At 34.6% G+C, this 72089-nt stretch overlaps 1 long non-coding RNA gene and 1 pseudogene across 5 annotated transcripts; one reads left to right on the top strand and one right to left on the bottom strand.

Moving 5' to 3' along the window:
* Positions 1-22032: 22032 nt before the first annotated feature.
* On the bottom strand, positions 22033-48247 carry LOC149547062 (uncharacterized). Of its 4 annotated transcripts, none has more exons than XR_016353815.1 (3): positions 47878-48247; positions 47600-47767; positions 22033-22420 (listed from the first exon to the last, which is right to left on the bottom strand). It is a non-coding gene; the product is annotated as an uncharacterized LOC149547062 (long non-coding RNA). The 4 variants fall into 4 exon arrangements; XR_016353814.1 differs by having other exon boundaries at positions 47927-48247; XR_016353817.1 differs by lacking the exon at positions 22033-22420 and adding an exon at positions 24441-25028 and having other exon boundaries at positions 47878-48245.
* On the top strand, positions 23129-45590 carry LOC149547063 (uncharacterized; annotated as a pseudogene). The gene is made up of 8 exons (XR_016353818.1): positions 23129-23547; positions 23640-23759; positions 24003-24316; positions 42086-42249; positions 42351-43399; positions 43496-43768; positions 43938-45250; positions 45388-45590. The product of XR_016353818.1 is annotated as an uncharacterized LOC149547063 (transcript).
* Positions 48248-72089: the final 23842 nt, after the last annotated feature.

Raw genomic sequence — 72089 nt, 5'->3', positions numbered from 1 at the left:
AGGAGGCTTCTATGGGAAATTTTTTCACTATGGAGAAGAAGGGCATAGAGCATTTGAATATTCCTAGTACCAAGGAATAATAGATCAAAAAACTAAAGGCCAGGTCAAAGTTGCACATGTTGATGAAGATGTTAGATCATCACATTCTAAAAATTTTGAAAGAGAACTCCTAGTTAATAGAAGAGTCTTGCTAAATGGTTGGAATGAATTTGATCAAAGAAGGAGCTTGTTTCACATAAGGTGCAGATGTGAAGATAAGTGTTGTGATGTAATCATTGATGGTGGAAGTACTAAAAATCTAGTGTCAGCAAAAATGGTCACCAAGTTGAATCTAAAGAGATGAAAACACCCACATCCATACCATATTTCTTGGGTGCAAGATGACCATAAGGTCATTGTCAATGAGAAATGTTTAGTGAAGTTCAAGATTGGAAGCTACTAAGATGAGGTACTTTATCATATCATATATATGGACATATGTCATATGTTGTTGGGTACATGGTGGCAGTTTGATAGACATGCTATACATGATGGGTGAGAAAATACCTACACTTTGACCAAGGATGGAGTGAAGCATAAGTTGAAGCCATTGAAAGAGAAAGAAGAAAAGGTATGTAGTGCTGCCAAAATATGTTTTGTTGATGGAAAAGAGTTTCTCAAAGGTATCAATCATGAGCATATGTGTTTTGCTATAATTCCAAAGATAATAAAGAAGAAGTAGAGGAGGTAATTGTAGAAGTTGCAGATATGTTAGGAGAGTTTTCTAATATTGTATCAAATAATGTACGTGATGGATTGCCCCCAATGAGGAAAATTAGTCACCAGATGGATTTGGTTCCAGAAGCCAATTTTCCAAACAAGGTAGTGCACAGAATGACACCAATAGAAAGTGAAGAGTTAAACATACAAGTTCATGAGTTTTTATAGAAGGGGTTGATTCGAGAGAGTCTGAGTCCATGTGTTGTACCAGTTGTATTAGCACCAAAGAAGAATGGAGAATGGAGGATGTGCATAGATTCTTGCACTTTCAATAAGATCACAATCAAGTATAGATTTCCATTGCCAAGGATGGATGATATTATGGATTGTTTGAGTGGAGATGAGTATTTCACGAAGATAGATATGAAGAGTGGGTACCATCAAATTCGTATCAGAGAAGATGATGAGTGGAAGATTGCTTTCAAGACAAAAGAAGGACTGTATGAGTGGTTAGTCATGCCTTTTGGGCTAACCAATGCACCGAGTGCTTTCGTGTGGCTCATGAATGAGGTACTATAGGAGTTTTTGGGTAAGTTTACCATTGTTTACATAGATGATATTTTGATCTTTAGTAAGAAATTGGAAGAGAATTTGATTCATATTGACAAGGTGTTTGATAAGTTGAGGGAAGAAAAGTTGTTGATAAACCTAAAGAAGTGCATCTTTGTAAAGGAGTTGGTGTACCTGAGATTCGTAGTCTTAGCAGAAGGTCTAAAAATGGACCCAAAGAAAGTGAAGGCTTTCCTTGAATGGCCTACTCCAAGGAGTGTGACAAAGGTAAGATCTTTTCATGGATTAGCTAGTTTTTACAAAAAGTTCATAAGAGGTTTTAGCAATATTTGTGGACCCTTGACTAAAACAATGAGATGGGATAGGAAAGAATTTAAGTGGGTTGTAGGAGAAGCTAAGAGTTTTAATTTGTTGAAATGGAAAGTTACTGAGCAACCTATTTTAGCACTTCCTGACTTTAACAAGGTATTTAAAGTAGACTTTGATGCTAGTGTTACTGTAATAGGAGCTATTTTGAGCTAAGAAGCTAGACCTATTGTTATTTTAGTGAGAATTTGAATGATGCAAAAAGAAAATATTCAGTTTAGGATCAAGAATTTTATGCTATAGTTGAAGCATTGAAGAAGTGGAGACACTATCTTCTTCCTAAGGAGTTTGTTTTGTATACTGGTCATCAAGCTCTGCAATATTTGAATAGTCAAGAAAATTGAACCAAAGGCATTTGAAGTGGGTTGAGTTTTTGTAGAATTATACATTTGTTTTAAAACATAGGAGCAGGAAGTCTAATAGAGTTATAGATGCTCTTAGTAGAAGACAACTTTTGTTGACATAAATGAAGATAGAGGTGGTTGCATTCAAGGAACTCAATACTTTGTATCCAGATGATCTTGATTTTGTTGAAGAGTGGAAGGCTTGTGCAGAACTTGTTACACTTGACAGGACAAAGTGGTTGGATTTCATTATCCATGATAGTATGTTTTTCAAGGGAAGCCAATTATGCATTCCCAAAAGTTCAATGAGAGAGAAACTCATCAAGGAGAAGCATAGTGGAGGATTGGCTAAACATTTTGGCAAGGATAAAACCATAGCTTTGGTTGTTGAGAATTATTATTGGCCATAGGTACAACAAGATGTGAAGAAGTTTATACAAAGTTGTACAGTATGATAGATGACAAAAGGAGTGAAGCATAATACAAGGTTGCATCAACCATTACCTATACCAGAGAATTCATGGGAGGATCCCAACATGGATTTTTTTCTTGGATCACCAAGGATGTAGGGTGGGCATGATTCTATATTTGTGGTGTTTGACAAGTTTTCAAAGATGACACATTTTATTCCTTGCAAGAAGACTAGTGATGATGTTCATGTGGAAAAGTTATTTTTTAGAGAAGTGGTGAGACTACATGGTCTACCAAAGAGTATAGTTTAGATTGAAATACCAAATTTTTTGGGTTTTTTCTAGCATACATTATGGAAGAAGTTGAAGATAAGTTTGAAGTTTAGTTCATTGCATCATCCATAGACTGATGGACAAACAAAAGTGGTGAATAGGAGTTTGGGAAATTTACTGAGATGTTTGTTTGGAGACAAACCAAAAGGATGGGATATGGTTTTACCATAGGGAGAATTTTGATATAATAATTTTGTCAACAAGAATACTAATAAATCACCATTCCAAATTGTATATGGGAGTAGTCCTAATAATGATTCTGAATTGTGGTAGTTGGATAAAGGAGGGATAAGTAGTTGAAGCAGAAAAATTTGCTAAACATTTGAAGAACATTAATGAGGAGGTAAGGAAGCACATGATAAAGATGAATACACAATATAAAGCTAAAGAAGATGCAAAAATGAGGTATAAGGAATTTTAGATTGGAGACGAAGTCATGGATCATTTGAGAAAGGAGCATTTTCTAGTGGGTGCATATAGTAAGATGAAGATGAAGAAGTTTGGACCGTGCAAGATAGTGAAAAGGCATGATTCTAGAAATGCTTATGAAGTAGAGTTGTCTGTTGAATTGAATATTTCACTAGTATTTAATATTTTAGATTTGACAAAGTATATGAAGGAGGTAATGGAGATGAAGTTGCAAAAGCATAGTGGAGTATTCCAACAACTAGTTTGGCTACAATGGAGATTGACGAGATACTGGATAGTCATGTTGGAAAAAATACAAGGAATAAACTTATGAGGAATACCTGGTCAAATGGAAAGGGAGGCCAGTAGATGATTCATCATGGCTAGCAAGGGAGGAGGTTATCATATTGGTTTTCCTTTGAACACCTGAGACATGATGAAGTCACTTCTAAAATTACACTAGGTGTCTTATGCAAGAACATCTTGGGTGTAAGAGCAATCTTGCATCACCAAAAAATATTTTAATTTCAATCTTTCTATTTTAATAAGGACTAGTAGACAAGGTGGTTACTATTTATGGGAGCTTAATATTTTTAGTAAGTTTGTCATATGAGCTCAAAATATTCTCATTTTCTATAGAAAGGTTCAATTCAGAGTTATAAGCCTACCATAAAAATCCCATTGCTCTAGCTTAAGTATTAGAGAAGTTATTGCGGATTTTTAATAAAAAATTTAGGAGAAAATTTTTAGGCTCACCATTGGAGGCCTTAGAGTGCCCAAATGAGGTCTAAAAAGTCGATGAAAGGGCACTTATGCAACTTTGAGCCTATAGATCAAGAGCTAACATTTTTGAAAAGTGGTTATAATAGGCAATTAGAGTAACGGTTTGAGAGTTGTGGCCTTTTAAAGTTGGACCACCCAAAATTTCTAAAATAATTGTCAAAGATGTATTTGGCCAAATCTATATATATTTTTAGGGTCTATTGACCCTAGGTATTAAGTTTCATTATCTAGAACCTTCCTGGGTGACATAAAATTGCCTATCTAAGAAAGGACTTAACATTGTCTAGAACAAATTTGGGTGGTAGTTCACAGCTTAGTCTTGTAGATTACTCTAATGAAGGTGCCCATGTGGGTTAACATATTGTACTTATGAATTCTATAATTTCACTTTTGCAACGATAATAAGAAGTTCATATTTTATTCTCACATTTTTTGTTATTTCTTTGTTTTTGTTATGAGTTTATGGTATTAAGGGGAGCACTCTTTATCAAAAGTATAAGGAGAATGTTGATAAGTCTAGAAAATGTCATGTTTTTCAAGTTGGTTACGAGGTGATAGTTCCTTTGAAGAAAGGTAGATTTCTAACTGGAACATATAGTAAGACAAAAATGAAGATGTTTGGACCCTGTAAGATCTTGAGGAAGTTTGGCAGTGGAGATGCTTATGAAGTTGAGTTATCTAATGGCATGGATATATATCCTATATTCAATGTTGCATATTTGAATAAGTATCGTGAATCAAATGATGAAATTTTTGTGTTAGATGATTACTCTAAGAAGAAAATTGAAGGAGTTGAATATGTATTGGATCGAAGAATTACTAAGAGGATAGGAGGAAATGATTACTATGTGTATTTGGTGAAGTGGAAGAATAGACTAGTTGAAGATGGTACATGGATTTCTCAATCTAAGTTATATTCAACTTAGGTTGTGACACTTGAATGATTTGAGATAATCATTTTTTCAACCCTGGTTATCTGATGCAGGAGCATCCTGGGTTTCCTTGCAATCCAACACTTTTGTTCATTTTGGCAGTCTAACCAAGCTCCAACTATGTAGACTGAGCTCTCCAGTGTTAGCTGAGCTATTTCTGTGTTAACTAAGCTTGCTATGTCAACCAAGTTTCTTCTTTTCTAACAAAGATGTGCAGTATCAATTGAGTTTCTCAGTGTTAGTTGAGCCTTCCAATGGTGACCAAGTCTTGTAGTTTGAACCAAGTTGTTCAGTGATGATCGAGTGAACTTTCATGCACTGAGTGAACTTGTTGTTGTTGATGCTCGGGTTCTTCTTTGACCGAGTTGTTTATGTTTGGTTCTTAGTTGGAGCTAACTCTTGTATTTAATTTAGATCATGAATTAATGAGAGGATCTTGTCTAGGGATGAGTGTTGATTGTTTTGAGGTCAACCTTTCTTCTATGTAATGTTCTAAAATCTTCTATAAGCCATTTTGGCAAGTATAAGTTGAGGTATTTGGTTTAGTTTAGAGAGAGGACTTAGATATTTCGTAGTAGATGTTCTGGGATTATGAATTTGAAGGTGGATTATATATCTTGAAGTTGTATTTTGTATCTGGTCATTAGCTAGGGGGGATTTACAACTAGGTATATATGCTGATAATTTGATGAATCAATGAAAGTTCTTGTTTTATCTCTCCTTGGTGTTGTTCTTTTTGTGTTTTCTTCCTTTGTGTTAACTCTACAAGGTGGTTTGGATAGTTGGGTGTGCCCTAGGCCCCAACTCTTCACAATCTACTTGCAACACAAAGTAAAAACATTAATGAAGACATATATAAGATGAAACTCTTGTCAAATATTTTATTTGTAAGTTTCCTATATGTAAGTTACGTATGCACATTAACTTGAGAATGAAGGATATGGAAGCTAAAATAGGATGCACAAAGAGATATGGTTTAATATTTGAAAAGCATGATTTGATGATGAATTGAATCACAAGTGGAGGAGAGAAGTCTCACATGTGTCATAAAGAGAAAAATGCAAATAGCTTTAATAATAATGTTTACCATTTGAAAGAAATATTTGTGATATTTTATATAGTTCAAAGAACAAATTATTCTAAATTTTAGAAGGACAACTTTATTGAGATGAGAAGACATCATTTGAAAGGAGTGGAATAATAGGCATTTGATGCGGTTGAGAAAGATCACAATATTTTTTGTTACAAGAAGATAATTTGCCGCTTTTGAAAGACTAATATATTCTTCTCAATATGATGTCATACACTTTAAAATTCTATCTTTGTATGTAGAAACTTTGGTCATTCTAGTCAAAAGTTAAATATTTGACCAATTTTGTGCAAAATCTTGAGGTTAAATTAACCTCTCCGAAAACAAATAAAAATAAGTTAGTTGTTAACCCAAAAATAGAGGTTGTTATTTTATAAGGCCTGTAAATATGAGACACTTTGTAAGGTAAGGCAAAAGAACTTTATGCCGGGGAAACACTGGAAAAAATTGTAAAGAGACTTTTAGATTTGCATTATGCATAGGATGTTCTTGAATTTGCATATTTTTCAAGAAAATAATAAAGAACTCTTGTAATCACATGTCTTGAATGTGTTATTTTCTTATTGATTCACCCACTTCTTGTATGTTGAGTTAGTGATATTTTTCATCTTGATGCAATACGTTAGTCTTCTTATTTGAAAAAAATGTATCCATTTCATGGTATCTAGTTATGAATATATCAAAATAACATATTTTTCTATATATCAAGGTCTATCATTGATGTTTTGTCATTATTATAGTTATCTTCTTGAAATCTCCTTATAATCAGTTATCCACTACAGAATCCCATTTGGTGTTCGTATGTATTTCTTTTGGGTTTCTGTTAGTAATGTTATTTAGTTTCATGTTCCATCCTTTCATAATTTTAGGTAAAAAGTATAGGAAAATACAAATGCACCCATGAAATGAGGGAGCTACCCCACTCAAATGTAGAGGAGTATTGTGATTTGATAGTAACAGGTTGCAACCTCTCTAATTGTTGGTGCAAGTGTCACTACTCCTTGGGTGAACAAGGTCATTTTAGAAAAAGCATCCGTAGTGACAAATCTATTTACCAATAGTTTTTTGGCAACTCAATTGGGGACATAAAAAATGCTAGTTTACAATACTCCTCAAAAAAATTAAGGTACCTTCCGTGGAATGAAGGTTAGGGACTCTATTTGAATGATTGAATATAAGAAACTCTATTTGAAGGTTTGCATTCAAAATCATGATTTGATACAAAGGAAAAGTTTAAAGTGATACTAATACTGATAGTGATGATGAGTACCTTGCATGCTAGAAGCAACAATATCTTGATGAACCCATACAAGTGGGATTTTTGAAGAGTTTTTATGGTGGCTTGCAACTTGATCTAGGAAAGATTCATACATCTTTACTTCAAATTCTACAAAGGATAGATGGAGAATATGGCAAAGATAATTAATTTTTCTTTCAAAAACTAGGATCATTGCGATAAAGAAGTTCCACATGCGAATATAAAGAAGACTTCGTTCAAAAAAATATTTCATGTGAATCAAGGTTGGATAATGGTGGTCAAGAAAGTAGCCCAACACCTACATCTATTTCCCAACAAAATAATACTTCCATTGATTTCAATCAGGTTAAGTTCTTGAAAAGCTTCTATAGCAATGCACATCTTCATCTTGACAAAATACATCCTTCTTTATTTCAAACATGACAAGAACTTTAGACATAAGACCAATGTGAGAATTATTCTACTAATAAAAAAAATTCTCTTGATCAAAATGTTAGAAATGACTCATCAAAATCTATGTGTATGAAAGAAGATGGGGACTATATATCAAATCAAGAAGGCGATCAAGAAATAGAATATATAGAAGTATAAAGGCTTGCTAATGTATGAAGACATCACCGTAAAATTTCCAAAACTCACGAGAAAGAATTCAATTGCCTTGATCCCAATGAGATTGGAAAAGAAATATCAATTTTTTCTCAAGACGAAAGCAACATATGATTGAAGATGCAGATCAAGATGAATTTCATAACCCTTTAATTCCTAATTGGTATTCTGATGCTTCATATGATGATTTACTATATGGAGAAGGTGTTCCTTTTTATTCATCATTGGTAGTTAAAGAAGAAAAAAAGGTTGTTGAAGTTTGAGATATATCTATTCCTCTTTATGATGCATTATTAAGTGATGAGATTCATAATGATCTTGTGAAAGATGAAGGAAACATAAGTAGAGTTGATCATCTTGAGATAGTAGAAATCTTTCCATCGAAAAGGTTACAAGCTACTCATAACATTGGAAGGAACCTTTTGCACGAAGGCAGTGATAATGTGGATGACCTAAGAATTGGTTGTAGAGAGGAGACTTTGGGAGAAACCACTTTATCACATTTTGATAAAGAAAGTATTAGTATGGAAATTTTGGAAGGCATTTAAAGGATTGGTTGGTTCCATGAAAAGTATTACTCCTTATAATTTTTTTGATAGTTTAGACAATGGATCTTCTAATAATCAATTATCCCTACGAACCTTCCATTATCAAATGAGGGATGTACATCTAATGAGTTATTCTCTCCTGAGGTGGTTTAAGTGATAGAAGGATATAATGTGACGGGATCAAGTAAGGAAATTCATAATTTAACAACTCATTTTAAAGAATTAGAAGAAAATATTGTGATGGCATTTCACACTATAAAAGAAATAGGCCTTGGAGAAATGTGTTATGACCAGGTGATTCAAAAATGTGAAGATGAGGGTTTTGATGATGATGCTCTTTTAAAGGCATTTCATTTGCATGAATTTTAACCTATGATTAGTTCTCCTAAGGAAATGGACTTATTAGAGGATGTGTGCACTAAATGGGAAAATGTGTTTGTTCTTCTTATGAAGACAATCAAATGGGGGAACAAGAAGAAATGCATCATGAAAAAATTCAATTTGATAGGGATGTGTATCATGATTGAAATAATTTTATAGAAAAATTGAAACACAATCATAGCCATGGGAGAAAAAGAGTACCTAGTATCAAAAAAAATTCTAGGGCTTTGTGATGACCAATCATGAGAGATCCAACTAGAGTGATTACAAATAGAAGAGAAGATCATCTTTAAGAGAAAGATGTTGATTTTTCAAGAAAATATTTTCATGGTTACATGCATCTAGATTTTGAAGCCATCCTTTTTTGTGAAGAATGTTGTGAAGAAGAAACAATGAATAAGGAGAAGGAAACTATTCAAGGATATTATATGATTACTTCAGTTGACATGAATGTTAAAAATCAACTTCAAACAACAAGAGGCTAAATATACGCTCTTTACTCATTATTGTCCATGGAACCTGGTTATGAAGCCTTTGAATTTTTGGATGAGGATTACAATGAAGAAACATTGAGAAAGGAGAAAAAATATTGTTTAGACTTTGAATATTTTCATTTTCAAGACATATTTTTTGGGGGCCCTTAAGTGTGGATTTCAATTCTGATGCCTTGTCATGTTAGTTTATCATATGAGACATGTTGCAATGGAGAGAAAAACAAAGCAAGTGGAGATTCAACACATGAGCTATATGAAGTGGACCTTCATGATATAGATGAAGACATTTTACAAGTGATGTTATTATGATTAGAATAACAAAGAGGGTGGGGAGGGGGGTGGGGTGAACTAGTTATCCTTAGTTCCAAATGTACCAATTCAACATTTAACAACTTGAAACACCTTATTCAAACTCCTGAATCCACTCGCTCGATATAGAAAATTATCAGTAACTAAGTTTATTCATTTATCACTTAGCTCTCGATTTAGTATATGAAAAATAACAAAAATATATAACATATATTAGCATGAAACCCAGGATTTAACATGCACACCCAATTTTGAAAAAAACACCAAGTAACATGCTACCACATTTTCACTCTTCTGAAGTGAGCTTGGTTATGAGCCAACCTTGTTAAAGGTTACATAGTACATTGTTAGGTATGATCATGTTAAAGGATTTATATCATCTTATTAGGATTGGTCTAGTTAGAGGTATTTAGACATTCCATTAGAATGCCATCTTGATTAAAATTTACAAATGAATGTTAGGTCAACCTTGATTAAAGGATTTTAATACCACAATGGTTAGAAAGTAACAACTAGATTTGATATGATAAAATATAACTCACTTGTCATGTTCAAATCTCTATTTGGCTCAATCCTAGCTCACTAATTAGACTTCATCACATTCTCCATCATTGATCTTCTTGGCAACCCTTTAAGAAAACTCACTTCACCAATCTCTTCACTTTTCCTCTACAATTCTATTCTTCACTTTCCTTCACAAACATTCCAATCAACTAATCAAACAACCAACAACCAACCTAGAACATCTCACATGCCTCTTTAAATAGTTATCTTTGATATTTTTATGCGTAAACATCACCATAGATTTTAGGGTTTGATGATATTTAATAAATTTGTCCATCATTTTGTCCTTCTTCCTTCCTTGAAACTTCTCAAAACTTCTCATTAAATCCTTGACTTAGATTGCATAACAAACTCGATTAGTTCATTAAATGAGCCATCTCATCAATCCTTATTATTCACGCATTTTGACTAATCAAAAAATTCATCATTGTCAGCCTCAAATCTAGATTATTCCTCAAACTATTATTTGCTAACACTCAGTCATCACTATATTCTTCATCTTGTTCATCACTATATAGATCGGTCTCCACTAATTTTGTCTTGCTCTACTTACACTAGCTCACTTGGTCTTCACTATGCTTGATCGCTTCTCCATTTCACCTTCATCTTGCTCAGTCATAACTATTGATCGAGTCATATTATTTTCTTAGTTATATCTTAAGTTCCTTAATCTTCTGCTTCAACTTCTCTAATGACCATGTAAATGATACTCAGTCAAGCTTACTATTTTACCCATCTCTTCCATTATTCATTCACTAATCAAACAATACACTATATTGTCAAATAATAACTAGTCAAGTGCCCATTTTAATTCCATTATACTTACTCCTCTTTACTCAAAAACTTCATTGATTCATCTAGTTAACTTTCTTTCCAAATTTTCTTCATCAATCAATAGATATGACACTCTACACTGTTAGTAAATGTATTACCAATAAGGTTTGACATCAATGACAAATAACAATTATTCCAGTTATAGTTTCCAACAATCTCCCTCTTTGACATTGATGACAACACCTTTTGATACCATACAATGGAAAAATTGTTCTCATGACTTTCATTGAGTTAGCTCCCTTTGTGATTTGATACATATCTTCATCAATATCCTTAGTTTCATTATGATTCTCATTTTCTTAGTTTCATTCTGATTCTCATCCACGTAATCATATGGATGAGTAATATGCTTCCTCTTTGCTTCTGACACCAATAGGAATAGTAACTATATTGGCTCCCCCTTTGACATACATCTCCTACTTTATTCTCTTGACATTCATCTTCTCCCTCTATCACTGGATGGTAACTTAGCACAATATCTCTCTCTCTCTCACACACACACACATCTTTAGATATTGGATGGTAACATTGAAACCATATTCTCCCTCTTTGATGAAAATTCCAAAGACATCATCCTCATTTTCACTTTTTGTACTAATTGATCTTTAAAATTATATCTCCCCCTGTCATCTTTGACCATGACTTCTTGTAACCTCATCAACTCATACTTCTGTGTTTCTTTTCACAACATTAGGCAACTCTTAAAGTGTGACCTCTGACATCAATTTGTAAGATATTTTGATCAAAACAATTGATATAGTGTTGCATCTCATCTTAGTTTGATTTAGATAGGGGAATGAGCCCTATCTTACCTCTTAGATACACATAAGAATTCTTAGGTAATACCTTAGTGAATATATCAGCTATCCATTCCTTTGTGTTTACATACTCAAGTCTAACTTCTTTGTCTTGTACTAGCTCTCTCAAGTAATGATACTTGATTGCAATGTGTTTTGTATTTGTGTACATCACAAGATTTATAGATATGTTCATATCACTTGTGTTATCACAATATATCATGACAAGTTAAGTATACTCTTTCTTCATACATTTCAACAATTGTTTGATCCACACAAAGTTTGAATAATTAAGTGTTGCAACAACATATTTAGCCTCTATTGTGGATTGAGAAATATAATTTTTCTTCTTACTTTTCCATGAAATCAATCTCCTTCCTAGAAGAAAGCACCTCCACTCGTACTCTTTCTAACATCGACATTTCTAGCCCAATCAACATCTGTGTAAATTTTCATCTCAAAATTGCCACTCTTCTTATATGATAAACTAGAGTTTTATGTTCCTTTTAGATATCTTAGTATCCTTTTTAGCCATTAGGTTATTTTCCCTAGGATTAGCATCAAATATTGAACCAATACAAACAATTAATGTAACTTTAAGTCTACTATGAACAACATATTACAATTTTCCAACCATTGATCTATAAAATGTCTTATTTACTTCTATAGAATCATTGTTCTATGAAAATTTATGTCTAGTAATCATAGGTGTTCCAACTGGTCTTGAATCTTCCATTACAAAGGTCTTAAATATCCCCTTGATATACTTTGATTATGTAATATAGATGCCTCTATTCATTTGATAAACTTGGAAACCAAAAAAGAATTTTATCTCTCCAAACATTGACATCTCAAATTCTTTCTTCATCTCATTAGCAAATGATTTGCACACCAAGTCTTGACCTCAAAATATGATATCATCAACAAAAATTTCAGCTAGCAATATCTTATTCTGAGGTTCACTTTTTAAGTACAAATTGTTGTTATCATTAGTTCTTGTAACATAGAGAAGGGCATGTAGGATCCTACTACATGGAATAAACCCAACCTCCAACCTTTTACCCCTGCTCAAAGTTACAGATGAAAGCTACACAATTTATAAATGAACCACATAGTACACAAAGCTAGATGCAACATATTTTAGGTATAATTATTTCAATTCACATATAGAATAACCACAACATGCTCAACTATAAGGTCTTCCAGGCTGTGGCCTTAAACAAAATAAGAAATTTACAAAATTAGAGTCTTAGCTCACATTTTCTAACTTTCATGACATTCTTATCGTTTCTTCCTATCTATCTTGTTGTTATCTCTATACATCTAACCAAAATCTTGTAGAAAACCTGTTTGGAAAGAAAATTAAAATTCTAATAACTAATAATAGTAAAGAATATATCTTTGAGGTCTTTCTAAATTATTATAGAAATGTTGGTATTAAAAGGGAGTGTTCAGTCCCTTACAATCCCCAATACAATGGAGTAGTAGAAATAACAAATAAAACTATTGTTAAAGCTACCAAGGCTATGCTTCATGATCAAAACCTTGAAACTTTTCTTTGGGGTGAAGCCTCAAATACTGCATTTTTCATCCAAAATAGATGTCCACACTCATATCTTGATCTTGAAACCCTTGAAGAATATTTTTTTGGAAAGAAACCTTATCTTAAACACTTAAGAATATTTGGATGATGTGTCTACATACACATTCCTAGGGAGAAAAGGAAAAAACTAGAACCTTTGGGGAAAAGAGGAATTTTTGTAGGATATAGTGAAATCTCTAAAGTTTATCATATATAAATCCCTAGATAGAGAAACATTGAATTAAGTTGAGATGTAATATTTGATGAAGATACTGCCTACAAAAGATCCAAAGATGAAAATGAGTCAAATAGTGAAGAAACTCTAGAAGTTTTAGGCGCTAATTTTGTAAGGGAGAACTCAATGGATGAAGATAATTATACCAAACCCATGGATATATGCCATACTTTTAAAGAAAACAAAATACCAATATGGGCCAGAAAACTAATCATATAAAATAGTTTAGCTCCTATTGAATTAATTAGAGAAAGGAAATGACCTAACATATTTTCCAGCTAAATTTCATTGATGAGTGAAATATCTAAGTCAAGACCTTCTAATGTAATAGAAACCACGAAACAACAAAACTAGAAAGATGCCATGACAGAAGAACATAACCTCATCCTAAAAAATGATGTTTGGGATATTGCTCCTAGACCCAAAAAAATCTATTATATCATCCAAATGGCTATTCAAGATTGAACATGTAGCAAACAAAAGTATTGACAAATACAAAGCTAGGTTTGTTGCAAGGGGGTTTTCTCAAAAGGAAGGGATCGACTATGAAGAAACATTTTCCCCAGTAGCTAGATATACCTTAGTCAAAACTGTCATAGTCATTGCTGCATCCAAGGGATGGAAAATTCATCAAATGGATGTCAGAATTTCCTTTAAAAAATAAACAATCACATATATGTAAATTAAATAAATCTCTACAAGGACTAAAACAAGCTCCCCGAGCTTGGTATGAATGAATAGAACACCACTTAACTAAACTTGGTTTTTCCAAAAATAATGCAAATCCTAATCTATACTTCATAGTACACTACAAGGGAATATGTTGATTTTTGGTTTTATATGTTGATGACCTTTTGATTAAAGGAGAAGATAACCTAATTGACAAATCTAAACAAGATCTTGCATCTGAATTTGACATGAAAGATTTGGGACTATTACATTATTTCTTAGGTCTATAAGTATGGCAACATGAAAAAGAGATCATCTTAAATCAAGGGAAGTATACCTTAGATATACTTAAAATATTTGGAGTTATGGACAAAAGGCCAATGAAGACACCCATGGAAATAAATCTACACAAAACAAAAGAAGCAATTGAAGAGTCTGAGAATGTTGATCTTACTTTCTATCAAAAAATTATTGAATCACTGATGTATTTAGTAAATACAAGACCTAATATATGCTATGCATTAAATGCACTAAGTTAGTTCATATATGAACCCATACAAGTTCATTTAGTAGCAACAAAACACATTCCCAAATATCTTTGGGGTGCAGTTGAATATGGTCTAAAATACACTAATGCACTGAACTAAATCTAAGTGGATATACCAACTTTGACTTGGTAGGAAACTATATTGATCGGAAAAGTACATTAGGATGTTGATTTACCTTGGGATCAACAACGATATCATGGTTAAGTAGAAAACAATCATCAGTATCTCAGAGTTCCACGAAAGCTAAATTTATAGCTGCATTTATGGGAGCCCAGGAAGTAGTATAGTTAAGGAAACTTCTAGTTGGATTATTTGGGAAGTCTCTACCACCAACCACTATCTATTATGATAACTAGAGTTGTATCAAACTATCTCTAAATCTAATGTTCCATAATAGATCAAAACATACTGGGATACCATATCGTTATATCTGAGACATGGTTGAGAAGAATGTGATTGAGTTGGAGTATATTAGTACAGAGAATCAAATTGTAGACACTTTTACCAAACCACTTGGGAAGACAAAAGTGGAACATTTTTGTAAGGAACTTGGTATGGTTGTAGATTATGAGAAAATATCTCAAAATAATTGATTATTTCACATTTATTATACTATTAATGTTATGAACATATTAAACCTGTCTTATCATTTGAAAGTGATGACTTTCAAATGTTTTTCACTTTTACTTGGAGAAGTTATTGAAAGATGACGATCTTACAATAACTTGTATCATGAAGATATACATTTTGTGTAAATGTTTCATGAAAAGGCTTTATCTTATAGATCAATAACTAGGAATTAGATGTCATTAAATTGACTATCTACAAGTTGTTTGTATAGATATATTTTTGGTACTTACAAAATATCTTGCCTTGATATTCTGATAGGCTAATACCACATTGAGTACTTGGTGAACATCATTCAGTTGGTGTTTTGATAGGCCATTTCTCAAGAGTACTTGGTGAATATCATTTGATTGATATTCTGATAGGCCAATACTCATGTCACATAATGTCAAGTAGGAATTGGTGAATGTCCTATGCCAATGTTCTAATTGGCTAATACTTATATGATATTATATAGGAAGTCTTCTGATCAAAGACTTCTTTTGTGTTATACATAAATAATTTCATTGATATTTTTAAAAAAATATTTATGTTTATCCTCCTAATCTAAGAGGGAGTGTTAAAGTATAGCTTAGTTAGATAACAATATTTAAAACTATGTTGTGTACACACACACACACACATATGTTTATTAAGATATACTTTAATTTAACAATTCATGCTTTTTGACCAATCCAAAAATTCAACTATGTTGGCCTCAAATCCCAATTCTTCCACAAAGTGTCATTTTGTTGACACTCAGTCACCATAGTGTTCTTTTGCTTGGTCATCTCCAGATTACTCAATCTCTAATGTTTTGTCCATCACTCAGCTTACACTACATCACTCGATCTTCACCATGCTCGATTACTACTTCATCTTGCTCGACCATAAATACCACTCTGCTAATACTATTTTCTCAACTATTTCTTGAGTTCCTTAATTTTCTACTCATTAACCTAGTAAAAGTCTCACTCAACAATGCTATGCCTCTTGACTTGCTTCAACTCTACTCTTCTATACTTCAACTCAATTGTCTTCTTCACTTCATATGATGATTAAACAACACATTATCTTGTCAAAGATTAAATCAAATGCCCATTGTTATTCCATCATCTTCACTCCTCTTCCTACAACAACTTCACTAATTCATCTAGTTATCTCTTCGTATCAAATCCTCTTCATCAATCAACCGATATGACACTCTACACTGTTAGTAAATGTCTGCTAGTAAGGTTTGACATCAATGACAATATAACAATTGTTTGAATTGCATTTTCCAACACTTCTTTCTACTCTACTTTTCTTCATTACAAAGAATCATCTCTAGGGATTAAGGAAAAAGAACAAGAGCATAATAAATCAAATAACTCTTATATCACATGCATGGATATAGTTAAGTTATTGATTACAATATGTAAATAAATGTAATAATCAAGAAACAATGAGCTTATATCATTAATTAGAAGTAATTAGAACAAGCTTTCAACTCTAGGAAAGAATCACAAGATTATCATAATCAAAGTCCCTAAAGCCCCCATAGAACTTAGGAACTTGAGTGCTACATACTCAGTTGCTATAATATTCAACTTCCTTCAGTAATTTATCTAGATACATGTAGGCTTTTAGAACCAAATTGATAATTTGTAAAAGTGCCCAACTTAAAAAATACCACTCTCCTTCAAGTATATAGAAATAGGGGATCGGGTTGAAGCTTTTCAAATTTCCAAAAATGTTTTTCGTAGTCAATGAAGAGTTGTTAGGAAAGTGCAATTTTAGGAAAAATTGAATACCTTAAAACATAGTTGTTGATAATGTCTATATTTTCCATAATTTTCCACTCGATCAAAATGATCTAAAGATTTCTCCCAATGGGAGGGGATATTTGATCTTCTAAAGATTTCTCCCAGTGGGAGGGGATATTTGATCTTTCTCGCCATACACAACACCCTTTCTTTGAAATACCTCTAATGTTGTGTTTCTTTCTCTAATACCACTGGGTGATCCCACAATAATGGGTTCCACTTTTTGACCAATTTTGACACTGAAATCATTTTTTTTGCAACAAACGTCACGTTCAAGTGACTATATCTCCAAAACTATAAATAATTTCAAGATGACATAAACTAGTGATTTTGAGTACTTTGTTCCTACTTTGTAACCATATTTTTTAATCTAAAAAAAAAATTTATTTATGTCAATTTTTTTTATCTCCTCCAAAAAGTGGTACATAATAAAATTCAATATTTTAAAAAGTGACAGTCCGTTTGACACACAACTTTTTTTTCTAGAAATGATAATGAAGTAATTCTTTCGACGTTGGATTTGTAACATCAATATCCAGTGTCTGCATTTGGTTTGATTTATTTTTGTTGAATATTGTATAGTTTATGAAGTTTTGAAGTGACATGAACCGTAATTCAGACATACATTTCATTTGACACAGATAATTTGAAGTCAATTTATCATAAACTATTTTTTTTTTTTTTTGAATAGAAAGGTATCTCAATAAGCCAGTGCCTCCATATTTTTCAAAAAAAATTTGACCTAATTTACTATTTTTTTCCGAGGTGTCAAAGTCGGTTGATGTTCAATCAGTAATGAACCTATAATGAGTTAAACTCATATTTGAAAGTCTTAATGATTAAATTATGTAATAAAATTATAGTCATTGGAAAGCTTGCTCCGAGCAGCACATTTTGACATTTTTTATTTTACAGTAGAAGATCAGTCTCCTGCAACTATGGCAGTCAAAAGAGCAAAAAAAAAAAAAGGTTAAAATTTTTGTGATTTTGCATGTTCGTGCGAACATGGCGTTCGCGCGAACATGGTAAACATGTTTGCGTGAACGTATGTTTGCGCGAACATGCAAATCATGTTTGCGCGAACATATATATCACATATGTTCGCGCGAACATAAGAAATATGTTTGCACAAACATGATTAAAAAAAAAGTTCGCGCGAACACATGGTAAACTCAATTTCTCATTTTGTATTTTTTTTCATTTTTGTTCATCCCACTAAAGTGGAACCCATTATTGTGGGTTCACCCCACTTCAACTTCCAATATTTCATTTTCCATACTCTTTTAAGCTTTTATACTTTGATATGTCCATGTCTTGTTCCAAGGCTCCCCTATCAAGATTAGCAACGATAATATGGAAATGAAGGTCAAGTTGACTCTACCCCAACCAATTACATTTCCTAAAATTTTCTTAGTCTTTGAACAAATTTATTGTAGACATCTTGCAATAGTGGCATTCTGTGATGCCACGCTTTTGAGAATCATGTTACCATTATTGATCCTGTCAAGCTCTGACAATGAGTTTTTTTTTTTTAATACCAATGATGATGATTATTATGAAAACCATTTCAAATTAAATTATAATTATAACTGGATTGCTGGGCATTGGCGACTTCAATAGATTATACAAATGGACATTAAAGTATTTCATCTGAACCCAACCTCCAAATTACAGTATTGTTAATGTTGAGTTTACCGATTAATGAACATGCACTTTGATCCTATCATTTATATATATGTATATACATTTTATCGAACTGAAATTACACTAACATTAACAACTTCAAATAGATTCAAACATTTGAATAGGAGAATTGTGTATTCTTATAAGTGTTAAAATGAATAATAAAAAATGAAAATAAGGGGATTGAAGAATTGTAGGTACTCCCATAAATAAAGCATGATGACAAAAAGATTGGAACTTCAAAGGAGAAACTACTATATCATAACTATTATCAAAGAGGAATGTAAGCTATCATTGACATATGATGATGTGTCATGGGACCTCCAATTTCATAGATAATTTATCTTTTTCAAAATAAGGTAGTGTCCTAAGGCTATTTGCAAAAGGGGTTGGAAAGCTAAACTAGAGGTGTTTGTATTCTTGAAAATGAGATTTGAAATGCCTATTCATAAAAAAAGGGAAATAACATTTCTTACAAAATTAAATTATTGAATTCAAAGAATGTCAAAGATATTTTTTCCTTCAAGAATAAAAAATCAATTCCTTTTATTTATCTTGATACTTGCCTAAAGCTTATATTGCTTGAAAAGGTGTAAAACTATAGAAATTGGAGAAGAAAAGGAAACAACAATATACAAGTGTATACAATCTTTACATAGTACAAGGAATTTAGAGAAATGAACATAAAAGTAATATAACAAAAGTTAATACAAAAATATTTATTTAGAGTTAGTATTAGGTGAAATTAGTAGTTTGATATTATATTATTTAGTTATAGATTTTGACTTTAAACTAAGACAATAAAGTAAGTTGAAATAAAATACTCAAAATAAAATTAAACAATATTAAAAATATTAATGCTAAATTTTAATTTATAAAATTATCAATAAAATCAAGTTTCAAAAGTTAAGATAAAATAAAATATATCTAAGATATGTAAATATTTTTTATTCAATTAACATTTTAAATTGATAAAATATTAAAAAATTATTATTATTTTTATTTTAAAAAATTGTTATATAATTGAGTTTAATAATAATTTTATATTTATCAATCTTTTAATTTCAAATGAATAGATAAAATAATTATTAAAATGTTTATATTTGTATGTTATAAGTAAATATATAAATATTAAAAATTAAATCTTGTTTCAAGTAAAAAAACATAATAATTGAAATAAATTTAAAAAAGGTCAAAAAAATACAAAGATAAGTGATATTTGTTTTTAAAATTATGATTTAAAAATTAAATATTTATTTTCATTAAATTTCTAATTTTAATTTTGATAATAATATAAAACATAATTTAACTATTAATTAATTAATTTTATATAATAAAACTTAAAATAGTAATATTATGTACTTTCATTTGGACATGTTACAAGTAGTGTACAAATGAAATGACTTTAGTATTAAAATAAAACAAGATAAAAAACATTGTCATTAGGGTATTTTTATGCTTACCAAAATTAAGATTGACCAACCAAAATTAAGATTTGTTGAAAGTTTGTTGTTTTTTTAGATTATAAATAAGGTTGTGGTTTAATTGTGAAAACCAATTCCATTATGGTGTCATGTCCCTTAAGAGGAAGAATAGTACTATTAGAATGAGTTTGTCTCCAAAATTTCAAAAAGGTTGACAATTGAATTTGCTAAATTTTTCACAAATGTTGAAGCAAAGGAACTATTTCCTTGGATCAATAATATTGAAGAATTATTTGAGTTTGAGGTAGAACATTCTATGACGGTCAAAGATGTACAAATTTAGAGAGGAGTACAATTACACTGTAATGGAAGGGTAAAAGAAAAAACAATAAGATGAGATCAGATCGTGAGAAAAATAAAGATATAGTTCGTTTGTATTCTCTTTCACTTTTGTTCTTTCAACAAGCAATGTTTGAAGAAGCGATCGAGAATATGAAAGAGTACATAGAAGTGTTCTTCAAGGTTACTATTAAAAGATGTAAGTGAAAGAGCATGAAGGAGAAAACAGCCCATTGTATGAATGGATTGTAGCCAAGTATTTAATAGATAAATTAGATGAGACTGACTCAAATAGAACATATTTGTCAATCGATATTGTAGGTAAAAGAAAAACTAAACACCAAATTTCAAGTTACAATGAAAGGAAGAGGTACTGGTGGGAGGAATTGTGAAAGAGCTTATGATTTAAGAAATAAAAATGAGGAGATGAGTAAGGAGTATTCCACCAATATGAACTAGAAACCATTAGGAATGAGAAGGTGATCATGACTTGTGCTTATTAATGGAGGGAAGAATTATAATCGACATTAAGTTACACAGTAAAGCAAACGTATAGCAAATCCACAAACATATATTGAAAGCAAGAGAAGCAATTTGCAGACCCCGTACATGTTAATTTCTCAGCTCCTCCTCTCAAGAGTAAACATAAATAAGGGATTCTATTTGCATAATCACAAACTTCAGAATCGACATACACTACTTCTGCTAGTTGCTTCTGCATGAAAACAAAAGGTATCCAAATTGAGAAGTGGGTCAACTGCTTCATATACAGCTTAAATAATTACGATTAATTTTGAGATTGAGGGTCTTCTTGACATCGAGGAAACAAACTAAGTTAAGAAATATATATAAATTTAGCCTTAATTTGGTGGCTTTTAGTTAATTTTGTTCACTTCATTTCTGACACAATATTTCTTATAGTCAATTTTTGTTGTGTTGTGTTGACGAAATGCGTAAACATGAAAATAGAAAGCGTATCTTACCCAAAGGAACACTTGAAACAATTTTTGTACTTCAAACTTTTAGAATTTTATTGAAATTTTATTTTATATTAACGAATAGTTCGTTGCATAGCTGTGTAACTTCGCTAAGAATTGATTAAGTGTTTTTTCAGCATTTACACTTCTATACTATTTTGAATTAAGTAAATTCAATGTAGATGATCTCTACTTATCTTTTTCCTGTATTTCTTTGTTGATTGGGAGTAATTTAGCAAACAAAAATTTAATGTAAAGTGGGCTTCTAAGGTCTCTATATGAACATGACATAAAACTAAGCAAATAAACAAAAACAAAATGTAGTTACAAGAGCGCGCCTCTAATTAGGAAACTATTAATATCTTCTATCCAAAATCAGGTGACAAAGATTTATGATTGTCTTTGATAGTGTAAGCAGAAGCCACAAAACAAAGCATGGAAAGCAAAAGGGTTAAATTCCTCCCTCCAACAGCTCAATACATAAGGGGAAAAATACACAATGAGTTAGTGAACTCAGTGTTCTACAAAATATGAGATAGCCAGGAAGCGGATAAAAATGTGAAGCGAAAATAATACAATACCTGAAGATTGAAAAACCTCACAGGTAATGTGCTCAATTGAAATATGAGTCCACTAAAAAGTCACAACAAAGATTGGGTTTTTACCATTGCTGCCCCAAGGAAGAATGAATAAATAGAATGTGCCGATCGTAGAAATTCAACACGCAAATTGAATGCTAATGTCGGCTTGACAGCAATAAACATCGTCCAAGATAGTAAGTAAAGGACACGCAAATGAATGGAAACCACATTTTCTCCAAAGCTTGCTGTCACAAACAAACAATAAAAATTGTAAATGTGATCCACATTACGAAAGATCTTACAAAGATTTTCTTGTGGAAATTTGATTCAGCTTCTGTATATGACAAGACTATTGAGAAAAAATCTAACAAAGCATTCAAGTTCTAGCAAACAGTAAGGTCAATTATTGTACACCAAAGAACCATACAAACTATTCAGAGGACACCACAATCAAATTCTTACCATAATACAGTCTGCTTAATAAATACAAGAACTAAACCCACAGCTGTGGACTCACAGAGTGTGCTGGATAAATTATAAAGTGGACTCAAACATGGAGCCCTACTGCATGAAGTACAAACCAATTAAAACCCATTGGTTCAAGCAAAATGAGAAAAAGCATCCTGCCATTCGGCAGGAACTCACGGCATGATAACCCACAAATAATTTCTTGACTACATGCAATAGAATCTTAATGTGTTTGTCAAAAGGAGGCAGTTGAGAACGCGTTGTTTACCTCCACAATTACTTCCATATATAGGAAGATACTGGCCTCACACCTATTGAACGGTTTGCAACTCTGAATGAGTGCAAAAGTTGACATTTGCATCACTTTTGGAGTCAAGAAATCAACATGATTACAGGTCACAGCTAAATTATGTTTTCGGTAGGAGATATGGGGGTCACTTCTCAGGTTTTATCTGTATTTTGATTACAAGTCCATATCTATATGTGGTATCTGCTAAGTTACAAATCATCTACTTAAAGGCTACAAAGTCTCTTGAAAAAGAGCTTGGTTTTATCATTTGGTTGAAGAGGCATATTCTATACCCTCAAGTAGAAGGTGCAGTCTTTTGGTGAAGCCTTCTCTGAGATCATACTTGTTTTATAAAGCAGTCATAGCTCAGAAACAATACGATATGATTTCTTTCCAGCCACTTGTTACAACAATTCACTGTTAGTCTCCTGGCGACCCCCACTTGGGTTTCATCTTTCAATACTAATTTCTTCCGTTGCTTCAACTGCTTCAACCTCTGCTACCGCCTCTGAAATTATTGATAGACTTCTTAATACTCGTGAGGATACACCAGATCTCAATCTAGAAGAACTAGTCCACATGATTGAGAGCGTTATTTCTCAATACAACACTAAGGTAGAAAACATATGTACCTTACAAGAATATCTATGTTTGTTTCCTTAATTCAAGGATGGTTTTGTATCAATAAGGTTGATCGTTGGTTGTAGGGTAAACGAAATCCATCTTATGTGGGACTAAATAATGGTGCAGCTGGCCCTCCTTCCGCAGGAAATACATTCAAATTATCCGAAGTGGTGTCAAAGCATGTCAAAATCATTTCTTTTCAGGTGATATTCCCCTCTGTAGGAACATGTACTTCCGGTCATATTCCTCCTAGCACAAAATGATTTAAGTTAGCAGAAAACTGAATTGTGTTTTCTAATTGGAAAGATTTTCTATTTTGATCAAAACATAGGTTAGAACTAGATTTCATTTACAATTAAATTCTACTAGTTAATTTTAATAGCCAAAAGAAAGGGAAATTGTGATCTTTAGTACCTCTGTGAAGTTAATATGGCTTTGTGGATCAGATGTCAAAGTCTCTTGGAGATAAACATGGGACAACTATAGCAGTGTTGAATGCCATTGGAAATATGCATTGGGTTGGAGTGGGGTTCTTGTTGGTTGCTGCTGTCTTAGAAAGACTGGAAACAATAGAATCTAACAGAATGGAGCGCTTGAAGCTTCTCAAGTCCATGAATAATTTATGCAAGGTAATAATGCAACTCCAGTGTCTTCCTTGTCTAAAATATGAGATGCAGACAAGGATTAAAGAATCTTTACAGTTGATAGTTGAAGGAGCAATATTGTGGTGTTTTCAAAAGAAAAGAAAAACACTTGGAAGGTAAATCCAGACAAGTCCTTTCCCTTGCCAATTAGTAAAGGCTTCCAAAATTTGGCTGAAAGAAAAACTCATTTTCTATTTTCTTTTTCTTGCACGTTCTGCCCTTGTTAGTACAGATAAAAAATATCAAATCTACCTTTTCTTGCATATTAAGATAGTTTGAGAACTGCATACATTTACCAGGACCAAAGTTTATCAGAAGGTAGCAACCACAAAAAATATGATGATACTGATTCAGTTTTATGTCTCACCTGAGACTGTACCTATGGCTACAGATATATACAATAGCTTTCAACATATCACCTATAACATCCACTAGGATCCATCAAAAATATAAGAGAGCATTAAAAAAAAGTAAGTAAACTATCCAGCTTGATTAATCCCATGCATCAATTATGCTATTGCTGCACTCTGCCTCGGCACATTCAAAAGCTCCAATGGGAGGACCTACTGCAGGTGTACTTCCGGGTGTATCTTCCCAGGATAGTGCTCTTTTTTCCCATTGTTCTCTGATCTTTTTGTTCTCTTGATTGATATCAATGTGTTTGTTCTTGGTGAATTGCTTAAGACTCTCCAGCTCTTCCGGATTCAGCATATCTGAGTAGGCATTGAAGTAGTTTGCTGATTGAATGTCCTCTTTGTATATAATCATGGCTCCTCCTCTTACCAAGATCATGAATCTGTCTTTAGGTACTTCAAGCACAGCAGAGACCTGTGACATTATGTAAAAATGGGTGAGTTTAAGATTAAACCCAGTATGATCCCGTCTCCTGTTTCCAAAAATCTCTTTGTTTCTCTGCTTCCAGATGAACCACAGTATTTCAGCAGTAAGAATAAACCAAAAATTGTTCATTTTGAAATTAAAAATATCCACAAAACTAGTAAGGAGTTCATGCTACAAGAGATCTGGTCTAGAATTATGAATTCCATCTAACAGGTTGACCAAGAAAAAGAGACCAAATATTACTAGTAAATTTGCATTCAAATAAAAGATGTTCAAAGGTTTCAGGACAATTGCAAATGGAACAAGTTACAGCTTCTATACCAACAGAAGAAAGAACAGAACCCACAGCAAACTTATTGAGCAAAAGGATCCAATGAAAACAAACTTTCTTGGGCTCAAGAGGGAAGTGCCAAAACAATTCAAAAACAATGTGTCACCTAGAGACTGACCAGTTACAGCCTCAGTTTTGATTAATTCTGCTAAATGTGCCATTATCTTCTTTCAGCAAAGTGTACATTTGTTTAGTGGAAATATCTAATAGCATCTTACCATCAGACCATTTCACCTGATCAGTGTTCATAATCTTACCAGGAAAGAACCTGCCTGTAGCTTTTGAAATGAGAGTATATACTATAAATCTTCTTTTGAGAAGGGCAGGTATTGAATTTCTCCCTGATTTCTTCCCATGAATCCAATTGGTTGTCAAAAATAATATCCCTAATGTGAGGGATCTCTATAGAGTTCCAATACTAAGCAAAACAACATTGGGTTAAAGCAAGAGGTTTCTTGTTAAGATAAATGCCCCACCAAATAGATCCAACATCATATGTAGGATTGCTCCCAACATCATACTTAGAGCAGAGAAGATGTCCTACCCAACACCATGCTTTCCACAAAGAAGAAAACACATTAGATCCAAACACCTTGATGTCAAAATCACCAAAACAATATCAACTAGGGGGGTGTCCTTCCACTGCTTACCCTTTCTAATGGCTGACAGTTGTAGACTATTTCGCACAAGAGCTTTCCAAATTTCATTACCATGGAGAGTCTTGAATATCCATTTGGAGGCTAGTGCGATCCCATGAGCTTTCAAGTCCTTAAGCCCAAGGCCACCCCTTTCTCCTGGTTTGCAACACCAGTCCCAGTTTACATTGTGCCTTTTCTGTGCCCCATGCCATCTGACCAAAGGAAATCCCTCAGAATTTTATCAAGCTTCCCGTTTTGATATTTGACAAACAACCAAGAGGATGCATAATAAATTGTATGGGAAGCCAACACTTTTCGAACTACTTGAATTCTACTAGCCAATGACAACATGAGTTTGACATTCCAGATACTCCCACATATCTTTGATGGAAGGGTCAATTGCAAAAGGGATGCCCAAATACTTAATAATGGTTGTGGGTCCTACCCATAACCATTCTCTTCTTTGCAGCCAATCTGGTGGTTCTTCATTTCAACCTAGCCCTGTGGATTTATGAAGGGCGATTTTTGCACCTGATGCCAGGTAAAAAAATTGAAGTCTGTTCAGAACATTATCAAATTTATCTTCAGAAAGCTTGACAAACAGACGAGTATCATCTGCAAACTGTTCATTGATTAATTCATCTTGGTTAGGTAAGGAAATACCTTTCATAGGGGGGCCAAAATCTGAAGCTCTGAGAACATAACATAACGCATCAGAAACAAGCACAACAAGTGTTGGAGCAATAGGACACAATTATCTGATAGACCTACCAAGAGGGGTAGGGTCAGAGATTTCTCCATTGACCTCAATAACAGTGGAGGAGTCTTTAAACAAAACGGCTGTTCAACTGCAAAAATATTGGTGGGGGGGGGGGGGGGGGGGGGGGAACCAAATGCATGAAGCATATTAAAAACAAAGGGCCACTCCACTATGTCATATGCTTTTTCAAAATCAAGTAACACCATTACCACATTCTGGTTATCGGCCTTAGCCTAGTGTATTGCTTCCTAGCTAGAAACAATATTTTCTAAGATGTATCTGCCTTTAGTGAACCCTGTCTGAGTAACTGAAACAATCTTGTTGAGAATGCTAGCTATCCTTCTGGCCAAAAGCTTTGCAATAATCATGTAGAAAAGGTTCAATAAAGTAATAGGTCTCCAATTTCTGACTTGGGACTCCTCTCCACTTTTAGGAAGTAGTTTGATTATACCTCTATTGATATCCTCACCAAGAGATCCCTTCTCAAGTGCATCTTGATACATCTCCAAGAGTTCAAGGCTAATCCTGTCCTTGTTTTGCTTGTAAAACTCCACGGGAAGACCGTCCAGACCTGGGAAATTCCCATTTGCCATTGAGCCTAGAGCGTCTTCAAAAGTTTAATGTTTTTACTAAGCATCTTCTCATCCTCCTTAGATATCTTTTTGGGAATCAATTTTATACATTGTTCCAAAGCCCTATGATTATCAGCCCCATCCTCTGATGCACTCATTATTTCTTTATTATCACTGGTGAATCCATTATGAGATTGAATGCCTCTAGTCATCTCTTTATTCTGTTTTGCCCTGATGATGTTAAAGAAATACTTGGTTCCTTTCTCACCATCTTTGACCCAGGTCATTTTTGCCCTAATTCTTTGCTCTGAGCAATCATAGTTCTAAATCTTTCTAAGCTGAATCTTAGTATGTATCAAGTTTCTTCAAGGCTTCTATCATTACCTTAGTCTGTGAGTCTCTTTCAGCCTCATTCAACTTCATTTGATAATACCATTCCTCATATTTCCTATCTTGGGCTTCCTTCTTACCAATAATTTGGAAAAAAAATCTCCAAGCATCAAACAAATGTTCCTAGGTCTCTCTTGGAGTACATGCAGTGTTGCAATACTTAGTAAGACAGGTTACCGTTTTAGTTACTTCAAGATTTTCTTGACCTTTAAGGAAAGGTACATTGAGCTTGAAGAGATTGTTTTTCTTCTGTGTTGAGATTACAAGGTTTAGAGGCCATGAAGGGCAATGCGAGCAGAGATAGGGGAGCCGTCAGAAATGCTGGCAGGTAGGACTCTTATAGGAGATTGGCTAGGACGATGAGAGAAGACAAAAAACAAAGGCATTTGCATACATCCTATCAAGCCTGCAATATATCCTTTTCTTACTGGTTTGATTATTGCACCATGTAAACCAAATGCTATCAAATTCTTTCTTTTTTTTTGTTCTTCATAGGATCACAAAGGTTAAGTCTTCTTTTGAACTTAGTCCAGAAGAAAAATCCATTACCTTTCCAAATACTTTTGACTCCTCCATATTTATCACCACTACTCTCAATCATGTTATAGTCCCCCACCACAATCCATTTAGCAATAGGAAGGTTTATCACCAACCAATCCCAAAGAGAGGCTCTCTTCCTGTAGTCATTCAGAGCATAAATGTTACAAATCCCCACCTTCTTATCATCTGTATTGAATACAACCCATTGGGCTCTTTGGCAAGGGGAGACACCTTTAGTCTCAATTTTATGAGACTGCTCAAGGCCAACCAAAGTGGCTACCCTACCTTTTCCTCTATCATGATAAAAGTACAAAGAGGTAGCTTTTTCCCATAATTTTTTTAGAGTGTTAAAGGTAAGATAACCAGTTATGTAAATCTCTTGTAAACATATAATTACCTTATTGGTAAGCATATTACACCATTTCCTAACAATATACTTTATGTCAGGCATTTCAAGACCCCTTACATTCCAGCTATGTATGTTTATCATTATGAATTGTTTATGGATGGTTTTTCATTCTTATAAAGTCTATTCAAACACTCGGGCATATCAAGGCTTTTATGTTTACTTGCTTGCTCAATGGATTTAGCACTATTCTGAATTTCTGCCTTTCAAAGACTTTTCTTTTCTTTTTTGAACTCTTACTAACAACTTTAGTGAATTGGGCTTCTCCATTTTTCAACAAACCATTACCATCAACTTCAATGGGGACAATATGAGATGAGTTTACCTTTTCTACTGGAGAGTTCATGATCTCAAATGGGACATTTCTCTGCTCCAAAGAATTGTGTTCATTTCTCCTTATCTCTTTCCTTTTACATTAATATTTTTAAGTGTAATTTGTTGTGCATTCTTTTTGGTGAGTATATCATCTTTTTGAATCTCCCAAGGAATTGGGAGATATTGAGGATGACAACCGAAAGGGTTAGGGTAGACACTTACATTAGACCCATTTGTGGGTATCACATCCAAATCCTCTTCGAAGAGAGGGTTAGACAAGGTAACAAACTTTCCTTCTGGTTTATCTAGAGTACCATTGCTAGGCATATTCTTTTCATTAGAGGAGGCAACTTCATTTCTCCCTTCGTTAGACAAAGGGTTCTTAATATTTTCACCAGAAATTTCCTTCCTCAAAGGGTTAATAGAGTCATTTCCCACAGATGTGACATTGAAGACTTCTAGATATTCTTTAGGGATGAACAATCCCACCTTGTATGACTATTAAGCTTGCAATGCAAACAAGCTCCTAGGTTGCCAAGCAAGACAATTTCCCAATTGAAATTTTTCCTTCAATGTATACATAAATCCTTTTAGAAAAAAACATCTCAGAGTCTAGAGCAACGAGGATTCTAGCATTCAAATGCAAGATTGTGACCCTTGAATCCTCAGTTGAAGAGCATAGCCCAATGGTTCGAGCATATTAAGGATGAGGGTCAGAATTCAGGCTGGACCCCTCTCAATTTGACCCAATTTGGATAAGGACGAGCAATCACTTGCTCAACATTGTCATTGGGTGACCATGGAAAGGCCGTAAATAGGGTTTGGCCAACACTGAAGAAGTCATTTTTTAACACTTGCTTGTCATGAGATTTCATAAACATGAAAAATAAACCCTTCTAAATCATTCTACTAAAGCTTACAACAATTCTAAGCTTTTTTCTCCACACATTGCTGAACCAATCATCCAAAAATATTCTAGTAGGTAAAAATTTCATTATCCATGCAAACAAAAAATATGGCAATGTTCCATAAATGAGATTACTCAAATTTAATAGCTTTTACCATGTCATCATTTACAGAGAGTGAAAGGGTTTTCACACTGGGCAAGAGGATCTTACTATCTTCTCCTTTGGAATCTGTAGCTTCCACGAGGCCTCTGTCTCCCATTCGATGTCTATTGGCATGGGATCCACTCCTCTAACTGCTCCCACAACCATTTTTCTAACAAATTCTCCATTGAAACACACTTAAGTTGGGTGGATTCAGTAACCACTGCCTTATACGATGGTTTGGTAGATTCAATATTAACATTTTCCACCCCACCAACAATACCGTTTGCATTAATTGCATTTTTCCTCTCATCATTAGCAATTGCATAACTTTCGAAGAGCATACAACAAATAATCAATTTCCGATCACAACAAATCAAACCCAAGATGGCACAATTCTTAGAAAGGAATGCATGTGCGTGAGGGAAACAAAAAAATGCATAAAAAAAAGTCAGAACCACAATGCAAAGAAATGATAGAAGCAAACAATATTACTTTTGTCAACCTTATAAAACCTTAAACATATGATCAATATAAAAGAAAACCATAAGAAGATACACATACATAACCATATATGTTAACTAGGGAAACCCTTGATCAGAGGTAAAACCTCAGTGGAGATGATACCCACAAAATGATATCCTAATATATAAGTTCCTTGTAAGAAGATGGACTTTGTTAGGAGCCAATGAAGTACATTTAGTACATATCAGTCCCTGTTAGGAGATTTTGAATTCCTATGAGGAGATTCCAACTGTGTTAGGAGTTGTAGAAGGTAGATGGACACACTGTCCAAACAGTTTCAGGGGCAAGACCACCGAACTTATTGTCCAACTGGCCTCTATTTTATTCCTATCAGAATAATAGAAATGCAACTGATCTCAGCAACTCAAACTCTTGCTTTGTCCTCTTACCGTGCCTCTTTTGCACCAAATACTTCTCAAATCTCAATACCAGATTTGCAAACTTGCATCACAATGATCCCTTTGATCGCTTACTCGCATTTATCACTTAACTTATCGCATTAACAAATTACTTGTATACACTCATACCCATTCCATCACAAGGAAAATAACTTTCCTTTATACCATGTCCTCAAAATAATTCATTAAGTTGGCCTTGAGGCTTTCCCAATTAAAATTACAATAACAAAATATTGTCAGTTCATAGTCTTTTGAATTTCTTACACGTGTGACCTTGGACTTTGTGCACTCACTGACATCATCATCAGACTGTCTTCTGTCTCTGTCTAACTTCGCTCATCCAAATTCTATCCCTGTTAGGGGATATAATCTGAACACCAGAAGCCACTTCTCAGGAACTTTATCTGCAAACTATCTTCTATAATCACAAATAACTCTTACCAGTCTTTGACTTTTTGCACGTGCTCTTAGCCACGTCATCAAGACACACTATAGAACATGTCATCAACCATGCTTAACCTCATCTTCAATACTCGATTTGTACGATCTCTATCTCTGTCTGCTACTCTGCCAATCTTCACAGTATGTTGACATCAATAATAAACATAATCATGAATGCAACACACAATCATGCTAACTGTCTCTCCACTACTCTAGCAATGCTAGACTATTCCTCCATAGGAATATCATCAGCATTCATGCTAACAATCTCCTCCTTTGGCATTGATGGCAACATAGATGAAAAACATCTAAATTTCAAGAATACCAAATCCAACTCTGCTTCTTTGATCTTTTGAAATCCTCTTCATGAATCTGAAACTCTTAGGAACAACTATTGCTCCCCCATTGATAAAATTCTCAATTGTTTATGCTCTTATGTACTTTCCCTTATTGACATCAATCTTTTCTTCTTCGTAACTCTCCCACATTCACAAGAGATTCTCTCATATGCATTGACTTCCCCCCCCATTCATAGGAGATGTTCTTCATGCACTACTTCTCCCCCATTGACATCAATGACAAAGGCATCATTATGTCAATCTGCTGCTTAATGTCTTCAACCAGCTCAAGTGTCCAAAGGCATTGCTAAATACCAGCTACTAAGAGTCCTTCATGACTCTGCTCAATCATAGATACTCCCCCATAGAGGAAGCATCAGCATTCAATCCAGATAAACAATAGTGCTTTGTACCAATGGACTGATGCAATCTCTCCATTGTCTACTCAAAAGTAGGAAAGGGCATAACTCCAAGCATACCTCACAAATATTCAAATGTATCCTTAGGCAAAGGCTTCATAAAAATATCTGTAATCTGCTCCTTTGTATTAACATACTCCAATCTGATCTCTTTCTTTGCAACTTTTTCTCTCAAAACATGATACTTAATGGATATGTGTTTTGTCTTAGAATTTAATGCATCATTCTTAGACATACTCACTGTACTTGTGTTATCACAATGTATGATAACAAGTTTTGAAAACACTATCCTGATATCCTTCAACATTTGTTTCATCCACATGATCTGATTGAAATTGTTTGCTGCTGCTACATACTCTGCTTTTGCTATACTCTGTGAAATACAATCTTGTTTCTTGCTTAGCCAAGAAACCAATCTTCCTCCAAGGAAAAATGTTCCACCACTTGTACTCTTTTTGCCATCCATACTACCTGCCCAATCCGCATCAGTATATGCACATAGAGTAATGTCATTTCATTTATCATACCATAACGAAAAATAAGGTGTACCCTTCATATATCTAAATATCCTTTTACTGCTGCATAGTGTGATTCCTTAGGATCAGCTTGAAATCTTGCTACTATACCAATTGCATTTGCTATATTTGGTCTTGTGTGAGTCAAATATTGCAAACCTCCAATCATGGATTTTTACTGCTTTTGTTCAACCGTAGGTGTCTCATCTTTGCTAGATAACTTATGACCAATTATCATAGGTGTACCAACATGCTTACAACTTTCCAAGCCATATCTCTTTAATAAGTCTTTCAAATACTTAGTTTGTGATAGGAAAATACCATCACTGTTTTGGACAATTGGTAAACCCAAGAAATATTTCATCTTACCAATCATGCTCATTTCAAATTCATTCTTCATTTCATTAGCAAATTCATCACTTGCTTCATCATCACCTTCAAAGATTATATCATCCACAAATATTATAATAATCAACAAACCATTCTCAATTTTTGTCAAATATAATTATATAAGTTACTATCTGCAGTGCTTTTAGCAAATCTCAATTTTGTCAAATACTTATCCAACCTTGCATACCAGGTTCTAGGCGCTTGCTTTAGTCCATACAACGCTTTCTTCAGCTTGCATACCACATCTCTTTCTTCTGTCAAAAGAAATCCTTCAGGCTGTTCAATGTAGACTTCTTCTTCAAGTTCTCCATTCAGAAATATTGACTTCACATCCATCTTATACACTTTGAACTTCCTGTTTGCTGCATAAGCCAAGAACATCCTTACTACCTCAATTTTGGCAATAGGTGCAAATGTCTTGTCATAGTCTATACCTTCTTGCTATGAATATCCTTTGCATACAAATCTTGCTTTGTTTCTCACAACCTCACCTTGTTCATTCATCTTGTTTCTGAAAATCCATTTGGTTCCTATAAAATTCTTATCCTTAGGTCTAGGGACCAATTCCCATGTATCATTCTTCACATTTTGATCTAGTTCTTCCTTCATTGCTTGAATCCAATGATCATCCTTACATGTTTCATCTGCACTCTTAGGTTCAACTTGAGAAATCAAGCATAGTTATTCATGTACTTTGTTTCTTGTCATAACTCCTTTGTCTTTGCTTCCAATAGTCTGATCAGCAAGATGATTCTTTGTCGAATTCTTGTTTGGTGTTGGTGTCATTGTCTCAACTATTACTTTTGGTCTAGGTTCAGATCTTGGTTCCTCTCTTTGTTCCATAACTTGAATATCATTCTGCAAATCATTGTTAGTCTCATAAAAGTCTGAAAATTTTCCTGGATAGGCTTAAGATTAGCTTCTTCATCATCAGAATTATAATCGAGCATTCTCTCTTGAACTCTAAACTTTTCATCCACTTTTACATATGCGCTCTCAACAATAGTCTTAGTTCTCTAATTAGAACATCTATAATATTTTGTTTTCAATGAATAACCAAGGAACATACTTTCATCGCTTCTTGCATCAAACTTAGCAATGTTATCATCTCTCTTGTTATAACATTTACTTCCATAAATGTTGAAATACTTCACTGATGGTACATTTCCAAACCACAATTTATAAGGTGTCTTATTTATACCTTTTCTGATCTGCACTCTATTCACTGTATACACTGTTGTATTACCTTCTCTCCAAGATGTCTTTAATACATCATTCTCAAACAGCATAGCTCTTGTTGCTTCTGTTATAGACTTTTTTCTCCTCTCAGCTATACCATTATGCTCAGGAGTCTTAGGGTCTAATAGCTACCTCTTAATACAATTCATTTCACAAAAAGTATTAAACTCATTCGAGGTAAATTCTCCACCTCTATTTGATCTTAAACATTTAATCTTCAATCTAGACTCATTTTCAAGTCTATTCTTAAACAACTTAAACTTCTCAAATGCTTCAGACTTTTCTCTAAGGAATGCTACCCACATCATCCTAGTAATGTCACCTTTCATCGTAGAATCCTCTTTTTCTTTGTGGGTCACTAAGATTTGTGTAAATAATCTCCAATTTTGTTGTTGTAGAAAACTTCTTGCTAGGAAAATAATTTTTCTTTTTCTTAGCCATATCACATTCCTTGCACACAACATTAGTAGGCTTCACAATTTTTGGTAAATCCCTAACATAAAATGTAGTACTTTCTTTCACAATATTGTCAAAATTTATATGATAAAACCTTCTATGCCACAACAACCTGTTATCAACTTTAGCAACCAAACATGTCATCTCTATAGGATTTAGCTGAAAAACATTACCTCTGGATCTTGTACCAGTGTCAATCATCTTACCATTCTTGTCCTTGATGATGCATGTTTTCTCTATGAACTATAATTGATATCCCTTATCAACCAACTTTCGAACACTCAAAAGGTAATGTTTTAATCCATCAACAAAATAAACATCATTTGTATTAGTTTTCCCATCAAGAGTAATAGATCCTATTCGCTTCATATGACAAGTCACATTGTTACCAACTCTAACAATTCCTTCATCATGGTTGTTGAACTTAACAAATTTATTTATATCACCAATCATGTGATGTGAACAAGCACTGTCTATGATCCAATCAGATTTCTTCTCAACTTGTGACACTAGGGCTTTCTCTTCTCTAACTTCCTTTTCAGGATTTTCTTCTTTTATAGCTACAAATCCTAACTCATCATCTCTCACTCTTTTCCTCAAATTCATCATCATCATTTGCATACAGGCATTCTCTAGGTCTTCTAGACTGGAAATTTTTTTTGTACTTCTTTACTCTTTTAGGACACTTAAAACCATAATGACCAAATTCATTACAAGTCAAACATTTAAATATTTTCTTACCATTAGGTTCTCTGTTCACAAGCAAGGCTATTCCTTCTTCAATCTTTCTCTCTTCCTCAGATCTGGATCTACTACTGCTAGCATAATCTCCACTAGTGCTTGCACTCCTTGATAAGGAAGGGCGAACACTTAATGCACTAAAAGTAGTCTCCACTCTAGGTAAATCTCCAAATTGTTTCAAACTTACTTATGTTGCCTCCAATCTTCCAAGAAGAGTCTCTCTAGAAAATTTCTTAGTACAAGGTATCACTTGCTCAATCATCTACAATGTCTGCTTGCATGTGGTGTCAAAGTCTTCAAGATCTTCCATATGATTTCATCTTCATCTTTAGTTCCATTACAAGATTTTATTCCTGCAAAAATCTTTGATTGTTTGCCAATATAACTTCTTACAGATTCATCTTACATCATTTTAACCTCTAGAAATAAACATATCCAATTTTGCAATCTAATTCTCTTAGCATGCTTATTACCTTCAAAAGTAGATTCCAAAGCTTTCCAAATTTCATGAGATGATACCAAGGATTTTACATGACCATACTCATTTTCAGGAAGAGCTGACAAAAGTGCTTCTCTAGGAAGCATATTACATATGAAAAAATCTCTTTCAGCTTCACTACATTCTTCAAGTTTGTTTTCTTCCACAATGGTCTTCTCATTCTTACTAATCAGCCAATATCTTGGACCCAAGCATGGCAAATGTGTCTTCATCTTCTCTTTCCAGCTGTCATAGTTAACTACATCGAACTTAGGACTTTCTATCTAAAATGACCTGCCATTGATCTCCTAAACTTGTTAAGTTTTTCCTTCAAGGACCTGATGCTCTGATACCAATTGTTAGAAAGTAAAGTCCACCAAGATAACTGAGGTGGGGAGGGGTGAATAAGTTATCAGATCAATATTACTTTTATCAACCTTATTAAACCTTAACATGTGATCAATATAAATAGCAACCATAAGAGGATACACATACATAATAACACTAGATATGTTTACTAGGGAAATCCTCAATTAGAGAGAAAAAAGGATGATACAAACAAAATGATGTACCAATATATAAGTTCGTTGTAAGAGGATGGACTCTGTTAGGAGCCAATGAAATACATTCAATACATATCAATCCCTGTTAGGAGATTTTGAATCCCTGTGAGAAGATTCCAACCCTATTAAGAGTTGTAGAATGCAAATGGACCCATTGTCCAAATAGCTTCAGGGGCAAGACCACCAAACTCACTGTCAAACTGGCCTCGGTATTATTCCTTTCAGAATAATAGAAATGCAACTAATCTCAACAACTCAAACTCTTGCTCTGTCGTCATACCATGCCTCTTTTGCACCAAATACTTCTCAAATCCCAATACCGGATCTACAAACTTGCATCACAATGATCCCTTTGATCGCTTACTTGCATTTACCACTTCACTTATTGCATTCACAAATTATTTGCATACACTCATACCCATTCCATCACAAGGAAAATAACTTTCCTTTATACCATGTCCTCAAAATAATTCATTGAGTCGGCCTTGACGCTTTCCCAATTACAATTACAATAGGACCTCAATAAGATAACACACTACAATACATCTTTTTCACAATTACAAAATATTGTCAGCTCATGGTCTTCACAATTTCTTACATGTGCCACCTCAAACTCGCACACTCGCTGACATCATCATCAAACTATCTTTTGTCTCTAACTTCACTCATCCAGATTCTATCCCTGTTAGGAGATATAATCCGAACATCAGAAGCCACTTCTTAGGAACTCTGTCTACAAACTATCTTCTATAAATCACAAATAACTCTTACCAGTCTTCGACTTTCTACACGTGCTCTTAACCATGTCATCAAGACACAACAGAACAAGTCCTCAACTGCACTTAACCTCATCTTCAATACTCGATCCATATGACCTCAATTGATGTCTGCTACTCTGCCAATCTTCACAGTATGTTGATATCGATGACAAACATAGTCATGAATGGAACACAATTATGTTGTCTCTCCACTGCTACAACAATGCTAGTATACTCCCCCATAGGAATATCATCAGCATTCATGCTAGCAAAAATCACAACAAGGACATGTAAGAAGGTGATGATACCAATGAAAAAAAGTAGTAAAACAAGAAAAACCACTCGAAAACTTGTAAATACAGGGGCAAAATCTCCGAGGGGCCACTTGTTCCTCTTCATAGTACCCCACTTGTGGAACCATTCTTTCCTTGATTTCTACTTTTGTGTCTCCAATATAAATCTATACTTAAAAATTAATTAATCATGCCAAGCACATTTGATGTTTCCTAGCACATTTATCGCTATACAGTAAATTTTGCTTGTGTTACAAATGAAGTTATAAGCTTTTTTGAGGGAGGTAGAATTCTTTATGTACAAATCACACCACAACTACAAAATGACTACTTGGGAACAAACAGGAAAAGCACCTATACAAGTGCTTGCATTTGTGGGTAAGATGGCTTTTACCTATGACAAGTAGAAGGTATTTTTTTTTTGTAATCTATCAAATTACAATGTTTTATCATGATTCACTTATATAGTTTTTGAACCAAACTCATTGAATGCGTACTTCATGGGTAGTGTTTTGGAAGAAATCATCTCTCATGAGCATGAATGGTTCAGTTATCATCCATTGCATTTAGTATATTCATAAATGTGAAACATTGGAACTTCTCGGGAAGTCACCTATCCTAGGATTACTCCTACTTGAGTGTGCTTAACCATAGAGTTTCCCCCAAGGTACAAGCTCGCTTAGCTTTCTAGCCCATTTGGAAAACCTTCAGCAAATGTGCCTTATAAATCAATTCACAATGGAGCACTATTAGCTCATTTGTTGATGACAAGGTGTTTTTTGTAGTGTGTCAAATTATAAAATTTTATCATTATTCACGTACATTGTTTTTTACTCACACTCATTGATTATGTTTCATTAAGAGTTGTTCACATCAATCTATCTCTCATGACTATGAATAGTCTACTTAGTACTCATTGCATCTAGGTAATGCTCGAAGGGTGAAACATTGACACTTCCTAGGAGGTTCCCCATTCTAGTTATACTCCAACTCAAGCCTTGAGAATGGAGTTTCCCCTAAGATCATGTCCACCTAGCTTGGTATCATATGTTGATGTGAGCTTTGTTCCACTAGAACATGCAAAATCAAATACTTCATGTTTTAAGGAGAAACAAACACTCAATCCTCTCTTGATATAAGGTCATCTCTCATGCTAAGCTTGCAAAGTAAGATCATGAAATGACTTCAAGTTTCTTTCTTAATTGTGGAGTTCACCCAATTTTATGATGTGATATGTTGGTTATGACAAAGGGACTTACATTATTCAGTCAATGGATATGAACTCTTGCACTTCTAAAGATTTGGCTCTGCAATGTGCAATGAAAATAATGTTCAACTTTTCAATCCTCCACTTCAACTTAACTTCTACTACTACTTCTATCTCTAGCAAGGAATCATGGATGACTTGGACTCTACTAGGTGTAATCTCACCAGCGACTCCACCCACCTAGTCCAAGCTTCTAAGGAATACACAAATGATTTCCACATCAATATCCTCTCTCCAATCCCATCATTTGAATGCAAACTAAAGATTGAACAACAATTGAAGTTTTCATTGGCTTACCACGCAAAGCACCCTTACCATCGGCAAGAGGTTAGAGGTCCAGATTTGTTAGAGTCAAACAAGTAAACATCTACAACAACTTCCATTCAAGTAAACTACTTCAACATGAAAAGAAATCTACTCCAAGTGAAAAATTGAGGAAACCATGCAACACTTCAAAGCAATAACAAGTAATCCACCATGAAGAACCAACAATGAATTATCAATTAATTTGACAAGCATCATAGCAACAATTTGATCAAGTCTTTCCCTTAGCTATCCTACTCTACTTTCCTAGGTCTATACTACCTCCAATGTTTAAGCTAATCTCTTGAGCCCCTCTAATCTAATACATTACAAACGGCAAGGCCTTGGCCTTTGATGGTAGTTCAGTTACAATAAAGGGCCAAGATCGATTGAAGATCAAGGGCCAAGATTTCTTCCCACAAACCATAATTAGGATTGCCAAATTTGCAACAACAACAACACTCTGATCTTCAAAGTTGTTCCAAGAATGAATTTCCATTCAGCTCTTTTCCTCCTCTAATTCACCTTGCAAAACAAAGGAGAAGAGCATTAAGCTTGTGAGATAAAACTGAAAATAAAATCACATCAACAATATACAAACTCTATCCCAACTTAAACCAACAATTTTTCAAAGTCGAGGCAAATCACAATCCAAAACCATTTGTTATTATTATTGTTATTTCTAATTCTTGTCACTTTCTCTCTCCTCAATTTTTTTAGGAGTAGGTGGTTTTGGTAACTTACAAAGGATAATAGTTGGCTGGGGAAAATCCTGAGAGGAGGAAAATTCCCGAAGATGCGAAGTTTTCCTAGGACTCGATGTTCTTAAAATGTCCTCATTTAAATGTTCCTTGGTGATTCCTTGCTCTACTCTTGTTCATGGTGTTGCCCTAATGCCATAAATCAATCTACTAATGTCTTAGAGGATGGTAAAACTTGGGAGACTCGGAGTGGGGAAATTTCCGAAGATGCAAAATTTTTCCAAGAGGAAAATCCTTCAGAAAGTTATCAATTTCTTCCCCTCATTGTTCTAATATTGCAATGCTCAATTTGCAACCGAATAAAGGCTTCCTCAAGCACTTGCAAAAGGCTTCCTCAAGCATTTGCACTTCATTTTTCCAAAAGGGGGAGTCTTGAGATTTTTGGGAGAAATGGGGAGGTAGGGGAATTTCCAAAGATGCAAAATTTCCACCAAAGGGAAAAATTTTGAAGTTGCAAAGTTTCCACTAGAGGGAAAATCCCGAAGTTGTGAAGTTTCCATTGGAGGGACAATTTCGAAGTTGCAAAGTTTCCATTGGAGGGACAATTCCGAAGTTGCGAAGTTTCCACTAGAAGGAAAATTCCGAAGTTGCGAATTTTGTATCGAATATGGCTTCCTCACAAACTTTTTCCTAATTCTCAAACATGCAACCCCCTTCTCTCTCGAGCTAAAAGTTCCACTCTACTCTTGGACTTAGCATACGAAAATTCCTCTAAAGTGGCTCCAAAGTGCTCACATACCTGAGACAAAAATTGCTTCATGATGAGCCAAAATTTCATAAACTCACCCTGGACTTAGAGAGTTGAAAAAAATGTTGCCAACCAAAACTGCCTAAGACAAAGACTCCTACTTGCTAAAACGAAAAGAGGGGGTCCCTATTTTTAATGGGGCGATGGTGTGAAAACCACACAACACCATATTTGCCAAATTGTTAAAAGTATTGTACCTCATGAAACATTCATATAGAGCTCTTTCAAGTCACCCAATGACAAGTATGAGGTATTTCTCACAAATGTATCAAGTTATTGATTAATTTTATTGGTATTCAATTGCATAGTTTTTTGAGTCAAATGAATTGCCCATGTTTCATGAGTGATTTTATGACCCATCTCTCATGAGTATGAATGAATTAAGAATATAGGACTCCTTGGGAGGTTACCTAGGCCACTACAACTTTGACTTGAGTGTATTTAAGTTAATTTAACCATCAATTTTCTCCCAAAATAAAGTCCACGTAACTTTCTATCCCATTTGCAAAAACCTTCAACTCATGTTGTGCCTTAAGAATCATTCATTATAGAGACCCTTCATCTCATTCAATGATAGGTAGGAGATTTTTTTGTTAAATCAAATTATGATGTTTATTAAACTCCATTACATAGTTTTTGAGCCCAACACATTGATCCATCTTTCATCGTAGCAGTTCACATAAACCCATCCCTTGTGAGAACGAATGGTACACATTGCACTTATTGCATCCAAGTGATGCTTGCAAGGGTGAAGCATTGAGACTTACCATGAGGCCACCATCCTAGTAATACTACTACTCAAGCACTCTTAAATATGAAGTTTTCCCCAAGATCAAGCCCATTTAACTTGCTGCCGCATTTGCAAAACCTTCACCAAGTGTTGCACCTTATGGAATTTTCATCTCAAAGCCCCTTTAGCTCATCAAATGATAGATACAAGGTCTTTTTCACAATCTATCAAATTAATTTTTTTGTTGAGATTCATTTATTGGTTTATAAATCAAACTTATTTATGCATTTTTGATACCATCATCTATAGATAGAATTGTCATAAATACACTGGAATAAATTGTGCATTTGGAAGAACTGTGGATTAGAATCCAGATTTGAAAAATGACAAGTTTGAAATGTTTCAAGTCCATTTCCTTTTGTACATATACCTGGTAGAGCACTTGTCAGTTGTGTAGAGTCTAGACCTACTCCAAACATGTGAGAGTGACTGAAATAGTTGATGCCATGCAGTATTGCCCCTAGATTGTTTACATGAAAAGAGCCATAACAAGATAACTAAATAGTAAATACTCACCCCTTGCTTAGTTTTCCAAGAAACATAAATGCTCAGAAATATATTAAGAAAGTTGGACTACCCGCAAGCAATATACATAACACATTTGTTAAATTCTTGATGTAGATTGTACATGGCTTCAAGAGACAAACAAGACCTTGAAGAACTTAGCATTCAAGTGGATGAGATATGCAAGACATTAAATGAACAGATTAGTGTTTGTATTTTAGATGATATTCACAGTACTATGGCAAGAAGCAACCCACAGGCTTCTTCCTTGAATAGTGCAGGTAAATTGCTTGAATGTACTGTTCAGCTATTTGCTAAAAGTAACTGATGATAATATATTAATATGTAAGTTCTGATTTCATTTTGTCAACTTTGAAATCAGTTAGAATAGAGCAACAGGTAACTAAAGTCATTGAACTACTTGATTGGGAAAATGACAAGCCAGTTGTAGCAGTTGTTATACATGGAATAGGAGGAGCTGGGAAGATGACTTTAGCTGATGCAGTTTATGTATCTCTGAAAGAGAAACTCCGTGGTTGGAAACATTCCAAAGCTACTCTCATCCAAAACCTAGATTTAGATCCCAAAATAGAGGAACTGCAATCCCAGATTGCGCAGGATTTGACTGGTGTGAATCAAAAGGTAAGAGTCTATAAAAGTGGATAGCAATTCTTAAAAGATATAATGGAAAAAGAAACTGTTTTCTTATACATTGACAATGTCTTGAGGAGAGACCATCTGGAGAAGCTTCTACCTAAGGAGATAACAGGTCCCAAAAAAATACGGATGCTTCTAACAGCTAGAAAAACAAATATATTGGGAGTGATTGAGGACTGCAGGATTAAACCCTGTAAAATTTATCCTATGGAACCTCTTTCTCTTGATGCAGCCCTACAAATGTTATGCAAAAAGATAGATAGAGAACAGGACATTCATTCAATATTGAATGAAAGACCTCAGGCCAAGGAGATAGCAAAGAAATGCAGTTGCTGTCCTCTGTTTTTGGAAGTAGTAGGAGCATATCTCCATAAACGAAAGAACAAATATGAAGCTTATGAAAGACTACTTAATTGGCTCCAAAGTGGAGAAGCTTTTAGTGGCTACAAGGAAGAGGATTTTGATGAATCAAGGATTCTCTTTGCATATGAGGAACTTCAACGAAGTGCTCAGGAGGCCTTTCTTGACATATGCTCATTCTTCTATAGTTGGTAGTGGGAAGAAGTTGCATGCATTGTAGGAGAGGAAGAGCTTGAAAGCCTAGAAGAGGGGGCTCTGCTCAAAAGAATTGAGCACGAAGAGGGTTATAACGTCAAAAGAAAAGTAAACAGGATAAGCATTCATGATCTCCTTCTTGCAGCTGGTCGTAATAAATCAAAAGACAACCGTTTCAATAATTTGGGTGATTTTTCTGCAATCCTTAACAATGAACAGGTATGAAACCCTATTACTATTCATATTAAATTTATGCCAGTTGTTGCAAGATGTTTCATATAAAGTTATGTTGTTGTGGCCTCCTAATGTCTACAGGCTCTCCGCCAAATAAAAGGAGTTTGGTTGCAATGGAATAAGAAGCCTTTTCATCTATTAGCAGAAAAGTTGGATACAATGTGTGGGTCTTTACGAGTATTTGCAATGGGAGACTCGATACTTGTGAAAGGAAAATGCAGTCAACAATTTAACAAGCTGAGGTTTCTTCAGGTGGGAAGAGTACCCAATATTCCATTTGATGTTTCAAGATTAAAGTGTTTGACATTCATGGATTATAACTCTGAGGGCAACACGATGTTGAATCTGTCCCAGGTCTGTAATCACTTTTTGTCTATGTTTTGTCTTTGACGACTTTTATCATAAACACGTGGTATGCAACATTTTTCTCGCTAAAATTTGAATGCTAGACTATCCTACAACAATTTGTGATTTAGTAAGAAGATTTCAGTGGATGTGAGCTAATATTGTTCTTTGGTTTCAGATAAAATCAAAACTCAAAGTGCTTAAGCTATCAGAACAAAGCATGACCCATCAAAATCTTGAAATCAATCCAGTTACAGTAGCAGCATTTAAGGACCTACGAATATGTGTGTGGCATTTTTGTAAATTGGCAAAAATGCCTAAAGCATTTCAGCAGCTTAGCAAATTAAAGCAGTTAGATTTGTCAAGATGCCAATTCACAGAAATTCCTGAGAGTTTTGGTCAATTATTTTCTTTGGAAAAGTTAAACCTGTCCTTTTCTCAAGATCTGAAAGAACTGCCAGATTCGTTGGAGAAGCTCCAGTCTTTGCAGGAATTAGTTTTGAGTTATTGCAGGAACCTGAAGAAGTTGCCAGAAGGGTTTGGCAAATTGAAGGCTCTTACTATGCTTGACTTAACATACTGTGGGAGTTTGCAGCAGCTTCCAGGCAGTTTTGACAAGCTTTACTCATTAAGATCCCTGTGGTTAGAACATTGCAGCAGTTTATTTGGGCTCCATGAAAGAATTGGGAATTTAACATCCTTAACTTCTTTATGATTAGGCAAATGTGCAAATCTGAAAAGTCTTCCCAATAGCATCGGAGAGTTGTCATCATTGTCAGGGTCCATATCACTTAGTGGGTGTTCAAGTTTGACAGAACTACCAGAAGAAATTTGTGAACTTACAATGATTAAAAATATTTCACTGGCAAGGTGCTCTAGTTTAAAAATGCTTCCCCGTCAGCTCAGAAAACTCAGTTCCCTTGAAGATTTAGACTTGCAAGGATGTGAAAACTTACAAGAAATGTGTAATAACTTCCACTGCTCGGTAGCGTTAAGAAAATTGAAAATGTTCAATTGCTGGAGTTTATCAAAGTTACCTCAAGGTTTTGGTAGACTTAGCTGTCTGGAGGAGTTGGGATTATCAAGATGCGACAAGCTAGAGGAATTGTGCAGTGACTTCCATTGCCTAAGAACATTAAGAAAATTAGACTTGTCTCAATGTACTAGTTTGTTGATACTTCCTGAGCAATTGGCAATCTTGTTTGTTTAGAAGAGCTAGATCTGTCAGGATGCTCTCAATTGGAATATCTCTCTGAAGATTTCCATTCCTTACCATCTTTAATAAGATTGGGACTCACAAATTGTGAGAGGTTAGAAGGGAAATGGATGGATAGTGTTGTGGCAATTCAGAGCCTTTGGCGTGTAGACATTAGTGGAAGTGAAAAGCTGATCAAACGATGGATGGAAATGGATAGGGAAAAGGATGACTGGCATGTGGTAGTGGTAACAGGAAAATTGCAGGTATAGCTGTGATTTATTTCAAAGTTAATAGTAAATACTTATTCAGAGATTTAAAGCTGTAATATATGCAAAGAAAAACATATGGTTTCTTTATAAAGATGCAGATGGTTTAAAGAAACACCATGTTTGTTTATTGCAAGAAACTTATTGTTCTTTATTGTTGAAAGCAACAATATCAAAGTTCTTCAGGGAAGAAAGAATTCTCATCGACGCTCATCAACAAGCATTCTGTTCATACTTTCTTCAGCCAGAGACTGCCCTTATCTTAATCATTAGTTTGCATTCCACTGAACCCGTGGTATGGGAATTACTGGAAAAAAATCTCCAGAGGCTGGAATCCAATTGTAAACTCTTGAAACTCATATATGTCGGCAAGGCATTCAGTTCATTACCAACTAATTTGATTGACAGGATACTGGCTTACACACCTGAAAACTCCCAGGGTTCCTTACTCTTGGATAAATTATTTTCTTTGTATCCTACTCATAGCCAGCATGTCTTATGTACCACTGATGGTTTGCAAGAAAATGGCATAAAATGTTTCACAGCATGGGTAGACATCTCCTATATACTTAATGAGGTTAAATTCTTAATCAGAATCCTGAGAGAGAGCAATATTGAATTATTGAGAGCATTGTTGGTGACAACAGAAACAGATTTTCTTCTGCTTAAGAACAAACAACGGGTATTAAACTTTTTAAAGCTTCTATCTGGTATTTTTCATTAAAACTTGCAATTCGATAGTAAATTGAAAGCAAATTTTGGTACTAAGTTCTTTTACACTGATAATTGCAGTTGCAGATCAGTGACTTGCATGGAAAAATGCTATTATTATTGATTACACCCATAAACATGTCTGAAATACAGATTTCAGCTTTGAAAGATATGTATCTAAAGATGTTAGACAGACATGACTATCCAGCAGAAGTTGTTTGTATCCCAAGAGTGGATTGGGGAAGGCCAACTTGGGTTGAATATGAGAGATGTGCTACAAATTCTCCATGGCTAGTGGTTCCGAATCCATGGCTAATAAATCCAGAATCATTACATCATTTGGTTAATACAGCAACTGCACTTGTTGTGCTAGATGCAAAGGGAATGATTTCCTGCAAAGATGCATTGCCTATGATTGAAAGGTGGGGGTTAGAGACATATCCATTTTGTAAAAGCCGTGAAGATGAACTCAGAAACCTAGAGTGGGAGGGACTCAAGATCCAAGCTAGTGTGCAATTTGTCTTTCAAAATCTGCAATCATCTCAATTGAAGGTAAAGTGCATTCAATCAAATTCCATATATAATTACAGAGTTCTTTTGATCTCAACAAAAGCCTATCTTAGTCTGAAAATAAGAATTTATTTATGTCAACAGTAGATTAATATGATTGCTCCTGTGATGACAGATAAAAGAGGCTATTCACCATGGAGAAACAATTTTCTTGTGCACAGGTTCCCTTGAGAAGATGTTAGACTTTGTGCCTAGTTTGAATTTTGCATTGATGAAATTGAAAATCAAGAGCAATGTTCTGTATGTAGGGAGGAGACGTATATATATATATATGGATGGATGCCCAAGAAGCGGCCAATTATGAAATGAAGAGAGAGGCAATATCTAATATTCCAAGTCTGTCATTCTTGGATGCACATAAATTGTGGCAGCGTATTGTACATTTGTATAATGACCTGAGGAGTACAAGATATAATGAAAAAACATTAAAAGTAAGGAGATTAGTATCAGTTCTCTTGAATAAAGCCAACAGAGATGTGGAGCTAATTGTGATTGGTGAAGATGGGGAGATAGTGACTGGGAGGGGAAAGGAAATGGTAGAGGTGCTGTTGAAGGGTGGTAAGGATGAGGAAGAATTGTTATGTGATATTAAAAGCAAGGGACTAAGACAAGTTCTATATAGGAGATAGAAAGATGACATAGTGTCCAACGCTCTTTATCACCAACTCAAAACTCTTACATGAGTATGGTCACTCTATTACTCCAGAAGTATTAAGTTTCTAAAATGTACCAGAATTCTCGGAATACAATAAGGACAAGGAAAAAGGAAGTTTAATGGCTCGAATTGCAATTACATGTTATGAGATCCACATCTACGAAGTGCATTTGAAATTTGAGAAATTTTAAAAGTAAAATGAAATAGACTGAAATATTTTCATCTGTAATAGACCACATTAAAAAGTGATGAGTAAAAACTTTTAAATGGATTTGGTAAGTAGTAAGGAGTGTAAAATGGATAGTCCTCCACAATCATGTTTCAACATTTTAAAAGGCAAACAACTCTTGGAAATGGATTAGTAATGAATTTCATTGGTAGAACCTAGATACCTTTGGAGGCCACATATACAGGGATAGGGAGGTGCATGTAACACATACCTTACACAGGAAGCCCGAGTAAGTAAACAGTCTTTAGTGCGTCCTACATGCAGAGCGGCCATCTCTAAATAGAAGTGAATTCGACTGCATTGAAATGTAGAAATTTTGGACTGTCGCATGGAAGCACTGCCATATTGCCTTCTTCTGGGTTCCATTCAAAATGTTATACTGAAAATTCAAATATGAGAAATGATTAACGCATAGGATAAATCCAATATTGAAAATTCAAATAAGAGAAATGATTGATGGATAGGATAAATCCAATCCATATATATTACTAAATGTTCCTGACTCCCATTTCTGGAAAATGTTGTGAAAACTTTGAACCTAGAGCATTAAAAGTGTATTCTCCCACTCCAAAGTTGCATAACGGGAGTTTGAAACTGTTTAGTCTCATCCATGTTGTGCGAGTCAGACGCAACCCACCAGGGTGCCTTGTATTTTCTGGTTTAATGACAGATCTCGCGATCTATTAGATTGGATTCGCAATGCATGTCTGTTTACAAATCCTTTGTTGATTAGAAGAAAAAGCCACATTTCAAGAAAAGGCATTTGTACATAGGAGAGCCCTTGTTACATGTCCAAGGTGAGTATAAATGATAGAATTGGATAATGAAATCTCTCACCTTATGAAATGTGGTTATGAAATGTGGATAGGTAATAATGCGATAACACTATAAAACATGGATCACCCATCAAAGGTGGAAAGTACATTTACAATGGGTGGATATGATAGATTGATAACATGATAAGTTCGTTTAAAGTGGAAACACTCTAAATAATTCTATTTAATTCTCCAAATAAGTTTAACTAGAATCTATCAAGGCAAAATATCTTAATTAGACTAACAAGAGTCTATAGACTTAAAAAACATGTGTACCATTTTTTAATAACTTTCAACCTTCCTGTCGAGATTTTAAATGAATTATATATCTTCCATTGTATTGATTCTATTGCATCTAGTGTATTGATTATATTGCATTTTTTATTCTTGTCATACTCATTCTCTTTTGTTATTGTGATTTTCACTTGGTCTCTAGATCTTTTTTGGATATCTTCATAGCCATATATTACATGGTATTAGAGATTTTAGAGTGACTTTGGTTTTCCATCAGAGATACTTTTTGAGAAAGTTGGGGTTTGGCTTTTGTGATTTTTTGTTTCTAGTCAAAGTTGGAGTTTGTTGGGACAAATTTGAGGCTTCTATCGGATCTATAAGATCATTTTCAATCAAAATTACCCTTTTTTTCTCATATCTGACACTAAAGGTCAAATAATACAATTGTTTGAAGGTGGAAGGTGGATTCAAGTCCCAAGAGAGATCTACAATTTTGGAGTACTTTGGGCCAAATCAAAACATGGCATCATGCTTAGAATGCATAAAACCCCTAGAATCAATTGTTGAATGAGGTCGTGTGAACTTTCGCGAGGTGATCTTGTATCCCCCAACCCTTTTTTGTGAATTGTAACTTAGTATATTATTTATTAATAGAAAATGACCATTAATTAAAATAAAATAAAATAATAATAATAAATAAATAAATCATCCAAATTGGAGCAATCAACTCAAAACATCAAAACAATTACCCCTCCCTACTGTATGAACACAATTATTATTTGGTAGTATGATTTGTAAAAATATCAAAATTTCAATATAGTTTATATAAAAAAATCAAAGTTTAAAAAGGTTTTGTACACAACACTATTTTTAAAAGAAAATCTTCATAATAATTTTTTTTAATCCAAGTATTAGTCTATAGAGTACTTTTACAATGGAATTGGCCTGCACAAATAATACTTGCACAATAAAGTACCTATCATGTGCCACACTTAAATTGTGCCACACTTCTATCATTATGTATTGTCGCTTCTTCAAAATCACTAGAACCATTGCATGCTATGTCAACAATTAAGGACACATCATCAAGTATCGCGTCATCACCTCTACTAGGTTTACTACATGATTGCCACATTAGAAAATCACTAGGTGTTGGCTTGTATGCCACAAATAGCAAATGCATGTGTCACATCATTTCTATCAAGTAATTCCCATGGGACATATCAATATCCATGCGGTAGGGAATTGAGTAAAAATAGGTGAATTTGTAGCTTTTACATAACACAGGTTTACCTTTTATTAGTATAAAGGTCTGTATCTAAATAATTAAATAGTTTCCCATGCAATGAATGTGGGAGAATTATTTTCCCCACACCCTTCATAGATCACATTCACAAATTTGAAGGAGAACTTCAAAACCTCTTAACTTGGTGATCCAAGCTCCTTTTTTATTACATTATTTTTTGATTTGGGGTAAAATTTAATGTTATTTTTAGTGTTAGAATTAATATTTAATTTTGATGGATGGAATTTTTATATAAAAATAGCCATTTTTAAAAAATGTAGCTAAGTAGTCCCTATTTTTGCAACTACAGAGGCTTTGTTTGAGGTCATACAAACTCCTTTCTATGTGCTTCTTTTTAAAGTGCATAGTTTATTTTGTCTACTTCTCTAATATGTTATTAGTTTGTAGCCACAACAGGAAGAACATCACTTTCATAACTTATTTTTTTGGCTGATTCTAATAATTGTAATGATAGGATTTTAGTTTGATCTTTAGCACCAGCAATGTGATATTGATATAGCATGATTAATGCAATCGTAAACATCAAAATTAGAAGTCGACTTTGGTTTAATTTTTCAAGTGACAATTGTACATGTGATAAGTATAATGTGCCAAATCATCATTGTGGCTCTCTCTCTCTCTCTCTCTCTCTCTCTCTCTCTCTCTCTCTCTCTCTCTCTCTCTCTCTCTCTCTCTCTCTCTCTCTCACACACACACACACACACACACATGTTATGAGTTATGCTAAATTTCTACTTTTAACTCACCATAATTATGCAACATGGGAAATTAATGCATTGAGTAAATTAACGAAAAAATGCTTAAATTATAATCTTGATGAAACCCTTTGATTCTAGGAGGTTGATTGTAATATAAAATTAATGGCTTATTCAAAGCTCTATGGCTCTTGAAACATTAAGGAAATACATATCACCCAATCTTATCGTTTGCATTGAAAAGTTTAAGATTGTAAAGGAAGATTAGGACAAACTTACTTAATTGTATGGTTAAATGACCGAAATTAGGGAATATACACTTGATAGTGAACTTCTCAACTTGGATCCAAAGAACTTTTCTTCAATTTAAGACTATGTAAGGAAAATGAGCTAAAATTACACCTTAAAGATTGTGGCATTAAGAAGAAGGATGTGTGGGGGATGCTTTTTTTTTGAGTACGCAACTTTTTCCTCAAAGTTTTAGACTCATTTGTTGACAACAAGGAGTGTCTACACTACATCATTTTATTCTTTCACAAACATTTTGATGTTTGGACAATCAAAGTTGATCATAAAGAGTATTCTTAAAAAAATCCAAATCATATGCTTTGGTGGCTAGTTATGAGAATGGATCTAACAAGACACAAAAGGAATTGGATCCTAAGCCATGAAAGGAAACAATATAATCTTTCCCTCCTCAAAAAGAACATTCTACATCCTCTTAATCTACAGGGAATCATCTAAGAAGGAGAAACCTACTTGTGCATGTTGCAATAAGATTGGAGAATAACACCATTTCTATAAGAATGACTTCAAGAATTTAACTATCTTCTTGAGAAAATACAATCAATTGTCCTTCAAGAATGTCCACTTCAACTTCAAGATTTTGATGTTTCAACAATCAAAGTTGATCACAAAGGGCATTATTAAAAAATCCAAATCATATGCTTATGGCTAGTCATGAGAAAGGATCTAACAAGACAAATGGAATTAGATTCTAAGCCACAAAAGGATACAACACAATATTTCCCTCCTCAAAAAGTAGATTTTGCATTTTCTTCTAAGGGGAATCATCTAAGAAGGAGAATCCTACTTGTGCATATTGCAATAAGGTTATACATGAAGAACACCATTTCTATAAGAATGATGTTGATGAACTTAAGCATCTTCTTGAGAAAATAGAATCTATTTTCCTTCAATAATTTTGACTTCAACTTCTTCACAAAAAAAAACAAAATTTCATAACGCAAAAGTCATCCTTTTGGAACAAGTAAGAAAAGAAACTCTCTCTCTCTCTCTCTCTCTCTCTCTCTCTCTCTCTCTCTCTCTCTCTCTCTCTCTCTCTCTCTGTGTGTGTGTGTGTGTGTGTGTGTGTGTGTGTGTGTGTGTGTATAGTCTTACTTCATTTTTATGTGTGAATTTCTTTGTATATCCACAACTTTTTATAAATTTAACAATATTGCCATTTCATGTGAACTTAATTATTTAAATAATCTATTTATTTTTTAGCAAAATAATCTATGAACAATAAAAAGTATATGTGTGTGTGTGTGTGTGGGTAAAAGTTCGAAGCCATTTCATTATATATGTAACAAAAAGGGTTATATATTGTATTTTACTCTGTTCAAATGGGCACTAGTAGGAAAGAATGACAAAAAAACCTCCAATCTTGCTCAAGACTTTCGTCCCATACAAACTTACATGTTAAAAGGTGCATACCCTATTTTACATAAACATGACAAAATAATTATATGTTTCAACATGCTACTTTAGTGATAACATTCAAAAGTAATACGTCATCATTTGATAGAGTTGGATATTGTGTGTCCTCCTACTTTCTATCATAAACTTCAAACTCATTGAAATTGTTAGCAAGGTTAAAAATACTTAAAAATTTACCTTTCTTTGCAACATTAATATGTTTATGTAGTGGGTTTCTTTTTGTCAAATAGTTGTTTCTTTACCACATGAATATGTTTTTGTCAAGGGTTATTTGAGTTAATAATATGATATAGATTATTATCCTAACCAATTACTGTTTATTATAATGTGATTCTATTGAGAACCCTAGGTTGTTTATAGGGTTCTGAAACAAGTGGGACAATGAGTGATATAAGGATTTTCTAAATAGGGGATGTTTTAAATATAATTTTAAGGTTAATGTTGATTTGTAAGTAGTAAGAAGCTATGTGGATGTAGTCTAATGAAACTTAGGCAAAATATAATTAATGATAAAGGTTCAAGATAATGACCAAGTATGAGAAAAGAAAGAAAGGAGAGAATGATACAAACAAGGAGAAGGAATATTGTTGATAGGTCAATTTTCAGGGATTCGAGATGTGTCAATGTAGTTATGGTCCTCTTTTAAGAAAATGAATAAAAGGACAAGATTGATCTAAAATTTATTAAGTGAATAATCTTGGCCAATGGAATTGCATCAATTAGAGTGAACTCTTAATAGATAGTGATGCACGATTATAACTTAAATCCAAAATATTAATATTTCGATGTAAATTCAGAATGGGTATATTTATGATACTAAAGATTACCAATATTTAGAAAAAACCATAGCAAAAAACAATAAATACCATTGAACTAGAGATATTTCTATTTCATAGAATATTTCAATAATGTAAAATATGTATGGATTGGAGAATCAGAGTACTAAGTTCATTGAAAGGGACAAAATTGATGAGCAGGCTAGATCCTACCAAAATGGGTTGAACCCTACATATTATAACAAAGAAAGGAGAAAAAGCCATAAAGAACTATAACTTGCATAGAACATAAGCTAGATTCCTAAAATATACTAGAACCATAGCATAACAAATCAAGAAGTAACGAATGAGGCTTCAACAACTATTCACAATTCCATATGTATCATAGACCAAAAGGACAAAATAACATAATATAGATGTTCTAATCTTGCCTCAGGAAAAAAACTCCTATGTTTTTTGAACCACCATGATATGGTTGTCAAGTTCATCATATTCCAAATGCTAACTACTAGGGAAGAGAGCAAAGGCCCTTTTCTCTCAGTTGGACCTTTGAAATTTGGCATTGAAAAATCCAACTTGCTAAGTCAAAAAATTCACACCAAGCTCAATGTATTAATCGAATAGGGAGAGATAGCTAGTAGCCAAGCTAAATTGCACTCCTCGATAATGCCTCTCCATTTGAGGAGGACATCTATATTGGGTTTCATCTTAGGCAAAACCTTGTTAAAAAGACCTAGGTCTCTAATGCGGAAAATAGGGTGCATGGGGACAATAGAAAAAACCATACTATCAAGGGGATATGACAAAAATTCTTTTGGGAAGGGATTCAATGTCCATAATAGCTTGTTTTAAACCTTTGAACCAAGTTGCATCAAAGAGGTTATGTCAAAGATGAATGATATCCCATTGGTCAAAATGGGCATGAGCTAGGCAAGAGAGAAAAGAGCCTACAATGTCACTATTTGTGTGCCAGGTAAAATTGAAGTTAAAAAAACTCTCACCAAGGGCCCTAATGATGGAAATCCTAGTCATGTCATCGATGGGGTTGAGTATCCGACTCCATCGCTTTAGTTTTACAGAGCCTCTGAACACTATAGTTCACACTTCACATGTATGAAATAGAATGATTGCAGATTCCATTTTGACAATATTTATTTGATGATGAGGGGGAGGGTGGAGCTCACATTCTTAAATTGCAACTAGAATGCTCTAGAATACTCCAAAATGTTGACATCACCATTAGGAATGTCATCATTAATCGTCGTGAGGGACATGATACCTTGTTAAAATAAGAATCAATAGCCTTTAAATCATATTGGTAATAATCATTAAGGGAAAGCCTAACATGACCAAGATAAAGGGATTAGGAAGAATTAGAAAGATAGATAACTATAGGAGAATTAAGAGGGAAAGTCAAGAGAGGAGAAAACTAACGCCTAAGTGACAATAAAGATTATAAATGAAGAATATAGGAGAATGTGGAGGGTTGAAAAATATATAATCTAAATTGGAAGATGAAGTTATTAGGGAATAATAGTCGAGTCTAAACCCATCACTATGTTATTAGCTAATAAATCTACTTCAAAGTTGCCTTCTAAAAAAATGAGTTGGAATCTGATTTCATTGAATGAGTCCAATAAGGGGAGTATTTTTTCTAGTTTAGAATTGATCTACCAGTTTGGGGTAGTCTTTTCCTTAATGCATTGATAATGATTTGTGAGTCTCTTTCTACAATGAGCTTTCTGATGTTTTGGTCTTTGCTAAGCTTCAATCCTTTTTTGAGAGCTTCTAGCTCTACTATATTATTAGTTTATTTACCGATGAGTTTTGATCTTTTTATTATCTAGTTTTCATTATCTACATGTAGGATGCATCCTATTCCTACTATTCATGGATTTTCTTTTGATTCTTTGAAAAAATTTAGTTTTGTCCATCCTATTGGTGGGGGTTCCCATTTATAATCCTTGCGTGCTTGGTTTTTTTCTTAGAATATTGAATTGGGGGTTGATTAAGTTAGTCCATTTTTTCTTCATTTCCTAATCCCAATCCAAAAAAATTCATCTTCTTGTGCTACTTTATGTAGATAATTATTCATAATTTCTTGTATACTTGCTTCCACTTTGTTAAGGAAGGAGAGTATATCCAATTCTAAGTTGTTGGAGATTCTTTTGTTTCTTTCCTTCCATATTTCCCATAATAGGAGGGACAAAGTAATATTCCACAATTTACTATAAACACTGCATTTATTGAAGGTGGACCAACTTCTTAGATGGAGATCAAGGTTGTTGTGTAGTGGAGTAGACTAGTTAAGTTTGTGTTTCAACTAGTCCCAACATTTTAGAGAATATGAACATTGATAGAGTAAATGAGGAGAGTCTTCTGTGTTGGATTTGTAGAGGATACATCTGGATGGCCCTTTGAAACCTAATCTGGTAAATCTATCAGCAGTGAAGATCCTATTTTATATGGTTGCCCATAAAAATAAAAAAAATCTTTTGGAAGACAGGCTAGGTCCCAACATAGATTGAGAGGAATATAGGTATCTTCTTCTATGTAGGAAAGAATTGAAGTCTCGTAACCTAGCTTAAATTTGTAGCACCCATCCTTGGAAGGACCCCAAATCAATTTATTATGTCTATCCTTACAACATGCTGACCTATGATTTATAAATTTTGAGAACTCTTCTATTTTAGAAGGAGGTAAACTAGTGTATGCTAAGGATCTCCATTCTAATATTGTTTCTCCATTAGAGGTTGTAATAGTTTTATAATTGGCTACTTTTGTCCCCCAAAGTTGAGAAAGATTATTTTTAATTGTAAGTGATAGATTATAACTATATGGGGAGGGAAGGCCATCCCATGAGTCTTCCTAGAATAGAGCCTCTTCTCCTTGTCTAATATCCCAAATTAAGTTCTTGTTGATTAGTGGTCGATAACTTAGCATGAAGTTTCATGTGCTGGATCCACAAGGGGGATCTTTGACTTGGAAAATTAAGTATGGATTTGATGCTCCTAAATATTTGTGATACAAGATTCTAGCCCATTTGCTATATTTTTCCTAATACATGCACCAAACTATGTTTTCCCCAAATACTTTATTTTTCCAATAAAGTTTTTTGAAGCTAAGGTCTCCCTGGTTTTTAGGTCTACAAAGGTTATCCCATTTAATTAGGGCTAGTTTCTTGTGTTCATCTATGCTACTCCAAAATAATTTTTTGAGTTCACTCTCGAGTCTTAGCTGAGAGAGCAACCTTAATCTTTGTAGCTCTACCCACTTGGTAAGCCATTTCCCTTTATAATTGGCAGTTTGGTGATCTCATTTTTCTAGTAACTGATCATGTGCTATGGGGTACCTAGTATTCTTTCCTAGATGAATACCTAGGTATTTACATGGGAAGTCACCTTTCTTGTATCCCATGATATCACAAATATGGGTTTCTATCATTGGTGAAGTGTTGATAAAGAATATTTTTGATTTAGCAACATTTGAAATTTTGTGCTTTTGTTGTAGAGCTAGTCTGTGAATTGTCGATGGGTAATGTTAGAGATATTTTATGTTACCTTCAAGCCTATAATGCTACCCTGTTCTTGGGGTTTTTTAATGACTCTCACAAAGACTTCTACCATGATGATAAATAAAAAGGAGGAAATGGGATCTCCTTGTCTTATACCTCTAGATATGGTAAAAAAAACCTTTCAAAATACGATTAATTAGAACGGAAATCTTAGGAGTCAAAATACAGTTAAAAATGAGGTTAACCCATTGATGTGAAAATCAAAATGCTTCTAAGGTTATACATAAGAATCTCCAATCTACCATGTCATATGTCTTTTGTATGTCTAGTTTCATGAGCATGCAGACTTCTTTATTGTCAGTAGTCGAGTGTATGGTTTCTTTAAGGGTAATGATACCATCTAGGATTGACCTACGAGGAACATAGCTTGTTTTCTTTCTGATATAAGTTTAGGTAGTACTAGTTTCAGCCTTAGGGCTAGGGCTTTGGATAAGATTTTATATATATATCATTGCAAAGTGCTATGGGTCTAAATTGACCTGGCTCCATAGCATCTTCTTTTTTGGGGATGAGAGTAAGAAAAGTGTGATTGATTTTGGTTAATAAAGTACCTGCATTTCTCATGGCTTCTAATGCTTTCATAGGTCTTCACCTATTATGTCCCAACACTTTTGAAGGAAGAATGCTTGGAATCTACCTAGGCCTGGAGAATTGTCTGGGTACATTTTAACTAGGGCTAGTTTTACTTCTTTAGTTAGTGGTTTGTTTAACATTTTTCTATCTTCTTTTGTGATAATTTTGGGTATGTTGCTAAGCATATTATTTTGTGTTTTCTATTTGGAGCTTTCATAGTTATTTAGGATATTTTTATAGAAGTCGACCAGGATTTATACAACTTTCTTGGGTCCTCTTCAATGCTTCCTTGGGGATTTTTTTTTTAGAGATTTTTTTAATATTATGATTGTTTAGTGTACTGTATTGAAAAAAATTGTATTGCAATCTCCTTCTGATAGCCAATTTTTGCGCAATTTTTTATTTAAATAAATGTCTTCCTTAGCTTGTATATTCTCTTGTATTCTTAAGAGTTCCTTTTCTTTTAGATATTTTTTGTTATCCATTCCATTTCTAATAACTTTCTTGTTGAGATTTTTAAGTTCTTTTTTCATTATCTATTATTCTCCGAATATATTACAGAAATGTTTGCTGTTCCATTTCAATATATTTTCTTTTAATATTTTTAATTTTGATATGAAGAAGAACATTTTGGATCCTTTGAATGTAGATTCATTCCACCAAGTTTTTACATTTTCCATAAATTATTATCTAAAAACCACATTTTTCACATTTAAAGGGGTTTTTAGAAGGCTTCATTGGACAAAAATTCAAGCCTAATCGGATAGTGATATGATCCAACAGAAGGAAGGATTCATGCTTGGAAGGTCAAGTATAATGTACCAAGGTCCCCTTTAAATAAGAATCTATCTAGTCTTTCAACTATGTTGCAAAAGCTTGTTCTTCTATTGCTCCATATAAACACTCCATTGTTGGTTTGGATATCCATAAGATTATTATTCTCCATCCACTGTCTGAACTCTAAAGTTGCCTGGGAGATATCTTTTGAGCCTCCAAAATTTTCTTTTGGGCTGATGATAGCATTAAAGTCTCCTCCTAAAATGAAGTTCCCTTCTTGGAAATCATCCATGAATATGTTGATATTTGTCCATACTTCTTTTTTGCCTGCTATGTTTGTTGGACCATAGACATTGATGATTATTGCTTGGATATTATGTCTGAAGCATTTGATTTTTCCTCCCATCCAGTTTCTATTTGAGATGATTTTACTAAATTTAATTTTCCTAGGATTCCATATTATCCCTGGACCTCTTGATGCTCCAATTGATTCTGAAAACTCTACTTTCCAATTTCTTAGTTTTTTTTTTTCTAGTTTTGTGCCTTCTTCTTTATTAAGTTTCATTTCTTGGATAAGGATTAATTTTTATTCAAATAGGGTGAGGTTGCACTTTATCAGGTGCTTCTTGCTAGGTGCATTGAGGCCTCTAGCATTCTAGGATGTAATTCCAATTTCTCTATGGGATGGCAACTCCCCTTCCCATTGTCCAAGACTTTGTTTTATCTCTTTTTGGTTTTTATCTTGCCCTATTGCATTTCTTAGTTCTATTAGTAACTTTCTACCCCTCTCTTTAGTTTCTTTTTACCACAAATTGATGTTCTGAGTCCTTGTTGATCCATCAAGAGACCTAGATTATTTATATTATCATTAATGTTTTCCTTTTTTGAATGAGATAGTTCTTCTCTTACTTCTTCTTCTTCTTCTACTAGTTCTTGAAGGATATGGTTTTCTAATTTAGTTTCAAAGTCCTCTATTGAAGTAATTGTAGGTTGTTAGTTCATATCTTATTCATCATTTTGGTTCTTCCTATGTATCATTTGGAGCTCCAAATTCTTCCCAGCTAAATTCATTGTCTAGTTTATTTTCTTTTGATGATATTGTAGCTTTACTTCCTTGGTTTTTTAATTCGATTGAGTTGATTTTGTTCAGTAGAGATTCTACTTCTATTGTAATTTGAATATTATCTTTATTCTCTTTGTGGGTCTTTCCTTGTGACTTGCCCATATCTATATCTTCAAAGGGATTTCTGCCATTCTCTAGAGTTCATCAAAACTTTAGTGATATTTTCTTGTCTTTTTTCCTTATGGTAATGTTTCTCCATTGCTATCCTGATGCTAGTGGAATATTTAATGGAGGATATTATTTTTTATGATCAGAAAAGAAGTTGGGTGTTTGGGTTTGTTCAGCTGACTGCTTGTTCTCACTAATTTGATTTAGAACTTCAGTCTCACTCATCCTAGTTTCAAGATTTATTCTCCTGCTATCTATTGAAGACTCTTCTTTTTTAGGACTATGCTCTTTAGTGTTGGTGATGATTGTATTTGAGTGGTCCTGTAATGCACTTTCTGGTACAAAGGGATCATTGATTTGCTAAATTTTTCATAGTTGGATGAGTTCCTGGACTTGCTATTCAGGGGCATCTTTCATCATCTTGTTGGACCAATGTGTCCCATATATCAAATGTTCTTCAAATTTGAGAGTAAGTTGATCTTATATGTCATTTTGAAGGAAAGAAGCTCATGTGATGTTCTATGATAGCTTTTAAAGCTGAAATCTAGCTCTAATGTAAAATTCTTGTTAGTCTATGTAATGTCCCCTTTTTCGTGACCAATGGAGTTCAAAGGAAATAACCTATTTTTTATCCTTGTAGGCTAATGGGACTTGATAAGAGGATCGTGAGGTAGTTACCCAATTGCTTGGTTGGCTCATTTCTTGGTCATATGAAGGTTTTCCTATTATCACCATGGATGTTTCTAATTTTGGAAACCTTATTTTATGTTATAATGTTATATTTCACTTTAGGAGTTGGATTATATTTTATAATTATAAAATGCAATATTAAAATAATAAAATAATATTATAATATTCCTTCTAGAAGGTGACTTGAGAAAGTTCTAGAAGGAGGCCGACCTATTGAGGAAAAAGAATAAATAGGGATTAAGGGCTCATTGTCTATCATCCAGATTTATTATTGATGATGTTGTTTGTTGTTGATGTGCATTGTCGAGCCTAGGGTTTCTGTAGTAGTCACAATTGGCCATTGAGAACAAAAACTCTCAATTGGTATGCAATTTTGAGGGTGTTAAATATCACTTGAATTATTGCAAAGTTGAGGAAGTTGCTTTAAACTTTCTACTTGTATTTTAAAGCAAATTTTATGGCCTTTGGCCAAATTTTTGGTGGTATCGATTTGAAGAGATAAATTGGTGCATTGCTGGAGTCATTTTGGTGTATTGAGACTTCATCAAAATTGTTATTCAAGGTTGAACCTACATCTTTATCAATTCTAGAATAAATTACAGTCATATATATCAGCTTGAGGGAGCCACTATTTAGCTTATTGCAACCATAACATCCATTGATCTTGGTCTTGATTAGTAGTGCTTGACTTCTAAAGAGATGGAGATCATTATTGGAGCTGGAGGAGATCTTTAGAGGCTGATTTATATTTATTTTTTGAGGTTTTCTAGAATAGGGGAAAATTTGGTTGGGAAGCACAAATAAATTCATTAAAATTCATACACTTGTTTTTGGCTTATGGGTATTGGTGCAATCAATTTCTAGATGATGGACAATGATGTTTGGTGATTAAAATTAGAGGTTGTAGCTGCTATTATTTTTGAATTTTGAAATATCTAGTAGGGTTGGCTAGGGCTGAGACATCTTCCATCACTCATAAGGTGCACTCTCCTTTGTTCTTGTTTGCTACTTCATCCCCAATCCAAGGCAACTTCATTCCAGGTTTCTTTGCATTGTTTGGAGCTCATTTACATGTCATATTTGTATATGTTTGAAGTCTAATTTTGTACTCAGAAATTAGCAAACTTCAGAAAAGTTGTAAATTACCAAGAGTATTGGCAATGTTTTGCATTTTGGTTCATAAAACAAGTGTTGGAGTTTAGTTTGGATTAGTAACATTATTCATAGTCTTCTAGATTCTAGATGGATGCATTCCAAGTGTTTGATAAAAAGTCACTTGGCTGTAGGTGGATATTTCACATGTAGAAATCATCTAATGAGCATTGTGTTAAGTCTTTGTATTGTAAATTGGAGATATGGATTGATGGTTGTTGATAAGTTGTCAATAAGCATTTTCATATTATTATTCACACTCAGATTGAGTATGCATACCAACTATTTTTGAATATACCAGTTGGCTATAGGTGTTCATTTCTCATGCTTAGATCCTATATATGCATTGGATATTGTCAAATTAAGTTCTTGTGATGCTTCAATAGGTGAGTTTAGCATTTCTTCTTCTTCTCATGATAGTAGTTCAATGAATGTTCATTCATATGGAAGTCTATTGGAGACACAAGATGTTAAGGAGGATGTGGAGTTTGATCCTCTACTTAGTGGAGTAGCCACTAGTATTTTTTATTCACATGATGAAGAAGGCATTCTACGATGGCATGTGTAGACACCTAAAAACCTTTAGAAAATAAAGTATTTTTATTTTCTGAAAAAGTCCTGATGACATCATCATTTATTAATTAATTAATTAATTAATTAATTAATTAATTTTTATGCCATTAAATCCCTTTATCTTAATTAAAAATATTTAATTAAGGAATCCCTCCCAAAAATGTTTAAATCTTATTTAAACATTATTTTCTTATTTATTAATTATTTAATTAATAAATTGACCAAAAATCCTAAAATAAATGAAAAAATTTATTTTTTGCCCAAAACTTGGCCAATTTCCTTATGACCAATAACCTCTTCCAAAATCTTCTAATCCTTCTTTAATTTCGATTAAAGGCTAAACCCATCATTTCATACCCCTAATCCCAACTCAAAATATTTAATTAAGGTTAAATATTAATCCTCATGTTTATTAAAAAAGTTTTAATAAATATCTCCTCAACCCAAACCCTTGAAATAAATAAAACTTTATTTATTTCCTAAAAATCTAATTTATCCTCATCCTAAGAAGTTCTAGACTCTTCTAGAAAGTCTCCATCCTCATCCTAGGAAATTCTAGACTATTCTAGAAAGTCTTTATCCTCCTCCAAAGTCTAGACTCTTCTAGAAGATGTCTTTAAACCTAATCCTAATCCCCTCCTAACCTTGTCACATTTCCTAAACATGGGTTAAAACTTACTAACCCAAGCCAAAGTTAACAAATATCTCCTCCTTCACCCACCCTCATTAAATGCCATCCACTTGCCTATCCCTAAGCTAATCCTAAACCATCCTAATCCATCCTCTAATCATTTGCACAAGCCTAAACAAGCTTAAAACATTTCTAATCAAGTCCAAGTCGAAATTGCTCTCATCACCCTCAAAATATCTCAACCATAAAACTTTATGAAGTCCACTAGGCCATAAATGACTCTTACAAGACCTTTTATTGCTCTTACAAGTCATTATGAGGGTCTTTATGAAGATTTTATCCCTTGAGCCTCCTTTGTTGACTCATCCTTCCCCTTTCCTCCATCCTCTCACCATGTGACATGTGTCACTCCTTGATTGGCTATAAGGAAGCACAATCCATGTGCTCTCCTCTCATGCAATCTGAGCCCTCCATAAGCTTTTTCCCATCCTTGCATCTTAGCCCTCAAACCCTCAAGCCTCTTGCCTATAAATTGGATCCTTCCCCTTTGCAAAATAACACAATCCATGAAGTAAAGTTATAATGCTATTTTGAGAGCCAAATCCATACTAAAGCCATCTATCCACACCAAAAATCCACAATCATCCATTGAAGCCTTTGGAAACATATTGAGCATACATCCTATCCATTTAGATAAAGCTACTCAACAAGAGAGCTTCTTATTGAGAGAGTCCATTAATGGCTCATATTCTCAATTGAGAGCTCATCTTTGTCTATCTTGAAGTTTATGAATTTTGTTTAGTTTGTAGAAGCTTTATTTAAATTTGGTTTCTATTAGCATACTAACATTGCTCATATACATTTTGGCACGCCCGGTGGGACCCTGCATGGGTCATATTCATTAGCTTTTTTAGTCAAGTTTTGTATGTCATTTACTAATTTTGGCTAATTTTTCTTGTTTTTGTGATTGGTAGGATTGTATAAATTGGTTTTGTAGGTCCACATGAGCATGAAGAAGACAAAAGAACTCATAATCTATCTCATAGTGTTTGCAGATTTTTCAAGCTTATAGGTGGACAAAGAACTTGAAATTCTTCTTCCTCTTCTTGTCTATATTCTTCTTATTCCATCTACTTCTTCTTCTTCTTCTTGTGGGAGATCTTGGCCATTTTTTTTTTAAGGAAGAAAAATCATACACACTTCTTTTTAGTGCTTAAAATGAACCCCCAAATCATACTTAAATCCATTGAAAAATTAAAAATTTGCAAGAAAGAAAAAATCTTTTAACAAGTGAAACTAAACCAATCTAATCATTTTCATCCTTGCAACATCAAGGTTTTAGATGCATTCATGCAAAATTAGGAACACTTCATTTTTGGGAATTTAAAAAGAACTTCAAGTTTCCATTTCAAAAGGTTCAAAATCAACACTAAGTGCACACTAAAGTTCTTTTAAAAAAATCTCATGAAAACTAAGAGTCCTAAATGGTTGCCAAAAATTGTCCTAAAAGCTTTGTTATTTGTTCCAAAAAAATGTCTTGTTGCAAAATCTTGAATGTTTCTTAGGTTTTTCATGCATCAAAACAATCTAGGAATATCTTTTTTGGGCTTAAAATATGCAAACTAGAACACAAAATCTTGAATGAAAACCAAAGTCCAAAGAGTCATTTTCACTTTTGAGTCCAAAAACAATCTTGAATGATCTAAGGTTAAAACAAAGCACTTCAAAGTTCTTAAAACAACACACAAAATCTCAATCTTGAATGCTCAAAGGAAAAAACTTGAATGTTTAATCACTTGTCTTTGAATGCATGTTGCTAAACACAATCTTGAATGCCTAACAATCAATGAACATTGCATGGTTTTGATGCATTTTAATGACGCTCGCATTTCTTATGCTGACGAATTCTCGATTTTCATTATGTTGACGACGCTGTCAAGTTGGAATGAACATTGTATGTCCTAATCACGAGTGTCTTCAATCATAGCTTACAAAATCTAAATCATCAATTGGAAAAGAACAAGCATGTTTTTTAGCCCAAGATCATCCAAGTCTTCTCTCCCCTTGTCGTCTTTCGAGGCCATCTTGGGTGCATAAGATTAGGATCCAAAATCTTGTCTTAGCTTTTTAGGAGGCCTGCTTGGGGATTTCATCACCCCTTGGGATGACCTCAACTCCAGCGTTCCGGCGGAGTATAAAGATCGAGAGGTGAATCCAAAGACACCTCTCTTGGGATCAAAATTTTGTCACTCGGGCTAAGCCTCAAGGAACTTTATACCCTTGAGAAGTGAAAGAGGAGAAGTGGGTTACCGCTCCTCTCGGCTGTGTGACATCTTTTTGGTTTCATCTATGGATTTGGGCCTCACGTACCTTGCGTATATCGAGGACTCCCTAGCTATAACAAATTTCATCCTTGTAGAAAGCTTCCTAGGATGTTGGTGTGTTTGACGTGCTTGCTCCAAACTTTTGTCTGCTTTTTTGTTCATAGCTTTTGAATGAATGTTTGCCAATTTTGGTCAAAATCTCAAAAAAGCATAAATCTCCCAGCTCAAGGCATACTTAGCGTAGTCATTGCCTCATCAAAAAATCATCCAAGCTCCCCCGCTACAATCGAATCTATCTAGTTCCTTGCTTTAGAACAATCCCAAATCCAAAGTCCATCCAAATCATCCCCCCCCCAGCCAGCTAGTAGCCCAATCCAAAATCACACCCAAGCCTTTAGAGAGTTGTTGTCATTCTGCTGGAATTTGCTATCCAATCAATCCGACCAATCCACCAGCCTCACCAAGGTTATCCCTTTGACAGAGCTTTGTCTAGGGTAATCTAGCTTTGTCACTTGCATCCCTCATCACCTTGAGCTAAAGGTTGGGATCCACAAGTGGTCAATCTCGTGTCATGCCCATAGGATCATTAGTCTATCCTCAAGTTGACACAGCCACCACCAAATCCAGCGCATAGGAAAGCAAAACTCTCACCTTTTGACAGCATGCCCTTGAAATCTTCCATCCACAAGAAAGCCAAAAATCTCCAGCCAATCCTCCTTAGGTCTGTCATATAGCTTTGACTCTCCCTAGGAAATCTTTCATCAGCCAATCCAAAATCTGTGCTTAACCCAAATCCAACCATGAGCTTCCGTGTTCATCCATACGCAAGACCCCATCCCCATCAAACTCATCATCAAAGCATGAAGTACCAATCCTATCATGATGTGTTTGGTCGCATTGTCCTTGCTCCCGCCACCTCCTATTCCAATGATGATGAAAATCTTGTTGACTATGACGGGTATATTGAAAGCCTTAGAAACATTCCCCCAAGCATCCCACAAAATCCAAGAGTTATTCCAAACTATCTAGTCATGCCATCTGATATTCCAGCCTCCCCTCCATCACCCAATCAACCAAGCTTCCAATCTTCCACCCCCATCACACTAGCTATTCCTATCAATCTACCTCCACCTCTGACACACAAGTCTCCAAGGAATCTCCTAGAGGAAATACAAGAAAAGTTGCCTCCAACAGTTGATAAGCCATGTCATCTAATCCAACCATGTGAAGTAGTCAGTGATGAAGCTTCCCCATCTATAATATCACCTCCATCTCCCATAGCTATCATCCCCATACCATCCATCAAATTGCTTAAAATCCTTCCACTTCCCACAAGCATCAAAATCCCACAACCTGTCAAATCCCTCCAAATCCTATCCACATCGCCTCCAAGAATTTCCCAAATCTCTCATAATGACCCTTATGCATCCATCTTCTACTCACCCATCTCCATTACTGAATCTCCCATCTATCCATCCGCTGCCTTTGAAGAATCCATCCCTTCACCTCCTATCACACCATCCACTCCAAACCAATCTTATCAAGATCCTGCCCAAAAGCATGTTGACATCCCCCAAAGCATAAATGAAGATATCATCGTACCATGTCTTCCATCCATAGTGCAGTCACCATCTCCTCCATCTCCAAAACCTCAAGCCATATCTCCTCCACTACAAGATATCTTGTCATCCCACCAGCTACATCAAGATCCTATCCTTCCATCTCCCCCACTCCATGCTTCCATCTTACCACCTATCCAAGCTATTCCACCATCTATAATCTACCCTCTTGGTTCACTTACATTCATCCACGGTGGCTCTCTCTCAGCAGAAGAATTAAGAACAGTATCTCCCCATTGCAATACACCTATTAAATCACTTCTACCATTTTCTGCAAGCAAAAAGTTTCCTCAGCTTGTTCAAATGCTCAATCGATGGCATTATCAAGGTCAAGGTTTAGGACCACAAGAGCAAGGAATCAGAGAGCCTATTATTGAACAAAAAAATCTAGGATTTCATGGTCTTGGATATGTATCCAAAGGCTCACAATCTAAAGGTGTTGGTACACCACACCCCCAAACCAAGCCTATCTCCAAGCCCACCATGCCAGCCTCCCATCACTCCTTCAAAAAATCTTATGTCATCCCCCCTCCACCATCTTTGCAACCCAAAACAACCTACCATATCCCCCCTTCATCCGCTAAATCCATTTTGGGTCCCTATGTCCCAAAATCTACCATCCTCCATCCTCCTATCAGCCATCATAAAAACCCTATTCCATCCATTCCTATGCAAGATCAACAAAGGCACATATCAGGGCACATCATCCATCATCATCCCCCTACATGCTCTTTCATATCCTCTCCATCTCACAAAGCTTCTCCTAACCATCTTCCCAAAGCTTACCACAGCAATGTGAATGCCAACTTCAAAATGCATAAAGCTAAAAATCCAAATCCTAGGCAATCATATGTCTATTCTAAAAGATATACTCCAAAAAGGCAAAATCCAATCAAAGAATGCAAAACAATGCAAAAGCCTATGAAAAGAAAATCCAAAACCATGTGGATCCCCAAGAAAAAAGTTGAAACCCAATGCATAATGGCATCCACCATTGCTAATCCCCCATCTAGTGACTCATGTCCCCCATCTCCTAACTCCATCTTGGGTGCCTATATCCCCAAGCACGCTTCCACAAATCCTCCATCACACCTGCATCTACCATCTATCCCCCATATGCTCTTTTCACACCCGTTCCAACATGTGCCAATGTTGCTCTTGCAAGCATCCCCATCTCATGCTCCTTTCCAGCATTTTCATCCCTCCATCTCCTACCATCAATCCCATCTAATCCAATCTATTGCATAAATCACACATCCAGTGTACCAACAATTAGCAACAAAATTGAACATTCCAACAGCCAGTGAAAAATCCCAAAAAAGCCAAAATCATTCCAGTTAAGTCCAAAGTCAAAAAGTCAAAAAAGAAAAGAAAAATAAAGCGTCCACTGGTGAAAACTTGGCAATTCAAGTGCCTTGGACAAGTACCATGATGAAAACTTGGCAAACAAGCGTCATGTGTAATCCCGCCATCCCCAGCTTAGCCTATCACCCTCATGCTTTTGGTCATCTCTTGACATCCAAATCCATCTTCCAATCTATCCACCTATCCTCCATCCTCCAGCTTCCATCTCACACCATCCACTAATCTTATGCAGCTTCAGCCAATCATCTCAACTATCATCCATCTCCCTAGCCCCTTCAGCTTTTTCCATCCTAGCTTCAATCCTATCACATCCATCATAAGACCTCCTTCCGCATGTTATCTTCTAATTGGGGGCACTATATTCCTTGGAGATCTTGTCTTGTCCATCCTCCCTTATCATTGGTATCTAGCTCTAGGCTATCCTCATGCAAACCAATGTCATCTCTTTATATCCATCATAATCCTAGCTATCTACCATCCTATCCAGCCATCTCATCCTGCTCCTCTAGCTATCCTTGGTCACAAAATCTCTCATCATCATTGGATGCATCCTGCCAAATCCATATCTTTTGCTATCACCCCACCCTTAGCTTTCGCATCTTGCACAACATCGAACCATCCCGCTATCCTATCATCCTGAGCTTTTGCCTACTTGTAACTATCTTGGTCCGTTAGCTTGTACCATATCTTGATTAGCTCACTTGTAAATATCTTGGTCTGTCAGCTTGTACATCCTCTTTAGCTTAGTACCATTGTATATATCTAGCGTTCGTGTCAGTTCGTCCTTGGTCAACATCTTGCACACATCGCACACTTTGGTTAGATATTTCAATGCATCCTTTAGCTAGATTTCCTGTCACCAAAGTGCTATCCTTCTTAGTTCGGCTTGCCAGACGCATCACTCATCCAAATCCACCAGCTTCGGTGCTCTCCAATAGATCCTTGTAGGATATAGCTTTCCTCATGTCTGATCTTGGTCCGTTAGTACCTCGTCCTACCCATCTCGTTGGCAAACGGTTCTCTTTTGGATTTTCGCTTTCTTTTGATTTGGAATCTTCCCTTTTGGGTCTTGAAGTATCTTTTCCAAGCAATCTCCTTGTTCCCTCCTCAAGGTTGCCACGATCTTCCATATTATGGTATGCTGCGAATGGGGCAATTAGAGCGTAAGGTCTTGATCAGGTCTTTCGTTTATTTTTCTTTTCTGCTTGTGGGTTCTCCAATGTCGTTTCCACGCTGCTTCCTCTAGGATTCATGTGTGATGTTGGGGCAATCCTTGCGTGTTTGTTTTGAGTTAGTTCGTCAGTCCTCTGGACAATTGGTGAAAAGGCCTTGATGTTCTTGGTAACCTTGGCAATTAACCAACAGTCCTATAGCAAATCTAGTGCTCAACTACCTGGTGGTACTTCTCTTTGAAGTATCCCCCCGCTCAAAAAGCTTCAATGGTTTTCCTTCATCTCCATTATCCCCCATCCATATCCAGCATCCGTCTCTCCTACCCCAGCTGATGCATCAATATCTCTTTGAATCACTCATCACTCTTAGCTTTAGGGATCCACAATCCTAGTCTTAGGGATCCACCAATCCAAATCAACCCACCAAGCCTCATCTTTCGAGATCCACAATCCTAGTCCTAGGGATCTCCGAAACCCATCTTCCGCCAATCTAACTCTTTGAAATCCTGTTGCATCAGCTTTATAATCCCCTCATCCATCTCCCTATCCTGGATTCCTTTCTATAGCGCTCTGCTCCTTCATCCTCCACCTTCCCTAAGGTCTTAAGCTTGCTTCCTCTTGTGCATCTGATTTTCCTTTATCATTCTCCCATAGTGAGAGTTTGAGCTAATTTAGCCCCTTCTCTTTGCCAATCTGAGTCTCCTTGCTCATCTCGGATTCTTGTACTTTTCAGGAAGCCATCGAGCCTCGCTTTCTCTCCTCTTCTGCTCTAGCCTTGGGCATCTTATTTTCTTATCTTTGATGCCATGCCACTTGCGGCATCACATCAAAGAGGGGCAAAATGTAGACACCTAAAAACCTTTAGAAAATAAAGTATTTTTATTTTCTGAAAAAGTCCTGATGACATCATCATTTATTAATTAATTAATTAATTAATTAATTAATTAATTTTTATGCCATTAAATCCCTTTATCTTAATTAAAAATATTTAATTAAGGAATCCCTCCCAAAAATGTTTAAATCTTATTTAAACATTATTTTCTTATTTATTAATTATTTAATTAATAAATTGACCAAAAATCCTAAAATAAATGAAAAAATTTATTTTTTGCCCAAAACTTGGCCAATTTCCTTATGACCAATAACCTCTTCCAAAATCTTCTAATCCTTCTTTAATTTCGATTAAAGGCTAAACCCATCATTTCATACCCCTAATCCCAACTCAAAATATTTAATTAAGGTTAAATATTAATCCTCATGTTTATTAAAAAAGTTTTAATAAATATCTCCTCAACCCAAACCCTTGAAATAAATAAAACTTTATTTATTTCCTAAAAATCTAATTTATCCTCATCCTAAGAAGTTCTAGACTCTTCTAGAAAGTCTCCATCCTCATCCTAGGAAATTCTAGACTATTCTAGAAAGTCTTTATCCTCCTCCAAAGTCTAGACTCTTCTAGAAGATGTCTTTAAACCTAATCCTAATCCCCTCCTAACCTTGTCACATTTCCTAAACATGGGTTAAAACTTACTAACCCAAGCCAAAGTTAACAAATATCTCCTCCTTCACCCACCCTCATTAAATGCCATCCACTTGCCTATCCCTAAGCTAATCCTAAACCATCCTAATCCATCCTCTAATCATTTGCACAAGCCTAAACAAGCTTAAAACATTTCTAATCAAGTCCAAGTCGAAATTGCTCTCATCACCCTCAAAATATCTCAACCATAAAACTTTATGAAGTCCACTAGGCCATAAATGACTCTTACAAGACCTTTTATTGCTCTTACAAGTCATTATGAGGGTCTTTATGAAGATTTTATCCCTTGAGCCTCCTTTGTTGACTCATCCTTCCCCTTTCCTCCATCCTCTCACCATGTGACATGTGTCACTCCTTGATTGGCTATAAGGAAGCACAATCCATGTGCTCTCCTCTCATGCAATCTGAGCCCTCCATAAGCTTTTTCCCATCCTTGCATCTTAGCCCTCAAACCCTCAAGCCTCTTGCCTATAAATTGGATCCTTCCCCTTTGCAAAATAACACAATCCATGAAGTAAAGTTATAATGCTATTTTGAGAGCCAAATCCATACTAAAGCCATCTATCCACACCAAAAATCCACAATCATCCATTGAAGCCTTTGGAAACATATTGAGCATACATCCTATCCATTTAGATAAAGCTACTCAACAAGAGAGCTTCTTATTGAGAGAGTCCATTAATGGCTCATATTCTCAATTGAGAGCTCATCTTTGTCTATCTTGAAGTTTATGAATTTTGTTTAGTTTGTAGAAGCTTTATTTAAATTTGGTTTCTATTAGCATACTAACATTGCTCATATACAGCATGATGTCGTCATAGATTTGTTTGAGGATAGAAACATGGTGCATCATCATTCTTATGAAGAAGAAGCTTGTGATCATGAACAAGCAAGTGATATGATATCAACTTTTGATAGCAGCCCCACACTCATTAGTGGACATGAAGATATCAAGAGGACTAATTTTGTGTACTTTGGCATTGAAGAGATTAGAAGGTCTGAAATGTTGAATGATGAGTGGATGAGGAAGGCCAAGCAAGCTAGGTTAGTGGCTGCTAAGGCAAGACAACACCTTCAAGATATGAAAGAAAAAATCAATCTCTCCAACTTGGCCAAAAAAAAAGGAGTAGATAACATTAGAAGACTCTTTGCTCAAGGGAAGGATGCATTTTGTGATGAGGTTGATCATTCTTTTGAGGAGGATGTTGATATTAGTGATTACACTCTTAGTGGGCCAGCCATCCAAGAGTTGTCCTTGGAGAGTAATGAAGACATCTCCAACTCATCTTTGGATTGGTTACCTATTTCATACAATAGGGCAGCTATCTACTTGTTCATTGGTGACTTACTTCTGATCTTAGATGGTGATTCCAAGTTTGGCAGATCTTCTACATTGTTCTCTCATAATGATTACCATTTGATTCAGGACTTGGGGACTTGCTACATTTTGGAGATGGAAGGTATCAAAGTGGCACAACAGGAAGAAATAGGAGGTGGCTTTCCAACAGTATGGGTACATCAGATTTATCATCGCAGTTTTAAGGTTGAGTTGATTCAATAGGTTGTGCTTGTGCTACAAGAGCTATTTGGTGATGATTGGAACATTACACAGATCTTCACTTGGGGTCCAGGTGGAGGAGAATAGTACTTGTTGTTGAGATTGCTTGGGGACAAGCAATTTCAGGGAGGGCGGACTATAATGTCCCCTTTTTCATGAGCAATGGAGTTCAAAGGAATTAGGCTATTCCTGATCCTTGTAGGCTAATGGGACTTGATAAGAGGATCATGAGGAAGTTACCCAATTGCTTGGTTGGCTTATTTCTTGGTCATATGAAGGTTTTCCTATTATCACCACAGATGTTTCTAATTTTGGAAACCTTATTTTATGTGATAATGTTATATTACACTTTAGGAGTTGGGTTATATTTTATA

Source organism: Cupressus sempervirens, chromosome 7 (assembly GCF_028749045.1).
Source record: "Cupressus sempervirens isolate cs-2001-9-10 chromosome 7, ASM2874904v1, whole genome shotgun sequence".
Taxonomy (NCBI): Eukaryota; Viridiplantae; Streptophyta; class Pinopsida; order Cupressales; family Cupressaceae; genus Cupressus; species Cupressus sempervirens.
This window is presented reverse-complemented; position numbering and strand designations above follow the sequence as displayed.